Source organism: Equus asinus, chromosome 10, assembly GCF_041296235.1.
Source record: "Equus asinus isolate D_3611 breed Donkey chromosome 10, EquAss-T2T_v2, whole genome shotgun sequence".
Classification (NCBI taxonomy): Eukaryota; Metazoa; Chordata; class Mammalia; order Perissodactyla; family Equidae; genus Equus; species Equus asinus.
The window spans coordinates 39005487-39077575 of NC_091799.1; the positions used below are offsets into that span (position 1 = coordinate 39005487).

The 72089-nt window shown below is 38.0% G+C and overlaps 1 pseudogene; it reads left to right on the forward strand.

Moving 5' to 3' along the window:
• Positions 1–17217: 17217 nt before the first annotated feature.
• Positions 17218–44886, forward strand: LOC106830462 (WD repeat domain phosphoinositide-interacting protein 3 pseudogene; annotated as a pseudogene).
• The last annotated feature ends 27203 nt before the right edge of the window (positions 44887–72089 follow it).

A 72089-nucleotide genomic window follows, 5' to 3' on the forward strand; every position in this document is an offset into this window, starting at 1 on the left:
GACACACAACCATCAGAATTCTGGTAGTTGAATGGATGAATCTTGATTTCAGGAAAGAATTCTGAGCAGAAATATAAAAATTGATATTTATCAATGGGAGAAACAGTCTAGGAAAGTGCTTCTCATTATTGGTTTCATGTTAGAATCTCCTGACAAAATTTAATAATCTATTTGGCCAGACTACCCCAAATCAACTAAATCAGAATCTCTGGGGAATGGACCCGAGTATCAGTATTTGTTAAAGCCCCACAGGTGATTTAAATGTGCACCTAGAATTGAGAACTGCTGAACTCAAAAGAGGGCAAAGGGTAAAAGAAGAAGTAGATCCCAGGCTTATTCAGGAAAGGAAACTGAGAAGGAACAACCAGAGGAAGATAGGGTCATAAAAGGCAAGAGAGGAGAGTGTTTCTCTAAGCAGGAAGAAGTCATCAAATGTGTTAAATGCTCAAGTAAGTTGAGTACTGAAAGGCAATAGTATCTTGCAACACGGGACTTTTTGGTGATTCACTCCACAAAAAGAAGGCAAAAGTTTTCAATGTTAATTGTGATCAAAGTAAAAGCACAGGGTTGGTATATACATCCTATGTCTCAGCCGTGAAAACAAAGGAAATTTTATTTCTGTAACTGCTCTCCACCAGCTCTTGTCATCTATTCTTGCATAGTCATTAAAGGAAAAATTTAACTGCCCGTTGTAGCTCTATCTCTTCCAGTTTGAAACAGTGTCTTTCAAGTTGTCAGCCTCTTCGAGGTACTTAGTCATGGCCATAAGTTGAATCAATTCTACCTTTTCCACTCTGCCTTTTTCTATGTGTATGTGGTAGGGGTGGGGAGACATATGTTCTTGGGCAGCACGCAAACTATCTGGGATGTTAGGGTTAAAGAATGGCAGATATCCTATGAGTCTTCACTAACTTCCTTTTGTGCCCATCACCCCTCAAGTCACTGGGGAAGACACTATGTTTGTCAGGTTGCTTGTACTTGCACCTGCTGTTGAAGTCTGGGGTCACAGCTAAAGTCTCTGGCTTTGAGACCCAGCAAATCTGTATTCCCCTCAACCAAGCTCCAAGCCTCTATTTCTTACCATTTCCTCTTTATTAATTCCCCACGTATATCTGAAACCAAGCTAAAGTTTTTAAATGACTTACTAAAGGTGAAACTTTAGTAACAATAAAAGGGAATATAGCAAGCAACATGTAAGTTGTTAGATTGCAGAAAAAAATATTAAAGCATTTATACCGGAAGTCTAGACTCAAGCGATCAAGACTTAGATATCCAATAGGAGTTATGCCTCTTCCCTAAGTTTTGCCTTAATAATTCATTATCTCCTGTTATCTTCCTGGTCGCTTATCTTAGGAACTGCCTACTCCAAAGATAACTGTCTGTGATAATATCTTAGTCTTTTAGGGAGATCAGCCCTTCATACAATCTATCAGAACATGATAATTCCAATACACATAAAAAAGATGAACACACAATATCAAGTGGCTCATTTTCTTAAGTTTTGGTAGCAAAATACATAAAATAATGTTAGAAAATTAAAAAATGGCTGAAAACAAAGTGATCAACTTGAATATATAAATTTTGAAAGCAAAATAAAAAACAAAAAATAAAAACAAAACAAAACAAAAGAACCATACATTTTTATCAGAAATACAATAGAAGTGAGAGACAGGTAACTTGAATAGTATAATTAGTAAGTTTGGAAACACAATGCACATTTTTTCAAGGATTCAGAGAAGGTTTGTAAAAATTACACGTCTTGCTTCAAAAGAAACACACAGAATCTGAGGCTCAAACTAACTGGCTCCTGTTAGCATTCACTGTCGCTGAATGGCTACTTCCTGTTTGTGTGGACTCTATATGCAGGTGAGTCTATAAGGCCGATAGCTGTGGGAGCTCCAGGTGCTAATTATGGAGCTGAGACAAACAGAATACGATAGTTAACGAGATGGCCCAAGGTCTACACCTGAGAAATAGTCTTAAGTCTTAGTCTAGGGGATAAGTCAATGGCTGTAAAAAGAGGATGAAGAATCAATGAATGCAGAGGAGCAAGTTCGAACAATTACAATGAGTTGAAATTATCTAGAACCTTACTGCTAAAAATGCGGTCCCCAGACCAGCATCAACATTATCTAGAAGCGTGTTAGAAATGCAGAATCTCAGACTCCCTTACAGACCTACTGATTCAGAATCTGCATTTTAATAAGACCTCCAGATGATTTGAAGGCACATTAAAGTTCAACAGCTGACTAGGATATAGCTGAAAACAAAGCAAAGCTCTCTAAGTTATGTAGAGTCTAGGGTTATCATTCAATTCATCATTACTGCAAAGCTAACTTGCATAGTAGATGACATCAAGGAGTGGGGAAAAAAGCAGTAGGGAGAAATTCCACTATTTTAAATATCAAAAGACTAATGCAATAATGTGACTTCAGTGTGGCATGTAGTGGTTAAAGTCAGAGACAGTAGATGGTAAATGTTTATTGGGGGATGCAAATCATATAGGAATGAATTTACATTAATGCTAATTCCAGTTAGGAATATTTGATCTGAAATACCTCTCCTCTGATGAGCGTCAATGCTACTCCTTTGGTTAAGCTGGAAGGAAAGGAAATGCATTTCTAATTGAGTTGCAAAGGCTCAGGAATAGCAGTGATAGCTCAAAATACACGTTCAATGCTAATTCAAATACTTGTACGTAACAGGGATTGAAATTGAAATCACACTTGGTTAATTAGCCAGGGTCTTAAATCCTGAGTTTTATCACATCTAATAAATGAGACTTGAATGAATCAAAAGTCTGATATGACAGCTCTTAAAATCTTACCTTCAAAACAATAGGCAGTGTTAAACATCAGGGAAGTTAAATCAAGGTTTGGAGTTGCAACTCCTCACGTAAATTTGCATAGTCTGACAATTTTCTTTGACTGTATTAGCCTTGGTAACATTTATTTGCTCATAATTATGGTTTCTTGATTTCCATTTCTTCTTTCATCAAACATTTACTAAACACCATTTATGTACCAGATAATGAACTAGGTCCTGGGCATACAGAACTGAATAAGGCCAGTTCCTGATCTTTGGGGAGTGAGGAGGTGGGGAAGCAACCACATCAATAGGGAAAAAAGTCCTTAATAGTAAAATAAACAAGAAGTTATGAAGAGGCGGGACTAGTGGAAGGCTAGAAGGCCAGAGAAGGTAAAATATACTGAAGAAATTTTAATGTATGTAACCTTTATCAATGAAAAAAATGATTAACACTGAATGTCTCTTCTGATCATTCAGGAACCATGTGAAGCGATATGAATCCACTTTTGCAAATGAAGAATCTGAGCCTGAAGGAAGATTAGAGACTTGCTCAAGATTTTACAGGCAAGTGGTGGGACCCAAATGAGAAACCAGGTTTTCTAACACTGGAATTCCAAGTCTTTTGCCTAACTAGCCCACCACCCATGACGATTCTGCGTAATAACGTGTCCAGCAATAACATTTTAGAACACTTTAGGATCTTCCTTTATACAACTATAAATGTGGTCTTGCTGAGGGATAATCAGCTGGTTGTTTGGGTGGTGCATTTGACTGATGTAATCATTTAGACAGGTCCCTGTCATGCTCTTGCTGCTCTTTGTCTATTCCTCTGCAAGCTAGCCCTTGTTAAAAAATAACCACCTTCTAATCTTCAGTTAAAGATGGCTGAGTGTTTGGGTTGCACTCTTAGAATTTTTAATATGCTTATTTTATTTAATGACTATTTATAGGGCATGCACCTACTATGTGCAAAGTATTACGCTGGGACTGCGTGGAAGAACACAATTTTTGATGACCTAGTTAGCCAGGACTACCCCAAATCCTAAAGCAGAATCCCTGATAGTTGAACCCAGACATCAGCAGTTGTTAAACCTCCCCAGGTAATCTCAATATGCACCTAGAAGAGATGACAAACTCCAGCGTAGTGTGAAATGGATACAGCAATAACAAGAGCCAAATGTTCGTAATTACTTATCATGGGCCAGGCAACATGCTAAGCTCTTCAATTGGATAATCTCCTTTCATCTTCAAAACGACCCAGTGAAGACGGTATTATTGTTAACCATTATCTTCATTTTTTAAATGAGAGAAATATGGCTTTCTTAGAGGCTCCATAGTGTGTCCAAGGTCAGTGGAAACCCCAAATTTCTGACTCCAGATTCCTTGTCCTAGCCACTAGATTATACTGTCTCCCCACAATAAAGCTAAACAAAAGGGAGACTCTTTTGAGGACTATTTTCTGAAAGTTAAATTTGGAAGATAATTGGGGTAAATCTAGCTCAGTACTTTGAGTAAATGATGCTTTGTCCAGTGAAGAAAAAAGACAGAGAGAATAGAGAACGATAAAAAGTTAGCTCCAGATGAATTAAGGTCCCTTCTATGATCTCCTTTGAAATTGAGAAAAGTGTTTTGATGAGGACCTATAATATACCTTAGCAGCCCTGAGGACAGCACGGTCCATAGCTATCTGGAAAGAGGCTCCTGTAGTAGATCTCAAGGTAAATAGATAGAGGAGCACCTGGTGTCATCAGAAGGGGCAGCATCCTGGAGAGAATGGAGTGGGAGGTTAGAGTATTCAATGGGATTCTGGAACATCAGAAAAGTATGAGACCTGAGTGGAGGACCCATGCACATGTCCAAGTTTCATATACTGAGGAATTATCAATGCATAAACCTAGTCTGCCTGCTTAATGTTTGTCTTATATGAGGCACTGTAGTATAGTGGATAGTGGTTACCATATGTACGTAGCATAGAGCCTGAGCTAGGTTCAAATTTTGGTTCTAAAATGGAGTAATAATACTGATCCTATATGGTTATTGTGAGAATTACAAGATATACTCTGTGACATTGTGACTTATAATAAAGAAATATATATTTGCTCTTCATCTCTGTTGCTGACATAAAGCTCCCAAAACCCTTGGGATTTCCTCAGCAATGAGAACCAAAAAGGTGTCTTTTGTTATGTTAATGAGGTGACTTTTGGAACTTGCCTAAGGATGTGGGCTGGTTGCCAGGGGAACCAATAGTGTGTTAGAAGATTGGAGTTTTCAGTCCCAACCCCCAGCCTCTGAAGGGGAGAGGGGCTGGAGATTGAGTTCAGTCACCAATGGCCAACCATTTAATCAATCATGCCTATGTAATAAAGCTTCCATAAAAATTCAAAAAGACAGGATTTGGAGAGCTTCCAGGTTGGTGCACATGTGGAGATGTGCAGAGAGTGGTACGCTCCAAGTGGGCATGGACTCTCTACACCCTTTCCCCATATCTTACCCTAAACATCTCTTCCATCTGGTTGTTACTGAGTTATATCCTTTTATAATAAACTGGTAGTCTAATAAGTAGAATATTTCTTGAGTTCTGTGAGCCACTCTAGCAAATTAATCAAACTCAAGGTGGGGATCATGGGAACCTCTGATTTATAGCCAGTTGGTCAGAAGTACAGATGACAACCTGGACTTGTGATTCGTACCTGAAGTAGAGGGGAGGACTGTCTTGTGGGACTGAACCCTTAACCTGTGGGATCTGATACTATCTGACACTATCAGATAGATAGTGTAGGAATTGAATTGTAGGACACCCAGCTGGTGTTTAAGAATTGCTTGTAGGCATAGGGGAACCCTTCTCTCCCCAACATGGTGGAATTGGGTCCAGAAAACTTTTTATATTGTATATTTTATCACATATAAGGATATAGTAATATATTCTTAGATATTAGAATATTAGGCCTAGGATATCATAAGTCTCAATATACTTTGGTTGTTGTTACTTCTATTATTATTCCATTAAGTGAAAAACCTACATAACTAATAATAACAGAATAATTTCCTGTATTTTAATTAAATCCAGAATTTCTGAGAAAGGGGTTAAGATGTATCACTTAATTTTTTTTGGAAAAAAAATCAGGAAATTCAGAGAAAATTGCATGAATGTAGATCTGCAGCTAGACATAATAAATGTGAAGGAGCACAGCTTAGTAGTTTCTAGAACAGGTGCTGGAGTAACATGTCCTGCTTCGTGATCTTGAACAAATTACTTGATGTTTCTGGACTTCAATTCTGTCATCTTCAAATTGGGAGTAAAAATAGCATTAAATAAATTAAAATTAAATGTGTTAATATTTGTAAAGCTCTTAGAACAGTGTCTTGTATATAGTAAGTAGGATGTAAGAGTATACTGAATAAAATAAATATGATATAGAGATCCAAGCTTGGCAGTATGCTTTAAGGGAAGACCTGGTTAATTCTGAATGAGTAATTCAAGACACTTTTCTTGATAGAATTGGTATTTTAGATGGCCTTGCACACTATTACTATAAGATCTTTGCCTCATACTCCAATATTTGCTGAGTTGGGATGGATCTTTTTGGGCAATTCTATCGCCTATACTGCATATAAGCCTAAATGACCTCCAACATAAATGGTAAGGCAAGGAACCTTGTCTCAATGATAAAGAAAGACAAGTTCAGGATTAAATACATGATAGACATAAACATAAGCCAACTAGAAATTATTTGCCATAATGACTGAAGAGAAGAGAATATCTACCTTCCTCTGCCAACCAATGCCCATGTCACAAACCCAGGCCTTCTCAGAATAGGGAACCGTGGCATTCTTACTCCTTCAGCTTTGTGGAAGGAAAGGAGATACTGCAAAGATACAGAACCTTATCGCCCTACAACTATGGCCCAATGTGTACCCTTGATCCTAACTCACTCTTAGGGAACCAGTGACAATGAGACACAGAAGGCAGCCTGAGCAGCCTTCAGAGGTCAACTTTCCCCTACTTTTGATTCTTTCTTTTATTAATCTTATGAGCTAAACTCCACTGGTTAGCTGGAGACATCACTGAGCCACTTAGAAAAGGAGACAAATCAGTGGATTATCAGAAAACATCTCCTTATACCTTCATGTGGCCCCATTACTAGTTTTTAACAAGTCATATGTCATCACATGGTTTGAAAGTCTGGCACCTAATTAATGCTAGTCAGTGGGAATGCCATGATGAGGGCAAAACACACATGGGTTCAGTTCTCAGGAAGCAACTAAATAAATCTGACTTCATATTGTGCCGGGGTCAAATCAGTCAAAGGACGCTTAAAAAAAAAAAATAAACAAGTAAGAATGCTATAGAAGATGAACGTCATCTCCGTCTAAAAAGAGATTTAACCACAGAATAAATAATAATGAAAACAAGATTAGCAAGATCATTTACAAAGTAAGAGAGGAAATTTAAGTTTTAATACAAATATATAACTTAAGTGAGCAAACATAACTTCCTATCACAGACATGCTTGACAAAATTAAGTGTTTAAACTCTTACATTTAGAAGATATTTAGTTAGAAATTCATCCTTCTCAGAAAGTCTTATTTATATTTTATTTTGTTGTACTAATTATTGATAAGTATAGAAAAGCTCTCAATCAACATTGACAAGAAACAGAGCATGTACAATTCTTGTTTCAAAAAGCCATTTTCCATCTGGCTAACATCTTCATTTCTATTCCTGCAGTTACAAGATGCATATCTTCCCATTCCTTCAATTTCTTTTCTTGGTGAGAAGGAAGTTTGCAACAGAGGATTTGCTTTCTTCAAGTACATATATCCATAAATATGATTTAACCCACATTTTTATAAGTGAAGTATGTCAACGTAATTAAAATTTCCTAATTTTCACATCCACTGTGCTTATAGTCTAGCAAGGACCAATTAGAGGACAGATCATCCCCTTAGGCCATCACAAAAATTCCTTTTGATATTGGACCCAAAAGCCTCTAAAATGGGTCATTACAGGAATTAATTGAGTGACCCCAAGGGCATACTATACATTGGGATAAATTATCCAAGTTTTTCTTTCCCCTTCTGTCTATTCACCAGAAAAGCTTGTACAAGATGTGTCAACTAACAGTAGAGTCCAAATAACACAAGATCGCTGATTTAAAATGCTCCAAATTTGCAACCCAGCTGTTCCTTTTAACAATACTAACCCTTCATGTTATTATATAAACCTCTTTTTACCACAAGGAAATTTAATATTCAAAATGTTGTTTCCCTTTTTACAGATAAGTTGAAGTCCTAGATTGTGTCTAAACATACTTTCTTTCCTGGGTTTTCTTATTATTTTACCAAGTCAGTCAAAGGAGAACTCTCTTGGGTAGAACTCACCTTGGTAGAGAAATGGGGGATTCTTCTTCATCTTTAGCGCCCTGATGATAAAGGCCTACGTCCTTCCCTTGGTTGTGGAAGAGCTTTTAAGCACCTCCATATGGGCTTCTTCCAACCAGGAAACTCTCCCACATTCTTGTAAAGTTCCAGAGGGACCGGAAAACACTTAAGAACATCACAGCACCAGCCCCACATTTCATCCACAAATACTCAGGACCCTTGTGACATTGGCAGCCCCTAAAATCTAACCATATTCCCATAAACAAAAGCATTTTCCAAATGAAAATGATGTCCCTAAAGCACAAAAGATGTTCTAAGACAGACCCACATTCGAAGACCTTGTAATAATTCATAGAATCACCAAGAAGGAAAAATAAGAGTTTAATAGAGAAAACTTTCTTGATTTATTTAGCTTTTTCAGAATATCTGTCAATTTCCTGAATCCAGTGCCAGGGAATTTAACCCTTATATGTGAGAAATCTCTCACTCATTGATAATTGTGACACTCCACCTCTTATATTCTGAAGAGACTGACAAAAGAAAAGAAAAGAAAACAATAACAAAAAACACTGCCCTGCATATATAAATTAGGAGAGGTTTATTAAAATATCCTTATCTTAAAATATATATAAGATAATATTCAAAGATTTTTCTTTATTAATGCCACCTTTTCTCCTTTCTGTCACCTATGGTCCATTGATCTTAATTCATATTTCCTCTTTAGACCAGAGTTCTTGGAATCCCAATTTTTAATCAAGCATAGTGTCTGACTATGGCTAGAATTTCCATTCTCTCCTGAGCTGAGAATTTCGAACTTGAAACAAGGACTCGCATAGTTGATGCCTTGCATTTCCTACACTCCCAAATTCTTGCCTCTGAAGTTTTCCATCCCCTGAAGAACCACCATATTCCTTAGCCATTTGCTGACACTTATGTTACTATGAAACAATAGCTACAGCGTCAGGCCCTAACTCCTGAAATCCTTGACCTTGGATTCTCCCTCCCAGGGAAGAGTTCTTTCTGAGTTCACATTTGTCTCTGCTGGAGGATAGACTTGTGAACCGGGGATCAATGAACTGGAGATGGAAGTCCTTTTGCTTTCCAAACCTGTACTTCGGGCTCAGTGTAAGCATTTGCATCTACTCCTCACCCAAACATTGTTTTTCCTTGAATTCCCTTACCTTCAGAAACCTTCTCTACTCTAATTGAAGCAGAAACATTCCTTGCATCTTTAATTTACTATCTGTAAAATGAAATCTGACAGTACTGACTCTGGAAATCCATTTCTTTTGTACTTTGGTGCCTTTCAATACCTCTTTTGAAAAGGCCAGTTGAGATTTTAACACTTCAATGTGCTTCTTAATTTGATCCATTTCTCCTTGATGGTATATAAAACTAATGTATGCTGAGCTTGAATGTCTTTTTTCCTTTCTTCTACTATTTCCCACAGCTCATGTTTTAACTACTACAGCAAAACCTTTTATAAGTAGATTTCCTTACTCCTAAGTTTCTGACAGTTCTCTTATAAAATGCAAACCACAGTTACCAGCCTTCTTACCTGCTGATAGTAGCTAGCCCTTTGCCTATTAGCAATTCTGACAATAGAGCCACTGTGTTGTTTCTGTCTTAGCAGTTGAATTTTGGATAAATGCATTTATTTTTTCTTTACCTCAGTGCAAGGAGATGGTACAACTTTTATATACTAGTGAGTTCCATTTCTCCTTATCAATGAACTCCTGAAAAGAACTGTGTTGGAACTCATACTCTGGGATCTGGGTTCCCCCAAATCCATGCTATTGTAAAGATTTAGTAATCAATGCGTCCCTCAGAACTTGGCTAGAGATAGAGGAAAATACAAAAAGATCTAGCATAGACACATTAATCTGAAAGCCAAAAACTTATGTACAGGGGTCTTGGCAATTTTGAAGTGAATTTTCCATGATCTTGAGAAATGAATATGAAAACCTGAAACACAAGAAGCAGAAAAGTGGCAGAAAGTATGTCTTCATGAAAACCCATTTTTTCTCCTCCTGGGCTCATAAGTAGGCTACATTTTCTAGCCTCCTCTTCAGCTACTGAAGTCTCACCCTTGGGATATGAGTGAAAATGATGTGTGCCACATCCAGGCCTGGCTCATAAAAGCATTCAGTGTGATCTTTTCATGTTCTTGTCTCTCTTCACTTATCTGCCATTCAAAGACAGAGGACTCAGCAGAGGACTCCAAGGCCCTAGAGAACAATGGGACTGAATATACAACAGGAGGAGCCTGGGTTCCTGAGAGACTCTGCGGAGCAGAATACCCACCCTTCCCTCTACCCTATTGGCCTTTGCATGAGTGAGAAATAAAATTCCATTTTATTACTGCTGAGATTTTGAAATGATTTGTTTCAGCAGATAGCCTCCCCTAAATAATACGATAAAATAAAGATTGACATGATAACTTTTTTTCCGTGTGTCAAGGATGGATTTATTCAGCATTGGAGAAGATTTTATGACTCAAAACTCAAGTGACAGTGTCCTGAAATAAAAGCTACTCCAAGATAAAGAAATGTTCCAGAACTCTTTTTATCATCTGTTATTTCCTTCTCTATTAAAAGAGCTACTTAGTGACAGTTCATAATTCTTTTTTTTTTTTTTTTTGGAAGTTTTGCCTTTACCTTTTACCTAGTTTACTGCATATGATTTCTCTCATTTTAATTTTTTTGCTATATTGATGTTACACATGTTGAGTTACCTAAACAAAATTAAGGATATAAAATTGAATATCTTAAAACATTAACACCTCACAAGCTAGAAACACAGAGAAAACTGTCCAAGCAAATATCTCTAGCAAGCTAATGATTAAACTTTAAGTTCAAGTTTGCTTTTCTCTTGTCTCCTGATTATGTTCAAAGCAGACACTGTCAAACTAGTTGGGGTGGGGTGGAGGGATGGTAAGGACACCAAAATGGCACTGAATTGCAAAAGGATTCTCAAATATTACAATAGGAAAACGAGTTTTCCCTATACAGATCTTGTTCAGAAGAGCCGCTTTTGATCCAGGCCAAAGATGACCTAGCTTTCAAGGTTTAGAGTCAAATAAAGACACAATAAAACTTTGTTTTTATTTTGGTACTTTGCATCTCAACATTTTGTCCTTTATTTAATGGATATTCTCACCTGTTCCACCAAAAATACATCAAATGTAAGTCATATCTCTTTTAGGATACCACAAAGAAGTAGTAGACATCCAAGTTTTTACGGGCCACCTATTACGAAAAGCTTGAAGAGAGCAATATATGAATGGATAACAAGTCCACGTGAAGGAATACTTTATTTCCTGGGATTTGTCCTCAAGCTTCAATATGGAGCCTAAGTTGTGATGAGGTGGACTAGAGAGTACAGAATTCTGAGGGCCCCATGGGCTGAAACTAGGCAAGCTTAAGTTTTCTCCTGTTCAATAGAATTTACTATCTTTCCAATATGTATCTCAGTGGGGCTGTAGCGATGGATGCAGAAGGAAATTGTTCTCTTGTTGGCCATCACATGCATGAATAACTGAAATAGAACCTGCCATGACTCCACTGAGAACTAAATACTTTAACTCCTTAACCCCAAACCTCCACCTTCTGACACTGTAATCTAGTTAAAGAGAACTTAATACCCCCTCAACAGAATTATGTCTTCCTTGGAGTGGAATGAAGGATAAAGCAATAGTTTCCAATTTAACGTATTTTTTGAATCAATAGACATAGTGCATAGTGGTAGGAACATTTTATTAAGTAGAGTAGCCAAGCTTTGAGAAGAGAGGCAGTTATAAAGACAGACAAAAATGACTTGAATGTTGGCAGGTAAATATTTTGATTTAATTTCTCCAAAGAAAAAAACATTTAAATCATATTTTAACGCCACTTAACAAAATCAGGATAGAAATTTAAAGAGGAATGTGGATAAAATACAACATTAGGAACCATAAGATCTAGGTTGTTGACTTGACTTTTATTGTTTTTGAATATTTTTAAACTACTAATTTATAACCTTTAGTTTCCTAAGTGATCTCACATAAGTCTACAGCTGTGCATTTATGGATTTGATATCAAAGTAATTGAAGATCCAGGGCCGGCCCCGTGGCATAGTGTTTAATTCATGTGCTCCAGTTCTGCGACCTGGGGTTTGCAAGTCTGGATCCCAGGTGTGGACACAGCACTGCTCATCAATCCATGCTGTGGCAGCATCCCACATAAAACAGAGGAAGATTGGCACAGATGTTAACTCAGTGCCAATCTTCCTTAAGCAAAAAGAAGACTTGCAACAGATGTTAGCTCAGGGCCAATCTTCCTCACACACACAAAAATAATAATAATTGAAGATCTTCTTTCCAATTGATAGATACACTGGACATTATTTTCCACATTCTGAATAACTTCATTGCTCTAGTGGTGACTTCTGGCTGTGTCATATAGAATTCTAACAACAATCACAGGGAAGGATTCCAAAATTTTGAAAATAGAATATTAGCAAAATCTAAGATAAAGACCTACTTGTCACAGGAATCCACAAATTACATCTTTAGGTTTATTTTTAAAATTATAACTAGGTTGACACAAGTTTATTTAGTCTTTTCATTCTTTAAGATATCCCACCATCTTTCCAATATATTCACTAAACCAGACATTTAATTTCTGTTGATTACTATCTAAACAGGTTTTAGCTGTCATTGTTTATTTCAATTTCATGTTACACTTTTATTTTTATCATTATTTCTATTCCTGTAATTTTAAAAATTATTCAATAGAATTGCATTTTATTACTCCATGAGCGTCTAATTCAATATTATGAGTTGTTGGACTGAAGGCTTCTATTCTTACTGGCTATGGCCAGAGGCCACTCTCAGTTCCTTGCCACATGGAACTCTCTAACACGACAGCTTGCTTCATCAAAGTATGCAAGCTAAAAGGCAATAGAGAAGTACCAGCAAGACTGAAGTCATAGTTTCTTTTAACCTAATCACAGAAGTGGAATCTCGTCACTCCATCACTTTTGTCCCCTTCTATTCATTAGAAGCATGTCACTAGGTCCAGCCCACACTCAAGGGGAGGGGATTACACAATAACACGAATACTAGGAGGTGGATCATTGGGAGCAATGTCAGATGCTGCTTACCACACACATCTCTGTTTTAATCCATTCCAAGTTTCAGACTCTTGAGTGAAAAAAAAAATTAAGGAAACTCAGGTCAGCTATTTATCCATGATCAATGGTGGGTAGTAAGGGAGAGAATAATAGAGAAAAAACACTACCAATCAGAGCTAAAACTTATATATTACAGGGCATTTCTAGAAAAGAAGAGATGAGTGCAAGCCAAGCAGAAAATGAGCTCACTATTGTTAGAGTAAGTCTATTGTTAAAGGTCATACATCCAAATATTTTCATACATTTTAATCTCTTCCCTTAAACACAAACCTGATGCTTGCACCTTTGTGTGTTTACTAGAGTGGTCATTCTTAATATTTCCCTCACATTATTCTTTGAGTATCAAAAACTTCACTCTAATTACTCCTGACAGTAAGGAAAGTAGTAGTGCAAGTTACAATTCTTATTTCACTGAGTTCAAAATAGAGATACAGAGAACATGTCAGAGGAGAGACCATCCTATTGTTAAATGAGACGTCACAATTTTCTTGTGGAAATTTAGTAAAATTTCTTTGGTAAAACTTTATACTTATAAAGAGGTTTATTATAAGGCATTTGTTCATGCAATTATGAAAGTGGGAAAGTCCCAAGATCTGCAGGGTGATTTGGGAAGCTGACCACCAAGTAGAGCCAATGGTTTAGCTCCAGGCCAGGGCTGAAGGCCTGAGAACCAAGAGAGAACCAGAAACTGATGACGCAGTTTCTGTCCAAAGGCTGACAGGCTCAAGACTCATGAAGAGCCATTTTTTCAGTTTGAGTGTGAAGGTAGGAAAAAGGTTGGAAGGCAGACCGGCAAGAAGAATTCTCTCCTTCTCAGAGGAGGGTCAGATTTTTGTTCTATTCAGGCCTTCAACTGATTGGATGAGGCTTATCCACATTCAAAAGAGCAATCTGCTTCATTCAGTCTTCCAATATAAATGTTAATCTCATCCAAAAACATCTTCCCTGAAACCGCCAGAATAGTGTTTGACTAAGTATCTGGATGCTCCTGGGCCCAGTCAAGTTCACCCAGAAAATTAACCCTCACAGCCATGGCACCTAATTTAATTTTTTTCTCAGTATTTTAGATATATGTTTGCCTTTGTCTTCAGCAGAGTCAGCGTTTTACAAACGTTAGAGTAAAAGATGAATATAGGTTTTAAATATGGCGTAGAAAACATTCTTTGTATCATATTAGCTGGATCTTAAAACCCAACAAATATTTTGAAATTGATACCAGCAATAAATATTTTCTTACCATAGAATGTGATCAGATTTTTTGGCCTAGTTTTATAACACAAATTGGTTTCAAGACACAGACTCTTTTGAGAGTATGTCTTAAATATAATAGAGATGCTATACTGGAGTGAATAATCAACTATGATTGGTGAGGCTGTATCTCAATATCACTTAGCTCAAGAGACACAGAAAAAAAGAGTCGAATATCTAACTATCAGACACTAAAAGTAAATATAAGCCACTTCATCCTACACCTATGACTTTTACCCCATTAGATCTTGCTTTTTATCTTTGCATTTTATTACTATCCATTAAAAAGTCTTTCAATTAGTGGAGATGGTGTGTGTTGATTTTTCTCTTTTAATTATTCTGAATGTAGACCCACTAGAGGGTAAATTGGACCCACACTAAATTTAAAATCAAGGACTACGGATGTTTTTAATATGTTAAGGCACAGACACCTGGGACTTATTAGAGATATAGGAAAAACAATTTTCCTCTTTCCTCTATCGCCTGTGGAAACTCTCTTTGTAAGGTTCTGTCTTTGTCCCTCAACTAAATCCCAGGTTGGCGCCACAGTTTTCTTCTCTCTCATTTGGAAAAAGAACTTCAGTCACTTTAGTCCTCCCAACGGTCTCAGTTCAACAATGAAATATCCAGTCCAGGGAAATAATCAAGACTTTGAATTTCTACATTATTAACTCACATCATTATACACACATAGACAAATAAATTTTAGATGTGTGAGATCTAACTGTTAAGAAAACAAATGTGGTGAGACAGCCAGCTGAACACCACACATTCATGCTCCTATTTCCTGGTCTAGAATTGTTGCTAAATTGAGGCAGCCAGCCAGAGATTACATTTCCCAGCCTTCCTTGCCTCTAGGTAGTACCATGTGAATGAGTCCTGACCCGTGAAATGTTGCGAAACTTATGTTTCTACTTCTAACACTCGCCCATTAAGACCTACCATGCTATTCTCCCCTCTCTCCTTTCCCTATATGTTGGCTGAATGTCAACACTCAAGGCAATCTTGGCAGCCACATGATGAATCTAAGTGATGGGTATTTGGATGTTCATTGTAATATTTTTAAAACTTTTTTATTTATTTATTTTTTCTCACTTTTCCCAGCTGGGCCTAATTTGGGATAGCTATCTTCAGTGGGAAAGCAGCCATGCCCAACTTGTCCTCTATTTTCCTAACTTAAACCTTTATCCCTTTTCTCTCATATTGCTAACCATGGTTTCTGACATTTCCAAAGTTCCTGTGGAAAGGAAGAGGATGAATGACGGAGATATAAGAGAACAGAATATTTCCTTCTTGACTGGTGTTATTCTAAGCTGTTATCAAATTTTCTATATAGGAGAACAAAGACTACTTTTTCTTTTTTTGAAGTGTTGCATGTGGTCTTTGGTGAGCGCATCAATATGTAGGGGCCTCTTGTGTATAGTTTAATTTGAGATGAAGTCTTATCTACCTTCCAACTGGTTGTTTTGAGCTGTTACTAAGACAAATTTATGGCAGTATTCTCTCTGATAATCCATGTCTGGTCCATTGAAACCTGCAATATGTCCTTTCCAATATGGCATGTGTTCTCTCTAGCTGTAACAAATAGTAAAACCAACTTGTTTAACTACACATGTGTCTGTGGTCTCTGGCTGAAGGGCATTGACAAAACAGAGATATGGTAATTAGATAACTCCAAATGAGATCAAATGTAAATACATTAGTAATTACAATAAATGTGAACATATTAAACATTGTTTTAAAAGGCAGAGAATCTCAGACCATATTGAGCAACATCAGTCTCAGCTATATTCTCTCTCAGATTAAATTAAAAAGTTTGTGAGAGTGTTGAATAGATGGTGGCATACCAGGATCCTGAGGTCTCGTCTTCCCATGGACACAACAAACCTACAAGTCCCTATGGAAAACATTTCCTCTGAGAGAGATCTGGAAATGGGATGAAAAGAACCTCTACAACAAGGGAAGCACAGAGAGGGATGGAAGAGGCAGAAATATAGTCCTGCTGAGGAAAAGAACCACACGCTAGCCATGGTGCTTCACAGTTCGGAGTGATCTCAAAGGTATGAAACTTTTCTGGGAGAAATGAGAGATTGGAGCCCCACATAAGGCACCCCAGCCCTAGATCCAGCATGAGAGAGATGAGTCCCCAAAATACCTGGCTTTGAAAACCAATGTGGAATATCCCCAGGAAAACTATAGAACTTTGGGGTAAGAAAATAACTGCTCTTAAAGGGCCCACACACAGACTAACTTGACTTGGAAACCAGCACAAAAACCCCAGATAGAAAAATGCATAGTCTGTCAGCAAAAGAGACTCACTGCGCTCAGAGTGCATCCCAGAAAGGCAAGAGGTAATTGCACTGCATGTCCCCTGCCCCCACAACCTAGGGACTGAGACACTGGCGGCAGCAATTTTTGTGACCTATTTCAGCCAGTCTGACACAAATGCTGGCAGGGGTCTGCCTAAGCCACTAGAGCACCCAAGGTAATCCAGTATAGCTAGGCAGTGCAGACAGCCCATCCCAGGGACCTGCTTCACCTACCAGCAAGGCCACATTTGCCTCCCACCCTCACAAGCAGCCACACAAGGGACCTGCCCCACCCACCATGGACCCTGAGGCAGTTCCATACTCCTGGAATGAACAGCCAGCCTATAGCGGAGGCCTGTCCCTCCCAAGATCAAGAAAGCAACAGCTGTGCACTGAAAGCCTGCCCACCAGCATGCCTGAGGTGGACTGCCAGGAAACACAGCCAACTCATGCTGGAGGCCTGCTCCACCCACCAGTGAGCTAGCAACAGCCTCTTGCCCTGCAGACAGCTTCAGTGGGGGCTTGCCTTGCCCACCAGCACACCTAAGACAGCCAAGTGCCACCAGGCTGTGCAGTCAGCCACACCAGGGGCCTGCAGCAGTTGCACATCCCCAGATCTAGCAAACAGCCATACCGGAGGACTGCCTCACTTACTAGTGAGCTTGAAGAAGTTGTGTACTGCTGGACCCCACAACCAGCCACAACAGGGACCTGACCTGCTCACTAGCAAACTTATAGTAGTTGTGCATTACCAGGCCTTGCATCCAGCCATGTCAGAGGCTTGCCCTACCCAATAATGTGCCAGTAAAAGCTGCAAATGTTCATGCCTTTGCAACCAGATGCCCCAGGGACCAGCCCAGCATCCCACATGCCTGCAGCAATAGCAGCTCCACGACAACAGAAGGGCACACATAGCCCACACAGGGGATACCCCTAGAGAATTTGGCGTGGGCAACAAGAAGGGAGCAGACTACTGGACCCCATAAGACATCTCCTACATAATCCCACACTTCCAAGACTGGGAGATGTAGCTGATCTACCTAAAATATAGAAATAAGCACACAGAAGAAGGCAAATTGAGGAGACAAAGGAATATGTTGCAAATAAAAGAAAAGGACAAATTCTCAGAAAAAGAAATTAGTGAAACAAAAATAAGCATTCTACCCATTAAAGAGTACAAATTAATGGTTGTAAGGATGCTCACTGAACTCAAGAGAAGAATAGATGAACATGGAACTTCAACAAAAAATTAGAAAGTATGAAAAAGAACCAATCAGAGCTGAAGAATACAGTAATGGAAATGAAAAATTCATGAGAGGGAATTAACAGCAGAGTAGATGACACAGAAGAATGGATCCATGATATGGATGACAGAACAGAGGAAATCACTCAAGCTGAACAGAAAAAGGAAAAAGTAAAAAGAACAACAGTTTAAGTGAGCTCTGGGACAACATTAAGCATACTAACATTTGCATTATAGGTGTCCAGAAGGAGAAGAGAGAGACAAAGGGGCAGAGAACTTATTTGAAGAAATAATAGCTGAAAAGTTCTGTAACCTGGGGAAGGAAACAAACATCCAGGTACAGGAAGCACAGAAAGTACCAAACAAGATGAGCCCCAAGAGGCCCACACCAAGACACATTATGATTAAAATGTCAAGAATTAAAGATAAAGAGAGAATATTAAAACCTGCAAGAGAAAAGCAACAAGTTACAAACAAAGGAAATTCCATAAGGCTATCAGCTGACTTTTGAGCAGAAACTTTACAGGTTAGAAGGGAGTGGCAGGACATATTCAAAGTGCCGAAAGGAAAAACACCTACAACAAAGAACATTCTACATGGCAAGGTTATCATTCAGAATTGAAGGAGAGATAAAGAGTTTCCAGACAAGCAAAAACCAAAGGAGTTTATCACCACTAAACCAGCCTAACAAGAAATGTTATAGGGACTTCTTGAAGTGGAAAAGAAAAGGTCACAAATAGAAATAAGAATTCTTATCTCTTATTAGAATGGCTAAATTCTTAGGCTTATACAACCTCCCAAAACTGGACCAAGAAGAAACAGAGAATCTGAATACATGAATCACAAGTAGAGAGATTGAAATAGTAATAAAAAACCTCTCCAAAAAATAAGAGGCCAGGAGCAGATGGCTTCTCTGGAGAATTCTACCAAACTTTCAAAGATTTAGTGCCTATCTTTCTCTAATTATTGCAAAAAATTGAAGAAGACAGAAGGCTTCCTAACATATATTACAAGGCTAACATCACCCTGACCTCAAAGACAGACAAGGACAACAAAGAGGAGGAAAATTACAAGCCAATATCACTGATGAACAAAGATGCAAAAATCCTCAACAAAATATTTAGAAACCTAATACAGCAATACATCAAAAGAATCATACACCATGATCAAGTGGGGTTTATACCAGGGAGGCATGGATGGTTCAACATCTGCAAGTCAATCAATGTGGTACACCACATTAACAAGATGGAGAATAAAAGCAACATGATCACCTCAATAGATGCTGAGAAAGCATTTGGCGAGATCTAACATCCACTTATAATAAAAGCTCTCAATAAAATGGGTATAGAAGGAAAGTACCTCAACATAATAAAGACCATATATGACAAACCCACAGCCAACATCATACTTGATGGGGAAAAACTGAAAGCCATCCCTTTGAGAACAGGAACAAGACAAGGTGCCCACTCTTGCCACTCTTATTCAACATAGTACTGGAGGTTTTGGCCAGAGCAATTAGGCAAGAAAATGAAATAAAAGGTATCCAAATTGGCAAGGAAGTAGTGAAACTCTTGCTGTTTGCAGATTACATGATTTTATATATAGGAAACCCTAAAGAATCCATTGGAAAACTATTAGAAATAATCAACAACTACAGCAATGTTTCAGGGTACAAAATCAGCTTACAAAAATCAGTTGCATTTCTATACTCTAATAACGAACTAACAGAAAGAGAACTTAAAAATACAATTCCATTTACAATCGCAACAAAAAGAATAAAATATTTAGGAAAAAATTTAACCAAGGAGGTGAAAGACCTATACAATGAAAACTATAAGGCATTATTGAAAGGCATCAATGATGACATAAAGAAATGCAAAGATATTCCATACACATGGATTGGAAGAATAAACTTAGTTAAAATGTCCATACTACCTAAAGCAATCTACAGATTCGATGCAATCTCAATCAGAATCCCAATGACATTCTTCACAGGAAGGGAAGAAAGAATCTTCAACTTCATATGGGGCAACAAAAGACCCCAAATAACTAAAGCAATCCTGAGTAAAAAAAGAACAAAGCTGGAGGCATCGCAATTCCTGATTCAATACATACTACAAAGCTATGGTATTCGAAACAGCGTGGTACTGGCACAAAAACAGATACACTGATCGATGGAATAGAATTCAAAGCCCAGAAATAAAACCACCATCTATGGGCAGCTAAACTTCAATAAATGACCAGGAACATACGATGGAGAAAGGAAAGTCTCTTCAATAAATGGTGCTGGGAAAACTGGACAGCCACATGCAAAAGAATGAAAGTAGACCATTATCTTTCGACATACACAAAAATTAACTCAAAATGGATTGAAGACCTGGATGTAAGACCTGAAACCATAAAACTCCTAGAAGAAAACATAGGCAGTACACTCTTTGACATCAGTCTTAGCAGTATCTTTTGGAATATGTCTCTTCAAGCAAGGGAAACAAAAGAAAAAATAAACAAATGGGACTACATCAAACTAAAAATCTCCTGCACAGTGAAGAAGACCAAGAACAAAATGAAAAGATAACCTATCAATCGGGAGAAAATATTTGCAAATCATATATCTGATAAAGGTTAATATCCAAAATATATAAAGAACTCATACAACTCAACAATTGAAAAACCAACAACCGAGTTAAAAAATGGACAGGGAATTTGAACAAACATTTTTCCAAAGAAGATATACAGATGACCAACAGGCACATGAAATGATGTTAAACATCACTAATTATTAGGGAAGTGCAAGTCAAAACCACAATGAGATATCACCTCACATCCGTCAGAATGGTATTATTAAAAGAAAAGAAGTAACAAGTGCTGGAAAGGACATGGAGAAAAGGGAACCCTCATTTAACTGCTGGTGGGAATGCAAACTGGTGCAGTCACTATGGAAAACAGTATGGAGATTCCTCAAAAAATTAAGAATAGAACTACCATAGGATCCAGCTATTCCACTTCTGGGTATTTATCCAGAGAATACAAAAACACTAATTCGAAAAGATACGTGTCCCCCTATAATCACTGCAGCATTATTCACAATAGCCAAGACTTGAAAACATACTAAGTGCCCATCAACAGAAGATGGGATAAAGAAGATGTTCTGTGTGTATACAATGCCATACTACTCAGCCATAAAAAAAGATGAAGTCTTGCCATTTGTGACAACATAGATGGACCTCGAGCATATTCTCCTAAGTGAAATAAGTCAGATGGAGAAAGACAAATACCATATGATTTCTCTCATATGGGGAAGATTCAAACAACAACAACAGCAATAACAGCAAACAAACACATAGACACAGAGAACAGGTTGGTGGTTACCAGAGGGGAAGAGGAGTCAAGGGGAGGCGAAAAGGGTAAACGGGCCCATTTTTACTGTGATGGATGGCACTAGACCTCTGGTGGTGAACGTGATGTAATCCACACAGGAGTTGAAACGTGTACACCTGAAAATTATAAAATGTTATAAACCAATGTTACCTCAATAAAAAAAATTAAAAAGATGAAAACAAAAGAAATAAAAATAAAAAGTCTGTAAGTAAAAGGAAGAATTTCTTAGATGAAAATGGTCATGTGAGAGAACTATTTCCTTCTGAATATGATATAAAAGCAACAGTGAATAGGGGGAAAGACCTTTAAACTCTGTTTCCAGTTAACTCAGATGGATAAAAGCCATGGATTAAAAAATTACAAGAAGGTTGCCCAAAGAACTAAGACTGGCGCAAAAGCCATGTAGAGTTAAGAGCAATAAAAGTTTCCTCAAGGTTGGGAGGGGAGAGGGGTTGCAGGGAGTGAACAGGGACACAGCTCAGGGGCAGCAAATCTGAAGTTTCATAGGTGAGAAGAAACCTGTGTGTGCTTAAGTCATTTAAATTTTTTTCTACATATGTAGCCAAAAATAATCCTAAATGAAACAAATGAAATTTTAAAATGACAGCATATTCAGTAATTGGTGCTAGGGAAAGTGGCTATCTATCTATTTTTAAAAATCTCTCCATAAAGTAAAAATAATATCCATAATATACAAATAAAATGTACAAAATTAAATTATAAAACTCTCAGAAGAAAACATAAAAAAATCTCTTCATGATACTAGGGAAGGATTTCTTAAATGATTCACAAAGGACAAACATAAACAAATGAATTTAAACATATGATTATTAAAAACTTCTGTAAACAGCAACCCACACCACTGGGAGATGGTATTTACAATACATATAACCAGTAAAGGATGAAATGGACAAACACGTATAAATATACATCTTATAAATCAGGAAAAAATATAGAATAAAACACTATTTAAAAAGAGGAAAGCAATATCAAATTTAAGTAGAATGTAGAGAAAAAGGAGTTCTCATATATTATTGGTGACAATATTAATTGAAATCGACTCTTTGGGAAACAAAGTTGAAGATGTGCATATTTTGTTACTCGTCAGTTCCCCATTTAAGTATGTAGTTTAGGTTTTTTGTAGCCCGGTTTAGTGCAGCTGAAAAAGGCCTTATTTTAATTATTTACTGATGAAGGGATTAATAAATTATTGTGAACTCACATAATGGAGTTCTATACAACAATTAAAGTGAATGAACTGAATATAAATAAATCAACAAAGATAATTTCCAAAAACTAAAAAATGTTTAGTGAAGGAATAAAAGCAAGCTGTTTCCTTCTCTTCAATGTATGACATTCATCCTGGAGCGTCTCTTTTTCTCTATCTATATTCTCTCCTCTCTGTCTCTTCAAGAGCCCTTATTTTAGGATTGAGGTATGTTTCAAAGAGCCTATTCTTTGGATTCAACCGTGCATAAACAGGTCCTGTGAGTACAGAGATCCTGAATCTCTGAAAGTTTGTCTTTTAAAATAATGGCTTTAATGTGTTCACTGAAGGTATCTGTCCAGTGAGTTTTCTAGGCCCATCACAGTTTTTCGTTACTAACTTGCCTCTGCCAAATTAACCCCATGCCTTTCTTTAGAAATGGTATCATTTCTCCTGCCTGAATTATAGAGATGTCCTCTGCTTTTCCACCTTTTTGTCCCAGTGAACGTATTTGCTTCTATCAGCAAGGCTTTTGTAATTTCTTTCTTTCCTTAATGAGTTTGAGCAGTAGCTATCTCCTGAACACTTTCCTGTAATTATCTTAAGCATCTTCATTGGGACTTATTTTGAATCCTGTCCCTGAAGGTTGAAAACAGAATAAACAAGAAACATCAGTTCTGTTGGCTAAATAATTTCAGCTGCTCCTAATAGTTCCCACATTAGATTAGCCTTTATCTCTAAGAGAACTAAGGTTCAATAATCTTTGCCAGACATAGGTCCAACAGGTCATCTCTCACCTGGTAAACTAGTCTGATGAGAAGAAATGGGAGTTATTTGATATCTCACAAGTATTCAGAAGACATGCTTGAAAAAAATGCATAGTAAGATATTTCTGAGGATCTTAAACATGCCTTTATAGTCACTGGGAAAAAAATTGCTTAGAGTTTTGCATTTCTGAAAAGTACAAGTTTCCTGATTTCTAAGAACCTACTTTGCAGTTTGAGAAATTTCCTTTTAGATTGCTGTGATTTGAGCTAAAAATCTCCTTAAGCCTTTAAGATGAGTTAAACAAGGTGAAGGGAGGGATCACAAACTCATCTGGTGAACTTAATGAAACCAGACAATCAATTTGACTGTAAAAGACTTTTCTTTCTACTTTTCTTTTTAGTTAAAGAATGCTTTCCTCTTGGTTTTTGAATAATGTCTTTTTCCAAATAAAATGTCTCCATGTTCTGAAAAACTGAAAACTTCCACTAGATATCCAAATATTTGCTCTGAATAACTGCTAAACATCCAGAATTTGGGGAATATCTAGACAATTGTTCCTGGGTATCTGCCGTTACTCCCAAATCAACATCTATCTATGTACCTACACTTTTATGAGTTTTTTTCTGTTTCTCTACTGTTTATTTTTTTGGTGAATCCCTTTGATAGATAATTGACAGTGTCAATATTCATATATTCTTTTTGATAAAATATTATACCACAATTGTGCTAGTTTTCCATGAGGAATCTGGACAAATGAACAGAGTAGCATGGCGCGTAAGACAATTGCTGTCCTTCTTAGCCATTCGTAGCCATTGGCGGTATAATGTTAATCATAAGAGTAAATATTCTAACCTGAATCCTTAATGACACAAAGCTTCCAGTGACATTAAAATTTGAAAAAAACTTTGAAGAAAGAAAATTATTTTGAATCTATCTTGATTACTTGTTATTAGCTAAAACAATAATTAACAAAGAATAAATTGTCCTTTACTAATAATTGCAATGGAGCAACTGGGAGCATGGTAAAGCATGAGAATATATTATTTACTTACGAATATTCCAATTTGTTCTCTAAGTAATGTATTGTGTTTTTAGATGAGAATGTTTAAAAATATGCCAATATGAGGAACGATACCGTATACTGAACAAGCACACTCGTTTAGGGCTTGCTAATAGTAGAAATTCCCTCTCCCAACCTACAGCTTCATTATCTTTCATTTCATCCCTCATAGTTAACAGAGTCATCTATCCATTTTGCTCCTTAGTTTAAAAACCTCCAGTGAGTCCTCACAAACTTCTGTATTAAATCGTTCTCCTAGGCTGACATATAAGGTACTTTGTATCAGTCAGCTTCAGTAGTGTTATGCGATAGAAACAAATGGCCCCCAAATCTCAATGACTTACAGTAACAGAGATTTATTTCTTGCTCACAATACATGTTGTTGGCAGGGTAACTGCAGCTCTACTCCAAATTATCTTTATCCTGGGATCCCGACTGAAGGAGCAAACTCAGTCTGGGAATGTAGCAAAGAGAAAATATATATATATATGGACCATACACTCATTTTTAAAAGTTTAGTGGAAGTGACAATCATAACTTTTGCTCTCATTTCATTGGTTAAAGGATGTGACATAGGTAAGGAAAATATCAAGGGAAGGTAAAATGTAATCTTCCTGCAGGGAGGGATGCTGAAGGGAGAAGCAAAAATCCAACCTATCACACCCTTTATGAGCTTATTTTTATCAAGCTCTCAGCCAGAAGCACTCCCTATTACCTTTCACAACTTGCTGTTTCATAACGTGTCATGTTTGAACATGGATTTGAAAATTTAAATCTGCCGGAATCCCTTGTTTTGATTTTCCTCCTGGCAATTTCCTACTCATTCTTTAGGAACTATAAGATCTCTTAAGGCCCTTTTAGCTTCAAGAATCTATGAGGTATATTTATTTTTACTGGGGAATTTCTGATAAGTGCATTATGCTCTTCCCTTGTTTTCATTATAGCCACAGCTGGTATGTCGATTATCTAATGCTTGTGCAATCCATCTTACAGCCTCCAAAGTCAAAGTCTCCCAATTAGGAAACAATACCTTGTTTGTTTTTTTATAGAGTGGTGTGGGCCAATTAAACAAAGACTGACAGAGAGAGGCCTGTCTTTGCTTCTTTTTAAAGGCAGGTGTATTTATTTCTTGAGTTCCCTAATGTGAGGAACAAACCCACCACTAAACCTCTTCAAGCAGAAGATTTCCTCACAGGCCACGTGGGTTGAGAATCAAAAGACCACCATATAATTAGTATATTATTCTGTGTATTAAAATAACATATTATTTGGTATATTACTATTTTTCTTACAGTTAGTAACCCCCAAATGGTTATTCTGTCTTCCTTAATGTAATAGTTGCCCCTATGTCCAGTCTTTGGTGCAGCAGTCCTGTTCCTCTGCGGGAGTAGTTTGGTGGTCCCCAGACCATCCTTCATCCCATGGCAGAGAGACCATTGTGATTGCAATAGTTAAATTTCTGCTGTTACAGAAGACCGTAGGGGCAAAGCGTTGGAGATATTAGGTAGAAATGTTAACACCATAAGGTTGGAACACTCTTGCTCTTCTCCCATACTTCTGGCAATTTCTCAGGCTCTGCATCTCTGGGGGCTTTAGTTGGCTCTAGAATTATACACACCTATCTCAGAGCCTGTCTGAGGTTTATGAAGTTCTCACGGTCTTCTATATTTTAAGGAGAGATGAGAACTAGCAGAACTGCCAGATGCAAGTAAAAACCAGTAGATTTGTTGAATACACAACGAATGTGTTAAAGTATAAAATTTGAGACCTAGAAAGAACTCTAGACATGATCCAGTCTGGAGAATCCTAAACATAACTGCTCATCAGAATCACTCTGGCAGATTTTTAAATTACAGATGCTGGAGTCAAAACTGCAGCGATGCTGACTTTGTGGATCTGAAGTGGGGTTCAGAAGACTCAGCCGTTGAACCTAAGTCTCTCCTTACATTCTACCAATCTCTTCTCTTATCTTCCCACAGCATGCAAGTTAGGAAGCTATAGAGAGCAGGCGCATAATAAATGCAACCAAATGACATCTAGTATGAATTCAAAATCCATTTTTTACTGACAGTATATCCCATGCTTGTCTTGTAAGAAGACAGACAACTAGGATATTCTTTCAGCATATAACATTTAAGTCAGCTTCTTTAGTTTTGATAGACATGTCTCATTCCTACCTACTGTTTCCCACTTGGGTTCCAGAGTCAGAGAGTAACCATCCCTTACCACCACCAAAAAATATAAATCTCTGAGAGGAACTTCCATTTAACCTATTCAGCCAAAAAGGAATGCTCATGAATATCTTGGGGTATTTCTTAACTCCTTATCCCAATAAAAAGTTTCAATTTTCTAATCCAATGTAATAAATAATTTTGAGCACTACTATATGCCAGATACTCTGCTAGGTGATGGATTACATGATCTTATTACACTGATGAAGAGCATGTAAGATCACAGCAGAACACTGAGCTAGTTATCATCCTATTAGCCTCCTTGTCCCTCACACTCAGTTTAATTATGTGCTCCTAACATGTTCAGAGATGCTATTTCAATGCCTGAATGTACTTCCGGTGCCTTAATCTCTTTCAAGAGTGCATTGAACAAATATCTCTTTTACTCTGCCCTCTGGTTTATCCTTTTCTTCCCCAGGACCCAGTGTGCTTTTTCTCCCTCAATTCTGCCTTTGAAATTGAAACCACTTCATCTCATTTCTGGATTTTTTGCCTTTTTGTTCTTTTTATCGAGGTTATGATAGTCTAAGACATTATGAAATTTCAATTGTACATTAATATTTTTCAGTCATCTTATAGGTGTGGTGTACCCCTTCACCCTTTGTGTCCACCCCTATCGCCCTTATCCAGCAGAGGTGTGCTGTACTATAGAACTAATGAGAATCCTTTGAATTTCAGTGAAAAAAAGGGAACTTGCTGGATCAAGACAGAATTACCAGAAAGTGCCTGCTCTTAAGTATATTCGAATTTGATAAGTGAAATGGCTTTCAATATGTTGTTTAGGAATCCCATAGTAGATCATTAATGAGCTAGTCCCCATAACTGATTACAAGTCAGTTCTAGCAAGGGATATAATTAAAGTCTCACATGTGTCGATTTTCACAAATAGAAGTTTGTCCTCCCTTGGTGCCTTTTATCCATGCTCAGGGTTCTTTGCAATTATTAGCTCATTAGTCCTAGTGGCTTTTTAAATTTAATTGTAAATTAGTAGACCCTACAGAGTTAAATATAAAACAAACAGAATGTTAATAGCCCATTTCATGAATATATATACCAACGGCTCAACCTTTATTATCTCAACATATACATTAATATAACCAGCAATGACTTCAACTCTCTTCTAAAGCAGAATTCCATATTGCCCACATATTGCTACTGCACAGAATTTGTCTCAACCTGGAAACTGCTTTCCTTTTTTTTTTAACATACCATTCCAAAGATTAGCTTTTTGTAGAATTTCTACGTGTTCATCCTGCTACTTTGGTGTATTAGTATAGCAAAATCTCTCATACACTATGGACAAAATATAGAACATTTTGATCAAACACTCTGATTAATGAGACACCGTCGTAATTATTTACCAGGGATTACATTATCATTGCTTTCATTAACACCTTCAATCTCGGAAGGAAACCATGGACGTTTCGAATGTTTCTAGGGGCCTGTGAAACACTTGGCCTTGTGCAGAAGAGAAAAATATCAGGTGTAGCTGAAAGACTGAAATAGGACAAAGATTTATCTAATGGATAAATGGAGAGGTGAGCTTTGATCCCTCTAAAACTGAGAGAAGATAGGGAACTCTATAGGTTACAGCTGAAGTTTATTCTACACACCTTCCATTCATCCCCCAACTCTAACTTAGCTCTAATAATCACCCCTTGCCTCAATGTTTCAGTGCTGCCATTCCATTCCCGGTATCGTGGGTCTGCACATCACTCAAGCCTGGCCAGAGAATTATTTCACTTAACCATGGTGACTGGTCCATGTATTAGTTTCCTGGTACTCCTACAGCAAAGTCCCACAAACAGGGTGGCTTAAACAACAGAAAGTTATTCTCATACAGTCTTACAATTCCAAGATCAAAGTGTCAGCAGGGTTAGTTCTTTCTGGAAACTGTGAAGGAGAATCTGTTCCATTCATCTCTCCTAGCTTCATTCTGACAATCGCTGCTGGTGGTTTGCTGGCAATTGTTGGTATTTCTTGGATTCTGCTGTATTACCCCAATTTCTGCCTTCATTTTCACATGGCATTCTCCCTGTGTGCCTGTCTGTCTCCAAATTCTCCTTTTTTATAAGGACACCAGTCATATTGGCTTAGAGACCTACCCTACTCCCATATGACCTCATCTTAACGAACTACATCTGCAATGACCCTATTGCCAACTAAGGTCCCATTCACCGGTACTGGGAAGGTTAGGACTTCAACATCTGAATTTGAAGGGGGCACAATTCAATCCATAACAGTACAATGTAAATGCATAAATGAATAAGACTCAATGAGGTTCAATAAAAACTTCACTGTGAATCCTCAGAAATACTCTCACCCTTTCCTCCACTGCACAAAAGCATGTAGGGACGAGAGCTGCTGCAGCTATCTTACAACTGCTGTGTGGGAGTGGGGATTTGGAGAAAATGAACCTAACATTGTAGCAGTGAAGCCAAGAAGTGGAGATAAAAAAGTCTATTTGCTTCTTATTGAACATTGGGTAAAATCATAACTGAAGTCAAATACTCCCTCAAGTGTTCAGTTATATGAGCTAAAATTTTCCTCCCTTTTTTCAAGCCTGTCTTACTATCATTTTATTCTCATTGCCACAGAAGTAGAGTCATAATTAATATGATTAAAGAGTGGGATTAACGATGGGGTATCCATATGAACTGCAGAAAGAAGGGTGATAGAATGAATAATTCATTTCTGCTTCTGTATTATTTTAGATCACACTCAATGTGATGAGTTCCTGCACAGTAATATGTAAGACTTCAAAAGCACAAGTGAATCTAATCATTCTGTTTATATGAAATACTGAAGCCCTTTGCACACCAAGAATACACAAAGGCACAATTTCCTGAAATAGCAATTCTCCTAGCAAAGGATCCAACTATATGTTTCCAGATGCTGGCTCGTGCCTTGTTGGGAATAAAGAGGCAACCAAGCTAAGAGTAAAAGGATTAGACAGAGCTAACAGGATCACAGGTCAAACGCAGACAGAGTCAATGACCACAGAAAAGTGGTCTTCAATCAGAGACAATGCCCAAACAGTGGAATTAGATATGAAGTTTAATTCAAAGGGAAAGTGGTTCTTGCAAGTGGGACAGGAACTTGACTTTCAAAGTGCATAGTGGTGATGACTGTATGTCAGGCAAGGTAGGATCATCTCTCAGAAATGTTTGGGCACAGGGATGAAGAGGAACAAGGTTTATCTTCCAGAAACATTTCATATAATAAGAAGTCAGGTAAATGTGTTGTGGCAGATTGTTCCACAAGTGTCACTGACCATGAGTCTTCAGAATACTGTAAGCACCCCGTCACTTTACTTATATTCTCTAGGATCCCAAGGAGCCTGGTGTAAGGGCACTAGGCAGTTTTCTTACTGTCTCTAGTGGCATTTGATAGTGAGGTGATACTAGTCATAGAGGAGACTTCTACCCAAAATCATCATGGAGGAGACTGGTACCTCCACTATAATTTCTATATCTTGTTCATTTGCTAAATGTAAAGAGGATGGGGATTAATTAGCTTCTCATTGGTCACAGGTGAAAATACAAAGCAATGCTCAGTGGGAACAAGAAAGGAGAAAACTTAGATGGAGATAAGAAATTGACAGCATATGGAGCCAAAGAACTGACATAGCAGTGAAACTTCTAAAGTAACAGTATGTAAGGAGCATAACTTCATTATTTTTGTTAATTCAGAGAACTCTGGAAATATTTCAATACATAAATAACAGTTCTCAGCCTTGGGACCTCACATCTCTATATTGCAGGTTCACTGAAGAACAACAGGCTCCTGATAGAGGCATGACTGTATTGGACAACTTTTGTGCCTTGTCTCTGGGCTTCTTGGCCCACCTTTTAATCCAGCCATCACTGTAACAACAGCTTCACACAAATATGCAATCTGAGAACACCTCACCTGTCTGCATACCTTCTGTCTTGTGCTCCAAGTCTCCTCTGACACTGTAGTGTGGGATGCTTGAAGGAACCACATGGTGCTCACATGCCCAAACTGGAGTGCCAAAGAATAAAAATCTGAGGGGGTAATCCTTGACTAATGGGAGATGGGAGCTGGTGCATGAATGCCTTCCTCTTCTTTCTTTTCAGCGAGAGATCTTGAGGCACATTTTACATTGCTCCTCAAAAGATCTCAGCATAATCCAGCCCCAGTGCCCACAGCAGTGACCAACTCAAGAACAACCCTTGTACTGGCTTTCCTTCCTTTCATATTTCACTTCCTGATCCCTGACTCCTGTTCCCTGAGATTACTTACCCCCTAAATTACCTGCACCCAAGCCCTTACCTCAGACTCTAATTTCTGGAGAGAAGTCAGGCTACCAAAATGACCTTCTGGGTTCTCTTTATATTTTCCAGCTAGGATCCCATTGTGGTTCAAGGGACTGACTTATCACTTGTAAATTCCTAATTTTTTTTACAGTAGAGGACTCTAAAAAGAGTTGCTGATGTGTGAGAAGCAACAAATCACAAATAAAAGCTGGTTATGGAGAGCATGAAAACTTGTGATTTGGGCTCATCTTTACAATCTTTATTGTTTGTTTTCTCAATAATGTATGTTGTGATCAGAAACCACACAGTTTGGCACTGGTACCATGGTTTCAATAGCTGTGGATGATGAATGATCCTGTCTCTGGATTGCCCACAGGGCTCTCCAGAACGGATTTTGTATATTCTATGTGGACTGTATGATGTCAGACCAATTCACCCTCTCTAAATTCAATAATTGACTTAATTTTTATGTAGATTTGCTTCTTGGAATACGTGGAAGAATGAGAGTGGGGATAGCAAATGATGGTAGGAAATACTTAACTGTCGAAAATATTTTATTCCCAAACTTGATTACATATCAGAATCACCTGGAGAAAATATTCGTTTTGAAAATATGGATTCTTGAGCTCCACCCACAAAGGTTCTGACTCCACAGATCTAGACAGACATCTTGAGATCTATATTCTTAAAGGCTTCCCAGGAGATTCTGATACAACACAGCCAAATTAGGGAAACAGTGACCTAAATAATTCATGTAAGGGATTTTAAGAGAATTTGTTACCTAAAACTATAAATTTTTATACCATAGGTTTGGAAGCTCATGCATTTTTTTAAATCACCAAGTAAACTTATTCTTTCTTCCTTATTTTCAAGTGAGAAGAAGTCTTACCTTCTTGATTTGGAAAAAGAAGTTTAGAATTTAATTTTCAAAATAAAAGGTCTAAATTCACGCATTTTTATCTTTCTGAAAATTAACACTAGGGATAATTTTTTATAGACTTTCATTTATAGGCATCTATAGGCAGACCTATGTTAAGAGAAATTATTTCCACGTGTAGTAGCATATAGTGGAAAGTGTACACAGTTAACTATAAATACTTCATCAACTAATTAGCATTAATTAACTGTACAATTAAGACTTTGATTGACAACTGGAATTAAGTTGATTCTCCTTCTCAAATATGCATATTCCTAAAGTATTCATTAACTAACTTCAACCATAAAACAACTCCTCATAGACTTCCAGAAACAGATATGGTATTTCTTCATCTTTTCAGGAACTACCTTAATAAATGAGTGCCCCTTTGTGTCCAGGGGAATTCACAGCTGCTCTAGACTGCTGAAAAAGTGGAGGGAATGAGTTCAGGTGCTTAGTTAGCAAAAGGGTATGGGCTGTTCCTTTTGAAACTGAAAATCAGTTTTTTGCTGTTGTTCATTTGTTTGTTTGTTTTGATTGGTTGTGCTTTCGTGAACAGAAAAAAAATGATGGAAATAAATAACATAACTAAAAATTTTAATGTGCAAGATTGTAAACATAAATTGGCCTTTTCTTGTAGTTTTTGTTGGATTTTTTCCTTAGCTAAGGGATTTTCCAACATGGCGAACTTAATATAGTTGAGAAGTTCTTATGAAAGTGCAGTTAATTTGTAGAATTGTAAACCAAGAATTGTGACTATAGCGTTCCTTTACTTCTCTGGGGCAGAAATGTACAGTTACCATGGAAAATAAAAAGGAAAATACAACTATGGTGAGTTCAGTCAAACTGCAATGAAACCTACAGAAAAATAGTAAAGTTACTAATCTGAAATTTCTATTTGTTCGTTTAATCATCCAGTCAACAAATATTTATTTAGTCCTTACTTTCCCAAATACTGTCCTAAACAGCAGGGATATTTTAGTGAATAAAATAGAACCAAATCCCTGCCCAACTGGGGACTTATTTTTTATGTTTTCTGCTTCTGCTTTTTTTAAGAAAAATTTCTGTGATGTGACAGAAACTGAGAATTACTTACTGTTGCTTGTCTGAATATAATGTCAGCTGAAATGCACCTGAAATGTGGTGCAAGCTACAAATTATATGTTTCACGTTCACCTTTTTGTTGTGATTCATGGGGACACCAACAATACTTAAAAATATACGTGCACTTACAGAAATTGTCCTGTATCTTGAGACTGCAGAGTATGTGCGACAGCATTCATGTAATTTATGAAACCATCCAATCTGAACTGCCCGAATGAGAAATTTTGTTATCTCATTCGGCTATGTATCTGATATTCAGAAGGTCTGAATAGAGTATATTTAAAATGATGTGAGTATTTGACTAGTGCCAAACTGAGATAAACTATACTAAAGGTCTTTGAGAAATTAGAGTCAAATTAGCAATTTAATAAGAAATTTAGTTTTCTGAAAGGCAACTTCATAATGAGTCTGATCTAGACCCTTAGGTCTCTCCAAAAGCAAAGATTCAAGTTCAGACTCTTCTCTAATCTTGTTTTGCCTGTGACTGGTTCTTTTACATCTGAGAATCTCCTATTTATATCATTGATTCTTGGAAATAGAACATTTTATTACGACTCGTTAATGAAATTTAGGGTCCTCAAAAGAGTGGATGGTCTTGGATTTTGAGGTGTAGAAGTAAAGCATAGTTCAGAATATTCCTGAACTAACAATAGAGTATGTTGTAGGGTACTCTAATACCGGTATATAAAAAAGGAAAGGGAAATAAAATCCACAGTAAAAGTGCCTCTGAAACAAAGGATGAATAATGACCATGCACTTCGGCCATTGTGGAAAAAGCAGTATTTTTGACAAGCCCTTTTTTCATCCTTCTTATTTTTATTTTCTTTTCCTTCTTTTCTCTTTCACCTCTTCCTTCTCTTCATTCTTCATCTTTGTCTTTTTCTTTGTCCTTTGAATTAAGGGAGGAGGAGGGTTTTCTTTGATTTATGCTTTGGGTCACCTTGGAATGCTCCTATGTGGGCAATTTGGCTTTCATTTTTCTTTGCAAGCTGTTTATGCTGTTGTATCTAGACTCTATATCATAGTGCCAGTGAGAGCTAATTAAGGATATCTATGTTAAGATCAAGGCCACCAAGTGCATGATTATCAGACAGTGCCCACACTTGAGCCATACACGGAGCTCTGCAAACAGTGGTGGTCTGGTCAGAGAAGCCAGCTGGGGCTGGATGTGATAGTTCTGATTTAAAGGATTTGTTGATTCCCGTGGTTTAAAGTACTCTCGCTGTGGCTGATTTCAAGATATCAACATGATGTAACTGAATTTAGAGTTAGGAAGAGAGCCACTTTGTACTTTTCTTGTTTTGTGAATCAGCTATATCTTTTCTGAAGCACAGAATGAACCACTTGGTGATTGATGTGGGACAATTTAAGTTTAAATGTAAAGAGCTTGTGTCACTATAGGAAAAGAAAAGGGAAATTCTAATATAAAAACTACTCAGGGAGTTTTTGCAGGGTTTTAACTGAAATTAGGGAACTATAATAATCTCCCTAGAGAAAGAGCAGAGAAACTGGATCCAAATTTCCTCGGACTATTATATCTGGTCTCCTAGATTAGGCAATATAAGAGCCTTCTATTATCCAGAGTTTTCTTATGTATTATCAGTAGTTACCTGCTACATCAGTTACCTCAGAATATTTTGCCTTCCTCTTCCTCCAAATGTAGGATTTATCCAGCTTTGGATACCATCTGATTTACTGAGGAATAATAAGGAAGTCTCCAGGATATATCAGTACCCAGATGTTCAGAAAGTCCAGATCTATCTGGAATTATTTCAATGCTCAGGTCAATAAAAGTTTCCTAAGATTCTTCAAGCTCGATGGCTGTCTATTTTCTCTACATTATACAGGACCTGAAGGGGCTACAGCTTCTAAGGTGGACGAGGGGAGCGGGAAGAGTCCTTGAATTAGTACTTTCACAAAAATTTGGTCAAACTCATCTGTTATAGCTTAAGTTTTCTTTTTAAGAAGTTGATATTGTTGATTGTTTAGTTATAAACTCTCTTATATGTATCTCCATCCATTAGATGGATATCTTTATGAGGATTGAAAGTAAGGAAAGAAAGGTGAAAAAACACTTAAACTTACGCTGCCCCTTATCAATGCTTTCCCTAGATGTGACTAAGTGTATAACAGGAGAATAGAAATAGAATGCAGATGCTCTTAAATATTTAAATGTGTTATGAGATGAAAAGCACATTTTAGGTGATTGAAGCAGATTCATAATCTAAATAAAACAAATTAGTGCCGTGATGCTTTTAGCATCAGGAATCTTTTGGTTCAATGATGTTTCTAACCCTATTTAGTAACGAAATATTTGTATGCTGGAATATTATAAAATATTGTAAGAATCCAAATTATATGTAATTAATCACAATCTTATGCACAGACTAGAAAATACACTATAATATTAATATATAGTGGGACTATGGATAATTAATATTTTTTCCTAAATTGCATATAATAGAAGTAGATGACATAAAATTTTTTAAAAAATAACAGATAATCACTTGGTTAGTAACCAAAACAATCACCAAAAGAAAATCAAAATCTTTTAAAATTTTAGCTTTATCTCTACATGGGAAGAATATCTGAATTTCTTTTTTATCCTCATCAACTTTTAAATCCTGGATCAAGAATTTAAAGCCTGCCTTTAAAATTTCTCACAAAGAAGAGTGAACAGATGTACTCCCTGTGATTTTTATTCATCTCTCAAATTGATATCTTCCAAACTGTGTGTCCCTGAGCCAGAGTTTCTGATGACTCAATTTTTTGGGAAAAGTAGAGCAAAAGTTGATGATCAAAGGACATTTTCATAAATCAAAGGAGGTGAGAGATCACTGAGCACATCCACACCATCTGGGAGGCCAGAGCCAACAAAGACTGTTGCATCTACATGAAAACACAATTTACCAATGGCTTCAAAAGCTCTCTGAGGGTCACTTACAGCTTTAGGCATTTCAACTTCAATTTTATTCCAGGTTAAATGAAGTTATTGTGTTATTTTTAATTATAAAATATGTGCTTATTTTAAAGGATGCAAACTATGAGAAAAGAGAAAGATAAATAAAATCAGCAATCTTACCCTATGAAAACAAAAATGGCTAACATTTGGTTGTGGTTCTTTCAGTATTTTTCCTTGAATATTTTTTCTCACAGATAAAATCAAGGTATTAAAGTATGCATAACTTCAGTTCCTACTTGGCTTCTTACCAACTTAAGAATTTCTCCACACTATTTCTGGAAACACTAAATAAGTTTAAATTGCTGGATCAGAAATGGAAATTACACAATGGAGTGGAAAACCCACACAATGGGGAATTGAGAGCCTTAGTTTTCAGTCCCCACAATGTCCCTGTTTGGAGGTGTAAGTGTGGCACCAATTTCTTCGGATGGCAGGGAAGATGGAATGGGTGGACCAGAATGAGCTGATGTAAACAACTTACCTAATAAGGGTGTTAAAATACAGATCTCCTGACTTCAGCCCCAGATATTCTGATTCAGTATCCATGGGCCTGCATTTTCAGTAAGGCCCCTGAGTGGTTGTGTTGCAGGAGATTCTGGGACCACCCATTGAAAATCAGTGGATTAGATCACATTTGTTTTCAGAAATTGTTGGAGACGAGTTGAAAAAGTCCACTGACAATAAAGGATGTGCAGGAAAGATACTGAAGTTGCTAGCACTGCCTCACTTGAGTCCAAGAAACCTAGAATAAGCGGCAACCCAGACAGAGCTAGTCAAGGGCGGCAGCTACACGCCTCAAGGTCCTCAGTCTTTTCCACTCAGCTTGTGTCAAGCATTCCCTGCTTTCATGGCATCCTTGCTTTTCCTATCTCCTCCCTTTATGCATGATTCCCATCACCTTTCAAGTCACAAGTTTTAGTTAATGGCAGAGTGTATACCAGAAGATAGATCCCCTGACCCCTTTCCAAGCATCTTCCTACTGTACCATCCTTCAAATCCCAATTTTCAGGATTTCCCAGCAATATCTCTTTCAAGAAGCTTTTCAATTCTCCAGTCTTTTCCATGTTTCTACAGTAATTCGCCCCACCCCAGTGTGCTTACTTCTTTCATCATGTTTATAATATAGTTCACTAGCCATCCTTCCCTACTGAACTGAGTTAACCTGTGCCTACCACAGTCCCTGGAACAGAATATTTATACAATAATATTTTATGAATTGACAAATAAACGTATAATCTTCTTAAGGCATTGACGGTTAAAAGGACATAGTCCATCTATATAATTTGAGTATTTCCTCCCTTGGTTAAGCTCTGTGTTTTTTCAGACACCAATACTTTGAAGGTTCCTCTCTTATTTAGGCAGCATTCATAGTAATTCATCTTTCCTGAAACAGCAGGAGTATATCATTTCACTTTGTTACACATACATCCTGAGGTAGGGTTTCTTTTTAAATTTATTTCAATTGGTTGGTCTGATTTCCATCAGAGAATTTATTTTAAGTTGTTATTTTATCCTCTGATCAGAATAACTACTCTGTAAAGGAAAGGAATAAAATGTTCAAAGAAGATAGTTGTATCCATTGACATTGTATTAAAATGCAAATGCAGTGCAAACTGGAACAAGTCAAGCTGCCAAATAATCTGGATCATTTCTGAGTCCAGGAGAAAAATTCAAATTACTCATTTTCTCTATAGCAAGCCATTGCAAGCCTCTATATACATATTCTTTGAAAGAAGAGCAAGGAAACTAACTAAAGAAGTGAACTGGAGGATATTCATTTTTTCATGCTTGGTTACCCAGTGAGAACATCCATTGACATTTTCTAACACATTTTCAAAACTAAACTTTCATTTAAAAATAGATGTATCATGCAAATTATTTCTCAACCATTTTGGGTTTCAAGGAAACCCCAGCCCCATCTTCTTAGCTCCAAGCTGCCTCCATATACCTTTCATACCCCAAACATTCACCTTGTTTTGTTCAACTGTTGCTAGTCATTGCCCTTGGGGGTTCCCTTCCCCTTAGACCAGCTGAAAAGTCGTATAGAATTCGTCCAGCTCCTTGCTTTCTTGTAGAACTTGGACATAAGTTTTCATAATTTAAGAATTTCCTTGTTAACCTTAATCTCATTATGTTATATGGCCCCAAATTACCTCTTTTATTTTATCTCTTACGTTCTTCTTTTACCTTACTCCATTCCAGGTTCTTGGATCTCCTTGCTGGTCCCAAGCCACCAAACACCCTCCCTCGCTTCCTCTGGGTCTTTATTCAAATGCCAACTAATCAAAGAGTCTGTGTTCTCTATTTCTTCACTCTGCTTTGTTTTTTTTTTCATAGCACTTATTACCCCCTCACACATTATATATCAATTGTTTTATATCTATTACTGTGAATTTGAATGTGCTAATATGAGAGCAATGACTTTTTCTGTTTTCCTTACTGCTCCTGCCCTAGTACCTAAAATAGTGTCTGGGACATAAGAGGTGCTCAAAAACTATTTGTTAAATAAAGGAATGATTACCACAGGAAATAGCAAGGCAGTTTTTGAAAAGGGTAAATCACAGACGGTCTGAGGTTTTAAAGTAGCTTTTAAAATATAGTTCCTGACCTTTTTTCCTTCACTCCTTTGGAGACAGTTATTAGAACCAGTGGCCTTTATAGACTCAGCTTTCTTTTCTGAGATGAATCCCACCATCGTTCTCTCCTCTTCCACACCCTTGACTTTAAACAGAACTCCATTCTCTGTAGGAATGCAGACTTGTAAGTGTCAGAAAATTATGTATAAAAATGGCATCATAAGTATATTCTATTTTATAACTTCATGTTACATAAGACTAATACAAGCATACCCTTCTCTGTCAAAAAATAGCCCTCAAAGTATAGCTTTGAAGGGTGGATAATTCCCTAGACAAATCTCCAGTGATTAGATATTTAAGTTCTGTCCAGTTTTTTAGTTTTCTAAACTATACTGAAAAGTCCATGTGTGTGGAGAAATCTGTAAATTCACTCATGGATACTTCTAATAGAGAACTTACTAGACGTAGAATTGTTATCTCAAAAAGCACGGTTATTTTGAAAGCTTTCGAAGCACACTTCCAAATTCCCTTCCAGAAAGACTGTAGCAATTTACTAGCAGTGCAAGAGAATAACTATTTATGGTGTCTGTATTAGTTTGGCTTCTCCAGAGAAACAGAACCAATAGAATATGAAAGGAGACTTATTGTAAGGAATTGGCTCATACAATTATGGAGACTGAGAAGTTCCACAATCTGCCATCTGTAAACTAGAGGCCCAGGAAAGCTAGTGGTGTAATTTAATCTGAATCGAAGTCCTGAGAACCAGGGGAGGTGAGGTAAATCCCAGGCTCTGGGAAGGAGAAGGGAGGAAAAATCCCAGCACAAACAATGAGGCAGAAAAAGGGGAAAATTGCTCCTTCTTCTGTCTTTTTGTTCTATTCAGGCTCTCACTGGATTAGATGATGCCCCCCCCCCTTATTGGGGGAGGGCAATGTACTTTACGGAATCCACAAATCAAATGCTAATCTCATCCAGAAACACCCTCACAGGCACATGCAGAAATAATGTTCACTCAGGGCATCCCCTGATCCAGTCAAGTTGACATGAAACTTAACTATCACACCCACTCTCACCACTTTTATTCAACATAGTATTGGAAAGTCTAGCCAGAAAAATTAGGCAAAAAAAAAAAAAAAGAAACAAAACGTATCCAAATTGGAAAGGAAGAAATAAAATTGTCTCTATTTGCAGATGACATGATATTAAATATAAAAAACCCTAAAGACTCCACCAAAAAAATATTAGAATAAGTGAATTCAGTAAAGTTGCAGGATACAAAATCAATATATAGAAATCTGTTGCATTTCTATACACTAATAATGAACTAGCAAAAAGAGAAATTAAGAAAACAATCCCATTAACAATTGCATCAAAAAAGAATAAAATACCTGGGAATAAATTTAACCAAGGAGATGAAAGACCTGTACACCAAAAACTATAAGACATTGGTGAAAGAAATTTAAGAAGACACAAATAAATAAAAAGATCTTCCATACTCATAGACTGGAAGAATTAATATTGTTAAAATGTCTATACTACCCAAAGCAATCTACAAGTTCAATGCAATCTCTATCAAAATTCCAAACGCATTTTTCACAGAAATAGAACAGTCCTACAATTGGCGTGGAACTACAAAAGATCCGAATAACCAAAGCAATCTTGAGAAAGAAGAACAAAACTGGAGGAATCATGCTCTCTGATTTCAAATTATGTTACAAAGCTACAGGAATCAAAACAGTATGGAAAAGTATAGAGAGCCCAGAAATAAACCATGAATATATGGTCAATTAATTTACAACAAAGGAACCAAGAGTATGCAATGAGGAAAGGACAGCCTCTTCAATAAATGGTGTTGGGAAAACTGGACAACCCCATGCAAAAGAATGAAATTGGACCACTGTCTTATATGATACACAAAAGTTAACTCAAAATTTTTTAAAGACTTCAATGTAAAACCTAAAACCATAAAACCAGAAGAAAACATAAGCTGTAAGCTTCTTGACATCTGCCGTGGCAATGATTTTTTGGATTTGACAACAAAAGCAGAGGCAACAAAAGCAAAAATAAACAAGTGGAATTACACCAAACTAGAAAGCTTCTGCACTGCAAAGGAAACCATCAATAAATGAAAAGGCAACCTACTTGATTGGGAGAAAATATTTACAAATCATGTATCTGATAAGGGGTTGATATCCAAACAGATAAAGAACTCATACAACTCAATAGCAAAAAATCAATCTGATTAAAAAAATGGCCACAGGTGGGGCCCACCCCGTGGCATAGTGGTTAAGTTCAGAGTGCTTTTCTTTGGCAAGCTGGGTTCGCAGGTTCTGCCCACAGACCTACACCACTCTTCAGCCATGCTGAGGTGGCAACCCACATACAAAATAGAGGAAGATTGGCACAGATGTTAGCTCAGGGCTAATCTTCTTCACCAAAAAAACAAAAAGAAAAAGGCACAGGATTTGAATAGACAATTTTCCAAAGAAGACATACAGAAGGCCAACAGGTATGTGAAAAGAGGGTCAACATCCCTAATCATCAGGAAAATGCAAATCAAAACCACAATGAGATAGCACCTGACACCTGTTAAAATGGCTATTATCAAAAAGACAAGAAATAACAAGTGGAGGATGTAGAGAAGAGGGAATCTTTGTGTACTGTAGGTGGGAACGTAAATTGATATAGTCCTTGTGGAAAACAGTATGGAGATTGTTCAAAAAATTAAAAGTAGAACACCATAAGATCGAGCAATTTCACTTCTGGTTATTTATCCGAAGAAAACCAAATCATAAACTCGAAAAGATATCTGCACCCCCATGTTCATTGCAGCATTATTTATAATAGTCAAGATATGGCTAAGTTTGCTTCACTGAATGAATGGATAAAGATGCTATCCAGCCATAAAAAAAGATGAAATCTTGCCATTTGTGGCAATGTGGATGGACTTGAGGGTATTATACTAAGTGAAATAAGTCAGAGAAAGACAAATAGCATATGCTCTCACTTATATGTGGAATCTGAAAAAACAAAAACCAAGCTCATCGATAAAGAGAACAGACTGTTGGTTGCCAAGGTGGAGGGTGCACAAAATAGGTGAAGGAAGGCAAAAGGTACAAACTTTAAGTTATAATATAAATAAGTCATGGGGATATAATGACGACTATAGTTAATAATATTGTATCGCATATTCAAAGTTGCTAAGAGAGTAATCTTAAAAGTTCTTATCACAAAAAAAAATTTGTTACTAAACATGATGATGGATGGATGTTAACTAGACTTACTGAGGTGACCATTTTGCAATATATACAAATATCAAATCATTATGTTGTACACCTGTAACTAATATAATGTTGTACATCAATGATACCTCAATAAAAACAAAAAACAAAACAAAAAATACTTAACTATAACAAACTTACCCCTTCTCAACTTGGCACTCATATCCATTTCTTTAAACCATGCTTAATCTCTAAATAAAACCAATAACAAGGTTATAATTCCACCAAACACGATAAAACTATCCTGCATACAATCGAAAACCCACTAACCCTTTGCCCGGAACAGGACATAAAGAACTTGGGTAACGTTTACTCTTCTCCCTGATACCATTTAACCCAAATATTATGATGAAAAATTAACAATACCTGAACACTATGATAAAAAGTCAATATGTTTATCTTATATTGCGTGATGGAGGAATGATAGGAAAACAAAGATATTTGATGCACACATACAAACATATTCATAACAGAATAGGGAAGCATCCTTAAGACAGTTACAGCCCTCAGTTCTGTAACTGGTCACGTGGTTGTAGCTGATATAAATAACTACCTTCTTTCACTACCCATTTTGTATTCCCTTTGCCTTAAGCTCAGCTGGTTGTGGTTCTTTACCTGGTGTGATAAGACTGGATGTTTGTGTCCCCCTCAAATTCATATGTTGAACCCTAATTGCTGATGTGTTGGTAATTGGAAGTGGGGTCTTTGGGAGATGACTAGTCATGAGGGTGAAGCCCTCATGAATGAGATTAGTGAGTGCCCTTTTAAAAGAGACCCCAGATAGCTCCCCCACCCTGTCTGAAATGAAAGAACACAGCAAGAAGATGACTGTCTATAAACCCGGTCCTCAGATTAGCAGGTTCTCACCAGAAATTGTCTGCCAGCAACTTGATCTTGAACTTCCCAGCCTCTAGAACTATGAAAAATAAACGTTTCTAGTTGAAGCCACCCACTTTGAGATATTTTTGTTCTAGCAGCCAGAACAGACTAAGAAAATGCCCGTAAGAACACTAGTTATTACTATTCCTTAAAATCTTTGTTCAGTTTGGTAGGTGAAAACTTGTTCATTTGCAATTGTTTTTCTGCTAGAGTTGAAATTTTTATGTATTTCTTGACCATTTATATATCTTCTTTGTGATATAGTACTTCTTTCTTCTTCCTTTTCTTATTGAATTATAGAAAATTTTTATATACTTTATGACTATTCAATATTTGTCATATATATGCAAAGATTTTTTTCCTTTATGACCACTTATATGTCTTCTTTGTGATAGTCTCATTCCTCTATTTGTTCATCTCTCTCTTATTGGATTTCAGCAACCTTTTATGTATATTATGACTATAACAAAAAAAAGATTTTTCTCCCTTTTTCATTAAATTTTGATTCTGAGTACTCTTTTTCCCAGTCAAATCTGTCACCTCTCTTTATTGTTTCTGAATTTAGTGACATATTTGCTTAAGAAGTTCTTTCCAGTAAGGTTTTTGTGGGTTTTTAAAGAAATATTAAAACCTCTCAGCAATCTAGAAGTTATTTTGGTGCAATGATTAGCTTTTTGTTCTATTACTGACCTTTACTAGTTATTCAAAATCTTTCTCGACAGATCTCAAGCAACACCATTTTTGTCCTCTAAATTATTTATATTTACATAGGTCTGTTGCTTGACTTTCTATTCTTTCCATTGTCTGTCTCTTCCTAAGCTCACATCACATCACACCAATTATTGCTGCTTTATATAAAGCATTGTTTTTTTTTTTACTGTGTAGGGCAAATACTCCTTTGTTATGTCTTTTCAATATTTTCTTCGTTAGTCTCAAATAATTGTTCTTTCAGGTGAACATTATGATCATTCTGACACAATCTCAAAAATTCCATTGGAATTGTCTTGAACCAAATCATCTTACTTTCAGTAGAATTTACATATCAATAACATTACATTTTCTAATATGTAAGTAAAAGAACAGTAATAAAAACCATGTAGCCCTGCCCTGCCCGTGCTGCCAGGCGGATGCACTGGCGCTCAGAGGGCTCCCTGGTGTGCATGCACTTTGGACGCCCAGGCGGCCTGGTCCTACCTCCAGGTCTCCCCGAGCAGCATGTCACTGCAACTATTTAGCTTTAGTTGGTGGTAGAGAAAAGCCAAAATACTCTCTCAATAAAACGATGATCTTGAATGATCTGAGAAAGAAGACTTACTGAACAGATTTTTCTACAGAAGTCAAGGAAGTCAAATTGAGGTGTGATAGAATTGAGGTCATTTTGGACCCTATGACTGAGGTGTTTACATGCACACACAATCCCCCTCAGTTGCATGTCTTTGAAACAGGCTAGAACCCTAAAGGCCTTTGTGTCTTTTGTCATGATAGTAGCAATTCCTTCCTAGTACATACAGGATTCACATGTGGCTTATGGGCTTGGCCAGCACTAACAAGCTCCCTGTGAACATTCCCACAGAGGAGGGTGTCCTGAGCTGCATTGCTTTCAACCTGTAAGGAACAAGAATTACAATCTGAAAAAGGGACACTTATAAGAATATTTGCTACTTCATCAGGGCATTTAATCCAAGAACTATGAAGACGATCTCAAGCAGTAAATATTTATTGCATTAACTTCAGTCAAGATGTTTCCCTCATCTGTGTATCTAGTGACCATGGCACAGTGCACAATTTTGCTGCCAAAGAGGAGTAAGGAGTCTAGTTTGGTGTCAGCCAATTTTCTTCCAAAATACTTTAGTTCCAAATGGATTTTTCCCAATTTCAGGCTCCCTTAGGCTCTCCATGCACTTGTGCTTTTGGAACAGAGTCAACTGCTGTCATTTCAATTTGTGCAGAAGGCAGCTATTGTACATATTTCTATTCAACTTCAAGCAGGAGTGCACCCGGGATGTCTATGTGCAGTTTCTAGAAATGACCGATGACAAGCTGCGGTTCTTCACAAGTGTGTGCCATCAACACCCACCCTGACCACCCCATTGAAGCACTGACTGCCTCAGACTCCTCTGGGGCTGGTGCTGGCACACTGAGGACCTTGTGGGTAACAGGATCGGAGGGACTGCCCCAATGACCCTTGGACTCGAAGCCATATGTGGTCATTTGCTTTCCTAAGGAAGGTTTCCCATTTCCAGGATTAAAAGAAAAGAATAATTACCAAGGCATAAGTAGATACTTCAGTGGCTTTGAACAAATCATGCCTTACTATTGGGTTGTTATCTTTTAATTCAACTGTGAAGTTTAGCTTTAGCGGTTCCACTGTATCCTTTGCATCTAAAATTTGGAGGGGCTCCATACAATCCTAGGAACTGGGTTGAGAAAAGGATGAACAAATTGAGATTTGGTTTTGGCAACAGATTTCATCATTTTTACCGAGTCTACAGTGAAGAAATGAACAAATGTGCAAATGTTAGTTCTTACAGTACATTTAAATAGAATAATGATACCAGCAGCCTGACTTAGAAAATGAGAAAAATCCCTTCCCAATGTAAACATGAAGAAAAAAGAAACAACTATGCTAGAAAACACAATGTGGACATTTCCCCTTCTATAAATTCAATGTTGTTATCTTTTCCATGCCTGTAACATTGTTTGATTATGTGTGCGCATGTGCCTGCTGCTATGCCCTGTTTCTGTGCTGGAGTTGTTAGAACTGATGCAAAACACCAGACCCACCCAGTGAACCCAGAGCTTTGCAGTATCACTGACAGAAGGAGCCAGTCTTCCCAGGGGATGTGGCTGGATCTCCTAAAAGATGAGAGTCAGCTTTTTCAGGGTTAAAACTAAATGTCTCTGTCATGTATAGGGAGCAAAGTAATGCATAGACTTTAAAAATTAAGCATTCAATTTAGAGCATATGAAGGAAAATATTCAGCATCTCTTTCAACAAAGGGATACCTGAGACAGAGTGCTTTCTGTTGGTGTTGAACATAATGCTTTAGTCAGTCTGTATTGCTACTTACCTTTCTTGCCATCTTTTTCTCTCCTCAATATGTATAAGAAGAGCTGCACACTGACATTTTGGGAATGAAAGGCACATTATATTTTTTTTTAACATTGGGTAACAACAAGTTATGGGCTTGAGACTGAAGCATAAGCATAATATGGTAATTACAGACTTTGTGGTCTTGATCCTAACCAAAGTGTCCTTAATGGGCTCCCATTGGCAGCATGATCAAGAGTATAATCTAATTTCTAATAAGACATAGAAAAACAACTCACAGAGTATAGTTTTCCAATACGTGTTATGAAAATATCCCCACTTCACGTTCAATAAGGAATTATTAATTATATACCATGCTTTGCCTATCAAGCTATGCACTCCTGGTGCAGCCACAAATTAGTAAAACCTGCCCCAAAAGCAATTTGGCAATAGTGGCAAAAGCTTTAAAAATGCAACTTACACTTTGACCCAACAATTCCAATTCTAGGATTCTACCCTTAGGAAGTCACCAGAGACATGGAGATGGGAAGAATGATTCACGCACAAGAATGAACATGAACGTTGCAGAGTTCTTAAAATATAAAAAAATTAGAAGCAACCTAAATGCCCAATTGTAAGTTAATAGTTGCATAATTTATGAAATAGCCTTATGATGCAATATTATACAGCTATTAAAATATTCTTTTCTGAGAACATTCAATGTTATAGGAAAATGCTCACGGCATAATTTAAATGAATAGAAATAAGTGATAAATACATAATATTATATATGGTGTGTGCATGGAAAAGAGTGTGTGAAATATTTAGGATAGTTATTTCCAGGTCCTGCCTTTATGAATAATTTTTATTTTCTCCTTTATACTTTTCTTTAATTGTCAGTGTTTTACATGCAACCAACTTTTAACAGGAAAGCACTCAATTTTATTTTAATACCTTATAACTTCAGGGAAAAAAATCTGTGAAACACTACTAATGCATTTCACTTTCAAAATATATTGCATTTTGATTAGGTTTTGGTTTTGTTTTTAACCCAAACTTGTGCTTTAAATTTCCTTTTGTGAAATAAAAGTCTCAGTTTTAGGAAGTGACATTTTAGCACTTGTTATTCTATTGGGAAATTTTCTCAGACTAACCCTCAGCTCAAACTAGTAGAGACTGATGAGCACATATGTTGAGTAACGCACACTGATTTTTCACAGGAACGGAAGCATTTGTAGAGATTGCTAGAGCAATACTTTTCAAACAATATAAACTTTGTTTTCTAGACATTCACATCAAGAAAAAAAGGACAAATAGTTTTCTTATCTTTTCACTTCTCTATTCATTTTGGGCTAAAAGTCAAGCATGTCTTCTGAACTTCCACGTCCATACAATAGTATTCTGGATAAAACAAACATAAATAAAATATAAGTAAACAGAAAAATCCCTGAATAAAAAGTTCTTTGATTATATGCACTATCCCAAGGAAACCATTTAATTACATTAAACCTTGGATTTTGCATTTTAAAAATTAAGATATTTGCATTATCACTGGTTTTAAATTTTGTGTCTTAAAGAGGCTTCACTTTTATGTCCAGGAGGCTTTGCAGTAGTCCTGCCCGCTTTCATCCATAGCAGCATCACAAAGATTTTCGAAACCACCAATCTGATTATGTTTCTCTTCTTCGTAGGGGTCTTCAAAGTCTTCCTTTGCTTTCAGGGTAGTTGTAAAGATCTTAGCACTGCTGTGAAGGATTTACAACTTATTTCCCCTGATCCAATTTCTGTCCCTTCTTCTCACTCCTCCACCCCTACCACTCCTCAAGCTAAGTTCCAACTGTCAAGATTTTCCAAACAAGTTGAGATCTTTTCAGACTCTGTGCCTTTGTTGGCTGTTCCTTCTGTGTCAAATGCATGTCCCCAGCTTCTCTGCCTGCTAAGAAAAGCTCCATCCTGTTAGATTCATCACAGGTGTAATTGTCTTGGTGAAACCTTGCCTACTTGCCCCAAGGTAAATTAGTCCTTCCTGCCTCTTCACTCCCATAGCACCCTCAAGTTGCTTCCATTTATTATGCTGTTATATGTGTATATAATTATTAGTTTATTGCTGTGCCCTCCACTAAACTGTGGGCTTTGTGAGGATGGGGATGGTGTGAGTCTCCCATTGCTGGAGGTGTTCAAGTCCAATGCTGGAACCAAAGGATGAGGCAGGCTGTCATAGGAGCCTAGCCTTGGATGAGTGGTTTACGAAGATAACTGCGGGTGCCCCTTTTAGTTCTGAGCATTTGGGAGTTCCTTGCCAGCTTGTTATTCTCAGTGAGGAAGGAGTAGGACTAAGTTGAGGCTGGGGGCTGGACACGGGTGAAGTCCCTGGTAGCAGTGTATCTTTTCCAACTTTAATCAGCAACTTTCATAAATACATTCCTTTCTCCTCACTGACATCCTAGGGCTCTGATAAATGAAAACCAGCTCTTCTCACTATAAAACGTTTGACGAAACTGCTGGACTGATACTAACTAACATTATTAAGCATTTGCTATGTGCCAGGCCTTCTTCTAAGGGCTTTCTTTATATCAATGCACTTAATCCTCATAACTCCATAAGATAGGTATCATTAGTGTAGATGAGAAAAATGCAGACATAGTTCGTAAAACTTGCTTAAATATGTATCGTGAGTAAGTGGCAGAGCTGGGATTCAAACCCAGCAATAAGATCCAGGTCCCTACAGCTTTCTGCCAGCCATGATCAAGGGTATGTTGTCCTCAGAACTATTGCCGTCTTCTCACATTGTTAACCTCACAACACTTAGTTATGGGGCTCAAGGTCAGCACTAACTCAACACAGCTGTTAGGAAACAATATACCAAGTTCATGTGACCTTGTTTCCCTTTGCTCCTGTCATCTTGGTACCCTTGTTACCCTGTTACTCTGCTCTTCTTTCCTTCACTCCTGTTTGTGCACTGCAGCCAACTGATCTCAAAATACACAAATCTGATGATGTTACTCCCCAGCAAACAGTCCTTCACTGTCCTCCCACTGCTTTGGGGATAATGTCCGAACACCTGAGCATAAAATGTAAAGCCTTGCATGAGGTGGGCTCACTGTTCTAGTGTCAGATCTGGGTTTGGTAGAAGCCAGAAACAAAGTAGGCAATCAGGCTATAAGGAGCCCCTGAGAGCAGCTTCATCGTGAGGTTCACCATAACATATATGCCCTAAATGCCCAGAACTTGTCCAAACACATTCTTTCATGCACTTTACACATGTTGTTCTCTGCCTGACCTCTGTTCCTCTTCCTGACAATTATTTAGCCTATAGCGTTGAGCAAGGCCAGATCAAAAAAGGCTGGTCTAAACTGGAGGATCTAGGAGAATGACTACTTAGACTAGACCTAATTTGTTTCACAGGGTTGAGCCAAGGGAGAAGCTGAACTGAGATGCATGTACAGCTAAGGCCTCAGGTGATCCCATGCTATATTAATTTCCCATGTCTGCTTAACAAATTGCCATAAACTGGGTGGCTTAAGACAATGTATTTTCTCTCACAGTTTTAGAGGCCAGAAGCCTTAAATCAGTATCACTGAGCCCAAATCAAGGTATTTATACGTCTACACTCCTTCCTGAGGCTCTAGGGGAAAAATCCATTCCTGGCCTTTTCCTATGATTGCTGGCATTCTTTCGCTTGCAACTGCATTACTCCAATTTCTGCCTCTGTCTTCACATCACCTTCTCCTCATGTGATTGCATTTAGGGCCCACCCTGATAATCCAGGGTAATCTCTCAATCACTAAACTCTTAATTAATTTAATCACATCTGTGAAGACCTTGTTTCCATATAAAATAAGATTTACGTTTCCAGGGGTATTTGGACTTGATGTCTTTGGGGGTTCATTTTTTGGCCTACCGCGTATGGAGAACTCTGGAACTCAGATGACCCACCAGAATTACCCTCCATCCGAGGCAAGGCAGTAAGGTTTTTGCATCCCTAAATTGATAAATCAGGAAGCCTCTGCCAATGAAGGTGTAACCTTGGGTGAAGGGACCCCTTTGGAAGAAGGCAATTTCCAGGGAAAAGACTCAGCTTTGAGCCTTCAGTAGGTAACACTACTGGCAGTGGGGTTGAGGGCTTTGATCCTAAAGGGGTGACCTGGGTGGAGTATCATTACATCCATTCAATCTACTACTCTTCATGGCCTTATAACTGTGCCCCAGTTTTTGATTTCTGGGTTTCATTTCTTAGTGTTTCATGAAGGCTTCTACCAGCCTGGCCATTGCCTACCACAAGGGTATAATTTCAATATCACTGTATGTAAACCTTCCTGCATCTTGCCTTCCTCCACCTTTCTCCTTTGCAGATTAGTCAATCTTTTCTGTGTTCTCATGTTATTTCATTCATACCTCTTCTAACACTTACCTCCACTGTATAATGATTAGTAGTCATATGCCTGTCTTCCCTTACTGGACTGTTAGCACCTTAAGGGTAAGGTCCTGATTTGTTCCTATTTGTAACCATCTCAGTATCTGGCAGATAGTGGGTGCTCATAAATGTTTAATGAATGAAATAATAAATGTAGCTTAGAGCAGCCACTCTCTGCCTCTTCATCAATTGGTGGAACAGACAGAACAGCCAACTGTATGAACGAAAGCCATCAAGCATGTCCAGCAAAAGTGACTGAGTGTGTATCGGGAGGCAGTAAAGTAAACAATATCTCAAGGGTCACAGCTGTTTTACTCTGCCTTTCAGCCAAGAAATGCCTTGATTTACTCTCTGCTCCTGCCAAGGATGAAGAAATAAAGTCATAAACAAAAAGTGAAGGAGTGAGGAATTACTCAGTTTGGATGGACAGGTCAATCTGCTTGCCCACCTGTGGCCAAGCAAGCATGATCAAAGAATAATTTATTTTCCCTTTCTGTCTCCATTTCACAGTCTTTATTTTTTAACAAAAATGAAGGGATCTTTGAGGAGAAATGTAGTTCCAATCCTGACATCACTAACAAAGTTGGTTTTATACACAGATGACATTGGGTATCCCAGACATTGTAGGGACTGTACCAACATTTCTGCCCCAAATATAACCCTTCTTGCTTCAGATTGGTAAATTCTAAGAGTGCTCCTGTGTAATACCTATTGCACAGGGACACAAGAGGATTTAACAGATTAGGAATTCATCAATATAGAAACTCCTAGGATAGTATACATGGTAGGTGCCTAATAAATGCTTTTGTTTGCTTTATTTTCCCCCAAGAGTATAAGTTCAATAACAAAGCATTTATTCCTCTGGAAGGTTTGGAGGAGCAAGGTCCTTCAAATGTGGTAGTTAGCATTTGTTTTATTTTGGAAATTTTACATTTATTAAAGTAACATAGGTACATACTAAGAGTTCAAACAGTATGAAGCAACATTAAACGAAAAAAAAAGATATTTTTCTATCCTCCTTTCCCCAAACCTTCTGTTAGCACAATTTTTAAAATAATATGCTGTATCTGTTTTTCCCAATATATCAATTTTAAATGGTAACCAACTTTGCCTATGAAAGATTAGGAATTTAATTTGTTTAAACTACTTCTTCCCCACTAATTTTGTTATTTATATTATTAGTTCTTCTATTGGTTTCATTTATAGCTCTAAGTAATCTATATAAATCTCTATTTCTGTTTTTGTCATCATTATCCCTTGATTCCTACAATTTAAATAATGAAATCATAAATTTGCAGAACCTCATATCCAGTGGTTTGCTAATAAACTGACTCATTGGTGGGGAAGGGGAGGCTGATGGTAGCATTTTATTTCTGTGGCTGATTTCAAGCTACCGACCTGACTTCACAGTCCCTTTTATAGTTATAATCATATTCAATGTTTTTCTATGGCTCAACTTTTAAAATCATCAATAATCTGCCTTTACAAAATTATGATCACGCAACTGTTGTTCAATATAGAACCAAATATTGTGATTTCCCATAGAGAAAGAAATGTGATGTTGATGAGAAATAAAGTTGATAATCAAATAAGCTAGAATTTTCAAGTTCCAATTGCATTTTAGAAATAATTAAATCTATCAATCTGAAGGCTCCTCCAAAATTCAAAAAAGAAAGTACAAGGTAGCAGAAATAAGAGATAACAAAATGAGGCTTTTACCATAGTTTTGATCACAGAAGCTTGCTTGCTGTTTTGCAAAATACTTGGAAGGACATCCAGCAGATTTTGCATTATCAAACGTCACCACCAAAAAGAGAACAGAGACAGAAAGTTATTTCCTAGCCATATTAAAATGACTCCACAAAGGAAGCAAGCAGGAAAATGGGCCTAGATTCCTAGCAGGAATTTGAGGGGTGTGAAACAAACGGGAGACAGGTTTGTGGTTTTGTGTAAACATGTATTCAAGTCTTCCTGCCTGGGAAATTATTGGCAACTGTGTTACCAGGCAAGGACTCCCTAGCCAACATGCGTAGAAACCAATGCCATGGCACCAGCTTTTGAGAAAAGAAAAGGCTTTATGCAAGGTCTGTTGGCAAGGAGACAGGAGTCAGGGCTCTCAAATCTGTCTCCCCACTACAGGGTTTGAGGTAAAATCTAAGGGATCAGGAGGGGCAGGCTGGTGTACAGAAGCACTGGCAGCACAGGTTTCAATTGGAAGAACTTGAAACATGTACAGCGCGAGGTGTGGAAAGGGGCTTTCACACAGGATCTTCCCCGACAACAGACCCCTCTCTTCTGAAGAGAGTCGGCTTTTGAGTTCCAGTCAGGTCTCAGTCCTTTGGTTCTGTGGGAGGGAGAATCTTTGGTTCCGGGTCAAATCTTTGATTTCGGGTCAAAATTGTCTCCTCTGCGCTCCTGTGCTCCAGCCATGTGACTTGGAGTTTGGCTCCATGCCCCCGCGAGAGAACTTTAACATTCTGTCACTGATAAGATGGGGTCAGTTTAAACTGGTCCTGTGGTTACAACTGCAGACCTGTGGCTTCCCCAACTCCATGTAAACATTAAGACGCAAAATTGCCTATCTTCTCTGACTCTTTTTTTTTCTACTGGTCTCCATCACTTGTTGGAACAATAGGAGTTTCTGTGATGATGAAAATGTTTCATTTCTTTGCTGTTCATTTATTTATTTATTCATTTATTCATTCATTCATTCATTCAACAGCAGTCACTAGCCACATGTGCTATCGAGCACTTGAAATGTGGCTAATACAACTAGAAAAGAAATATTTAACTTTATGTAATTTTAATTCCCCTTAAATTTAAAAGCCGCCTGTGGCTGGTGACTACGTACTGGCAGTATGGTTCTCAAAGAAACCATGGACTAAGGAAAGACAAAGATGCCTCCACTGGAGGCTCTGTAGTTTGGCCTGAGAATGACACAGTCTGCTCAGCTACTGCTTAGAAAGTCCTCCTTGCCCTGGAAGTCTGGGTCACACAGTCAGGGAGTAGTAAGAGAGTCAACAATTTGATGACATTAAACTGTACTATTGAGGCTGAATATCCTAAGCATGAAAATCAAATAGAGTCTCTTTCATTTCATTCTCTTTTTTGTTCAAAATCACGATACATTTTATTTTGGTTGATATTTGGGCTATGATGCTCTCGCATGTGTCTCTTTGTTATTTCTGGATATTCTAAATGCTTTTGCTTTACCTGATGGGCAGAAGAACTACATATGCCTTCAAAATACTAAGAGCTTCCAGTTGCTTTTGAATGCTATACGTTTAATGGATTCCAGTTTTCATGAAGACACTATTCTCAGGATTCTGTGAATTCCTACACTAATTTAGACCTCTTGCTTTCTTTAACTCCTGGACAGTGGGCATCTTGAGTTTTCTTGTCATATTCCTGAGTTAATTCATTCATACATTCAATAAATATTTGTTGAATGCTTACTAAACACCAGATACTGTCATAATCACTGGGAAATCCACAGTGAACCAAGCCAAGTCTCTGAACTTATGAAGTTGATATTTCAGTAGAGAAAGACATCTGGTAAACAAATAAATAAAAACAACAGGCATGGGGCCGGCCTGGTGGTCCAGCAGTTAAGTTCACAAGTTCCACTTCTTGGTGGCCCGGACTTCACCAGTTCGGATCCCGGGTGCAGACACGGCACTCCTTGGCACGCCATGCTGTGGCAGGCGTCCCACATATAAAGTAGAGGAAGATGGGCACAGATGGTAGCTCAGGGCCAGTCTTCCTCAGCAAAAAGAGGAGGACTGGCAGTAGTTAGCTCAGGGCTAATCTTCCTCAAAAAAAGAAAAACACAGGCAGTGAAAAAGTAGAATAAGGGGGATAGAGAATGCTGTAAATGGACAAAGATATGTGACTATTTTACATGTTGGTCATGGAAGCCTTTACAAGAAGATGGCAGTTAGCACAGAGGCCTAAAAGAAGAAACAAGAAAGCCATGTGAATATTAGGTGAAGCACATACCAAGCAGAGGAAACAGCAAACGCAGACATTCCCCGCTGAGACTGCGTGGAGTGATGACAGGGTTTGTCAGCCTGTCCTGATTTGTGTGAATGGAATAACACAGGCAGGACACCTTAAAGAAGGTTTTAACTCTGGGGCAGAAACACCTTTATTAAAGATTCTAGTTTTCCTTGGCAGAATGCCTTTGTTTGAGAAGGAAGATCATGACTGTAGCCTGATTCACTGTGTGTGTGTGTGTGTGTGTGTGCGTGCGTGCACGCTTGTTAGAGCTGGAAAGGTAAGACAGTTGACCTGGCTCTTCTGACAATAGTTCCCTAATTACTTGGACTTTGGCATCATGACCCAGTTGAGTTCTGTGTCCACAGCTTCCTCATCAACTGCAGATTTTCTTTATTTGTGTTCTGGACTATTTGCTTTCCCTGCTCTGATTTATCAAACAAAACAATCCATGCTGCTTTCTATCTTATAAAAATTCCTCAGTACCTCTGATCACTGAGGGCTCCATTCTCAGATTGGAGCTTTAAATAGATTATTCTCTGCTTACTAACATTTTAACAGGATTTTGAAAGGAAAGTAAATCCATTTGCTACCTTGAACTTGAAGTCAGAATTCTTATGGACCGATGTGGCTAGATCATGAGGCAGAGCAGACTGATTGGGATGGTTTGGGGGCAGTATGGGACAGAGTGGGCCATCTGTGAGACACAGGGAAGAAAATAGAGAATCAGCCCTCTACTGCAATGTTCTGAGAGCCCTGCTGTGTGAAGATTACAGTGACTACACTATTATGATTTTGTGATATGTGGTATGCCAAAAAGTGATATTATAAGATGACAAATCAGGGGCCTCACAGACTGAGAGATTTACGCAGGGTCCACAGGAAGCTGAGATAATAATTAAGGTTGAGGATGTAGACATCAGTAACAGTGACTCAATGATATCAATAACAGCATGACGTGAATGTTTCCCTCAAAATATAAAGACATCTCAAATGAGAAAAGATGTTCTAAAGAATCTTGGGTATGTAGTTCAAAAAGATTATGTTTTAAAGTCTTTTACTCATTTTCCCTAAAATGGGGGAATCTTGGGGAGAGCTAGTCTAGTGGTTCAAAGTGAAGACTCCAAAACCAGATTTTGGGGGTTTGAAATCCATCTGTTAAATACAACAGCTTGTTAAATCAGCAGTAGCCTGCAGGCCTGGAAGACTGGGAGTCAGAGTGGTACTCAGGGATTTCAGCTCAGTTAAATGAATGTGTCCTGCTTATCATTACACGGCAGTCCCAGGACTGGTCCCTGAGGCCAGAGAGACAGGAAATGTGTTTTCCTGTGTATAGGGAGCTTAAAATTGGATAGGGGGATGGCAGCATAAAGAAATGATTACTCTTGTCTAACTTTTCTAGGTTAAATTCAAGAATAAAGATATGATATCAAAAAATACATCTTATAAATATAAGCTTACCATTGGAATATGAACTATCTTATATATGTGTTGAAGTGTGTTTTCAAATCACGCGTCAAAAGCTATGTAGCTCAGCAAAGTGCTAGCACATTGTAGGAATCTAAATGGAACTGGATTGAAATGCAGGAAACTTTTAACGAAACTACTAACAAATTTATGATAATGTGTAGTGAAAATGTCCTAAACACTAAAAGAGAGGAAGGGATTTAGAGAATTCCTAGTCTATCCTCCCACTTTACAAACAAAAAAACTGTGACCTGGAGACTTATCTGGGAAAGACTTAGAATTTAAGGCCAGATGCAAACTTTCAGTCAGAAGTTCTTTTCCACTGTAGTTGCAGGATAAAAATCTCAGATAAGGCTCCCACAGTAGGCACAAAGGCACAGAAATCGATTTTATGATGTCACAGCACCCACCATAATAGGCAGTTATGTTTCTCTTGCCTTCTTTGATTTTAACCAGTTATCTATTCATTCAAAAACGTGAAGAGGAGCTGGCCCAGTGGCATGGTGGTTAAGTTTGCGTGCTCCACTTTGGTGGCCAGGGGTTCACAGATTTGCATCCCTGGCGCAGACCTATCATCGTTCATCAAGGCACACTGTGGCAGCATCCCACATGAAATAGGGGAAGATTGGTACAGTTGTCAGCTCAGTGACAATCTCCCTAAGCAAAAAGGGGAAGATTGAAACAGATGTTAGCTCAGGGCCAATCTTCCTCACAAAATACATATATATATATATATATATGATGAGAGGAATCTATTCCAGACCCTGTGCTAAATCCTGGAGATACAGCCCTGCCCTCGTGGAGTTCATGATCTAGTAAGGAACACAGGTAAAAACAATATAATATTATTGTTAAATATAACAATTATATTATTACAATGATATGTAACATGTAAATACATATACAATATAGATAAAAACTATATAATCAATATAATCACCAGGTAACTAGAAAAAAAATGATCACTCTAATATAAAAACAGTAGCAGAAGCATGGAAATGACACAGTGGAAGTACAAAAGGGTAATTGACTGCGTAGCCAGGGAAGGTTGTCAAGAGGAGGTTCCCCTCATCATGGTGCTGAAGAATAAGTAGGATCCTTCAGGTGGGACCTGGAAGGCAACTAATCCAAGTGACCGTGCCTACCTCCAGATGCTTGGGCACGCTTTTCTTAACATGAGGGGATCCAAGGGCCAGATTCTGCTGCATCCTGGGCTACAGTTTCTGTTCTACTCCACTGAGCCCCTTGCGCTTGACTTGTGCACATGAAACACTTTCACAGCTATACCTTCTGCTTTTTGATTGGCTGCAAAGTCATCCTCTCACCCATAGCACATCCTGCGGTGGAGATGGCCCGGGGTGGATTTACTTATCTGCGCCGTTGCTACTTTTATTTATTTAGGCTTTTCTGTTCACCAGGAATGGATGGTGGTGGAGATAAAGCTAATTAAACCCTGCTAAGAATGTGCTGAGGAGAAGCGACCATATTGTTTTGCTATTAAAGGGTGGGGGGGGGGGGGTGCGGCCTGGTGGCATAGTGGTTAAGTTTGCATGTTCTACTTTGGTGGCCTGGGTTTGCAGGTTTGGATCCCAGGTGTGGACCTAGCACTGCTCGTCAGGCCATGCTGTGGTGGCATCCCACATAAGACAGAGGAAGATTGGCATAGATGTTAGCTCAGTGATAATCTTCCTTGAGCAAAAAGAGGAAGATTGGCAACAGATGTTAGCTGAGGGCCAATCTTACACACACACACACAATATATATATATATATATATATATATATATATATAAAGGGAGGGGAGGGGAACTACAAGGTGCCCAACCTTTGGGAATATCTTCTAAATAGATTTTCCAATTCAAAGATCTCCCTACTCCCTTTTTCAGTAGAGAAATTGGAATGGAAGTCATGATCTCAGTTACAAGCTCACTGTAAACTATAAAAATTTCCTGTTGCAATAATCTTAGACCTACTCAAAACTGGAGAGTGATCATTTCTGAAGACAGATAAGGGAGCATTTCATTTTAAAATGAGTATTGATTTTTTTTCTTATTAGAACAAAACATGCACATTGTGGACAATACAGAAATTATAAAGAAGAAAGCAAAAATACCTAGTAGTCCCATCTCCCCAGGTTAGTTACATAGATAACATTGTGGAATATTTCCTTAAAATCTTCCTCCTAATTATATGACATTATGTTTGGAAGATAAAATAATTTAAATCACTTGACATATTGCAGTATTTTAATAGAATCCAGTTTTAATGTTCAAAAACTTTCTCATGCTTTCTATTTCACATGAATAGATTATCTGCCCATCCTTGGATTTGGTGAGCAATAACCAGAAATGACTTTCTCTTTCTTTCCAGTGGACTTCTACCGCTATATTTCAAGCTCCTTTTTCCCTCTTTCTCTCCCTCCTGAACCTGTGATCATCATATTATTCTGCATTTTTCAGGCTTCTGTCTTTAGCGCCCATGTTACCTCAGTTGAGTTGAAACTCTCTCCTAGTAAAAGGTTTTTTCATAAAACAATATTAAGAATAACATAAATAATTGATATTTGAACTCGACCCAGCTGGTCTCTCCTCAGAATATTAGAACAACGAATGAGAGCAAGGACATAAAGAGCTTTTAGATTTCTGTATTCTACAGAGGTATATATAGTATCAATTATTTAAATCTGGGATGACCTTATACTTTTAGCTGAAAGGATAGGTGAAAAGTCAGATCCACCTCAGTGGGATAATGTATTATGAAGAAATCAAAGTAGAAATGGAGAAAATAACAAAGACTTGCAAATACGGATGTACACAGAATAGGAGAATCCCAGGAAAGTTGCAAATACTTTAAATAAAAAGTCCTCATTAAATTACTGAGTAAAATATCATTCATGCTATTGTGATTAGGGTAATCTTAAGTGTAACACTCCTCAGAGAACTTCTCTCTAATAAAATCATAATGACAGGGTTATTGTTAGCTAGAAATTACCATATTCTTTATTTTTTAGTTTGGCAAATGAGAGTCTGTTCTATGCTTAAGAACAGTGGTTAACAAGTAAATGGTGAATAAATGAATGAATGCTGCAATGGTCTTGGAAGTGTTTGATCCATTGTAGGATTTCGTCTGTAAGGGGCAGAATTGTATTGCGCAGTGAAGTTTACTACAGGTGTCAATAGTAAGATGACCCTGATTCTCTTTTGAAAGCATGGGGACGAAAGTCTGGGGCAGTATAAATGATAAAATAAAATTGGTTATCAGAATGCTGGGGGCAGGAGTAGAGCCAACTTCTGGGGAAAAATAAGACCATAGGCTCCACGATGTTGAGGATCACATCATGTGGTCACATTGGTACTTTTAGCCAAACACTGTGCTGGACACAGAGCAGCTGCTCAGTAAATAAGCTTTGTTAAATGGGTGAACAATGAACTCTAACTCTGAAGGGCAGGCAGGTATACACATAAGAGTGTATGAGTATGTGGGTGTTCGGTCAGAAATATGAACCACAAGGCAGCGAAGAACAATTTTATATACCTAATGAATAATTGTTGTTCCATCCGCTTCATAGGCTTAGTCACACATATAACAGATTTCACTGGGAGCTGGCTCAAATGGCCCACATATCATTTCACAGAAGCTGACGGAATTGATTCTTATCACTTGGGGAATATTGATAGATTTCACCAAAAAGCAGAAATAGTGCATGGTCTATTTCTTAAGACAGTTTAACCTTGTAAAAGGTCAAGATTTAAGACGGAAATGGTGCAAGAAGTGTTTGGGCTTTTTTACATTTTCCTTTTCTCTTCCCTCTATAGTATTGAGCAATAGGCTCAAGGATAATACAAACTGATATTACTTTCACTTTATTAATTGGTCTTTACAAAAACCTATGTGGTCAGTGTTACATCCCATTTTATAGTTGGGAAAATTGGAATTTATTGAGTTAAGCCAATGCTTTTCAAACTTTTTGTGCATGAGAATCAGAAAAATCTTGTGAAAATACAGATTCTGATTCAGCAGGCCCCTGGTGGATCCTGGGAGAGGGCATTTCTAACAAGCTCCCTGGTGGTGCTTTGCAGCTGGTCCAGCCACCTCCCTTTAAGTAGCAAATAATTAAGAAACATGCTCAAGGTCACAAAGCTAAAAATGGTAGGACCAAGATTTGAACTAAACTCTTCTTACTGTAAATTTGAGACCAAGAAGCATGGAGTTAGTACTCTATTTTCCCCAAAGATAAGAGAACAAAGATTAGTGAGAATCTATCACCTTCTTGACAGTGGTAGCAGAGAGAATCCTAATTACTCTGATAGGAATCAGGATACTGGAATAGGAAACCTACTCTTCTCTCCTTGGAATGGTTACCAATAAAACTCCTGGATTTCCGTTCCTCTTATTAGTGAACCTGCTCTTGCCAAAGCTGGCAATAATCTTCTTCATTTTAAAAACACTGGGCGGTTTTTAAACTTGACAGCTCAGGAATATCTGACACTGACATCCCTTTCTCTCCTCCTTGATGTCCGTCTTAGTGCTGCATTTGTGTGTTACTCTCTGGCTACTGCTTCCTAGTCTCCTGTGTGGCTCCTTCTCTTCTACTCCTTCTCCACACGTTTCCTGAATATCGGTTCTTGGACCCAGCCCAATGTCACTTTGCCCTCTTTCCCAATGGGATCAATGTTTAATCCTCCTGGGGAAGTCAACTTTCAGGTGTAAGTTATAACCTCCAGATTATATCTTTAGCTTAGATCTCTATACTCCAGATATCATGTACAGGTATTTATTCAACATCTCTGCTTTTGTAAATCAGATACCTCAAATTCAAAAATTAAACTGAATTAACTCATCATTTTTCCCTTAAATTAATTTTTTCCATTGGGTCACAACTTTGGCAAACCCATCCACCTGGTTTCCTAAATCAAAAACCCAAGTAATCCACTTCACTTTTCTCTTTTTCTTCCACATTTCATCTAATCTTATACACTGACCCTCCTAAATGTCTCTCAAAATAACTCTCACCTCTCCACACTCGCTGCCTCTGCCTCATTTCAAATTCCTAATATCTCTCTCCCTGATGACTGACAAACTCTGCTAACCTCCTGCCTTATTTCCTCCTAATCAGTTTTCCACACTACTACAAGAATAACCATTCTAAAATGCTGATATGGTTGTATCACTGTCTTGCTTGAATGCCTCCCCTTTGTTTTCAGTATAGTAAATTCTTTAAGTAACATAAGAGATCCAATATGTCCCTTTCTACCTTTCCTGCATCATTGTCCATCTTTGCTCTCGTTCTTCTTATGAACAAGGCTATTAGCATCCTGGCCTAATTTTAGTTTCTCCATATGGCAGGCTCCATCATAGATCTATGCCTTTCCCCTGTCAATCTCTTCAGAACTCCCAAAACACCCAACAGCCATTTGCTAAGCTCACTTCAACATTTCCTCTACGATCTCACCTCTTTAAGGAAATTTTCCATAATTCTTTCATGCTGAGTATCTACCTCTTCTATGTACTAGCATAGCACCTGCATTTATATCTTAGCATTAGCAACACTGTATTTATTTTTCTGAGTTCTTCTAGAATATGAGGAGTTTGAGGACAACGTTGTGTCTTGACTTCTGAATAACCAGCACCATGGACAATGCATGGTTAAGCCTGGAAGCTCTATTAACTTTCTGATGAGTGATGTTAAGGACGGGCCACTTTTTTGATAAATTAGTCAAGGATTTCCTTTCAATGGCCCTACTATTTTACAGGAACCATACATCATAAATCCAAAGATTATGGCTTTAATTTCTATAAGCAGTACATAACCAGACACATCCTGTTAAGAACATTCAATACTTAAGAACACTCCTAGAAAATATTACTTTATCATTTACCAACAGGTCACACTGATGAGGAGATTAGACTGGGTCATCTGCCCTCCTTGCTTACCCAGTAGCATACGCTCAGTAAAGGGAGCAAATGGGTCTCAGACCAGCTGGTTTAATTCCTTTCTCCCTAACTTTTTATCAAGATGGGGTGATTCTCTACTCACGATAGAAAGACAAAATTAAATACCTTAAATGGAGACAAAGATGGAGGTGATATTCCTGTGAATTGGAGCTTATTCTTATTTTTGAGAATCTTTTTGGCTAACGCATTTTTGTAACAGAAGCAACGTAGTTCAAATTATAAAATTAACACCTGTTCATTTAAAAAGATTTAAGTGGTATAAAACATTCAGAGGGGAGATAACACAAATCACATATAATCCCACATTCCTGTGATAAAGTGTGAAAATTTTTATGTATATCTTTCCAAAATAAATGGGATTACATTATATATGTTGTTATGTAATTTTCTTTTTTGAAATTAATTATATCATTTATTTTATTACATGTATCCAAACATATTGTCAGATCAAAACTATTGTAATTTTTTATTTCTATTTCTAATTTTTATTTCTGTTCCAGAGATTTCAAGATGTAGAGTAGAATACTAATTACTGTAACATTATTTTAAGGGGTGATCAAAATTGGAAACCACCAACCTTGTTTTTTATATTTTTAGAACAAAATATTTTAATTATGTGAAGAATTTGTAGAAAATGAAGCTGTGTTGTTCAATATGCTAGCTATTTGCCACATTTGGCTACTTAATTTAAATTAATTAAAATTAAATAAAATTAATAATTCAGTTCTATAGTTGCACTTGCCACATTTCAAGTGCTCAATAGCCACATGTTGCTAGTGGATACAGCATCAAACAGCACAGACACAACATTTCCATTATCACTGAAGGTTCTGTTGGGAAGTGTTGGTATAGAGTTCTAACAAATAAGTCACAATTTAAATTTAACAAACAGTTTCTTGAGCTCTAAGTATGTGTCAGATGTTACGTTAGGCACTTTTCACTTTTCCCATATGTTATTTTATTTAATACTCACAAAAAGGCTGTGGGATATTGTTATACCAACTTTTTAAATTAAAAAAAAAAAATAGTGACTCATGGAAGTGAATTGATCTGATTGAAAGGGTCAGAAATCAGTTGTAATCTGTCCAACATCCTAATGTGAGTAGCTGGTCAGTTGGGGCATTTGGCCTCGTGTTACATATGCTGCTGATTTCTTATGTCAGAAGAGCAAGGAAACCCAGCCCTTTGTGTTCCATATTGTGAATCAGGACTTGGAGATGAGCGTATCCATCTATGCAGTTCTTTTTTATGTCAGTATTCCCCTTCATTGACCTGGACTATTGGACTGTGGTCCTTAGCCACTCCCCCGAGGTCTTAAAGTCCAAGCTTCTCACATTACTCACAAAACCCATCACAATCTTGTCTGAACCTGATTCTCCTGCATCACCTTTTTGCACTCACTCTCTACTTCCCAGTATGTCAGTGATGTCAAATAATAGTTCCCGAAGGAGGTATCGTGTTGCACATGTTTTCCTATATGTTGTTCACTTCCCCTGAAAGCCTCTTCTAGTCTTTTCAGCCTGTTTAACTATTGATGGTTTTTATTACTCAGCTCAAGTCCTGCCTGCCCCAGGATGCCTTAACAACAGACTATGACTTAGTAGTCCCCCAGCATGTTTTTATAGTGCCTTGTTCTTAGTTCTTCCATAAATCACGCTTATTATAGTGTAATCATTGGTTAACTTGTGTGTTTCTCCATTAACTATAGTCTCCTTGAGAGCAAGGCCCGTATCCTAATCAGCCACAATACCAGATATAGGTATAAATATTCAACTTCAATCAATAGGACAAGTTTTTTTTCCAGATTTGAGATGTTATATTATCCAAAGATAGGGAAGTAGAAGGAGAGAGAATCCTCTCTCAGGCAAAATAGACCTCAAAGGATCACAGAATCTCCATCTTCTTTTCACATCCTGTGCATTCATCTTCTCCAAAAGCAGATAAAGAAAATTATGTGTCTTTGATGGTCCTGATACTAAAATGACCTCTAGGAATACTTTGGCTGCTTGCTGCAGAATATGGGGAGAAAGAGGGCAAGCCCCATATGAAAGAGCTTCTTCAAGAAGGCAGGGGTAGCACATTTCTTTGCCCCCTTCCAAGACTGGAAGTGGACCACTGTTCATGTGCTTGAGAGGGACGCTTCTTCCTCCCAGCCACGCTGCCTGAATCACTTGGGGAATCCCTCCCACTCCTTCATTAACTCTCCTCTGTGCCAAAGAGAGCTGGCTTGCTGTGACACCTGCCATAATGCGTCACAAGTTGACAGGCAGTCACTTCATGGAGGGTACGGCTCTGCTGCAGAACACACCTCAGACTGACACACTGCCTCTCCTGAGGGGGAAGAGCAATTCTTCCATATCCTTAGGTAGAAAAAACTGGTGAAAATGCCAGCCTCCTGTAGCAATATGATGTGAATGGGGACATTATAAATACAGGAGATTTTATAACTGTCATTCACGCTCCTGGCCTTGGGATGTGTGACACATGGTTATGATAATCACTTGCCCTCATCTCAACCATATTTATTCATTTACCCATTCATTTATTCATTCATGTACTCAACAAATTAGGGGGTACTTTCTAAGATCCATGTACTTACAGGAAGTGCAAAGGGGACCCAGGAGTAAACAAAACATGGTTCTTGTCATTGAGAACATATTTAAGCAGGAGACATGGGCACATAAACATGATTATAATGCAACGAGACAAGGGCAGCTTGCAAGAGAGTCAGACAAGAAGTACTGTCAAGCAGAGCACAATGGAAGCCATTCACAAAGCCTGAGGGAATCAGGGAAGGTTTCACAGGTGAAATGAAATAGGATGTGATTTTTGAAGGACAAGGGAATTCACGTGGACTGGGTAGGGAAGTCCTTCCTGGCATGGGCAATAGCAGGTGCAGAAGAGGGAAGTATAAAGGGGCATGGGCTGCAAAGCTCTGTGGCAGGAGTGTGAGACAAGCAAGTGAGAGTCACAGGAGATGGCATCAGACAGGCCAGTGTGGAACATAGTGTGCAGGGCCCTTGACCTTCTCATGTGGTCAATGTGTAGTCATCACCAGGCAGGGTTGAGCACAATCGGAGATTTTAAGGTGAACTCTCCCCACTTTTATGAAATCAGGAGCAATAATAGTCTTTTTAAACTTCTCTATCTTCCTCTTATTTATTTTTTATCTTTCTCTGTCTGTGCTTTTGTAATGGTTAAAAACTTGAAAACTCACACCCGAAAGGCTTGATGGTTTTGGTTTGTGGGTAGCATGAGAAGAGAGGATGTTGGGAGACTGATTCTCACCCTGTACAGTAAAGCAGGTCATGACAGCATGATAGAAACAAAAGGAAGGAAAGCTGAGAATCTTGGGGTTAGTAGAGTAGGGAAAAGTGGGGGCCCAGAGAAACAAATATAGGACAGAGAAGCAGTCAGGAGACGTTGGAGCTTAATTACCCGATCCCTTTGCAGGGAGGGCTGATCTGGTGTCAAGGGATTATTGCAGGGCAAGGGTCTGGAGGAAAGGCACATATATGAGGAACAAGCCATGGAGTGAGGCTAAAGAGACATGGCGAACACCACAAATGGCAGATGCATCTGTGCAGGGAGAGGTTGATGCTTGGCTGATTGTGCATTTGCTTAGACAAGGTATGTCTAGTAAATTTGTGTTTTGGGACAGAGAGACAGATGAGAAAGATATTAGCAATAAAATAGCCATGTGGGTCTTCCTTTTATCCCCTAAGGGATATGACCAACTCTAAAAGGCAGGGATACTGTCTAAGAGTATGCTAGGTACTTAGCAGCAAAGACGTTGGGATCAGACAGAACTAACTTTAAATGCCAGCTCTACTGCCAGGTCTCTGTCTCCTGATTTATAAAATAGGCATGAAAATACTTTTCAGCATGATTGAGAGGACTAGCTGAAATAATGCATGTAAAATGGTCAGCTCACTGCAAGGCATTCAAAGAATAGAGCTATTATTTTACACACTTCATATATTTTTTACGTAGCACAGGACTGGGCACTCAAGAAACTTAGAAATATTCTTTGACAGGACTTTTCTTGATTTTTGAGTGCACTGGAAGTTTAAATTAATCTTCTGTAAGTATGGAGCACATTAAGAGTTATCACCAGTTGGTATTGAAGGAGATAGTCATTTTTCAATAATATTGACCCAAGGAAAACCAGTCAGGTGTAAAGAGGCATCACTTTGAAATGATGTGATGAATGAGGCTCCATCATTTGAATGAAGAGACAGAAATAGGGTCAATGGATCTCGTGGGCCGGGTCTGACACATGGTTAAATAGTCAGTGTAATCCCAATAAGCAGGATTCCTTAGTCATTTGTGCAAGCTAAGGTTGGGGGTATGAATCCATGGTAAGAGTAGAGATAAAATTTGTGTACCTCAAGCATCAAAACCTAAGATAGAATGAATACCTAAGAAATAAACATAAGGATTTGAAAAGTGTGGTAAATAGGTGTCAATGTAAAAATATTAGTACATCTTAAAATATCTCTTCAAATATGTATATCACTCATTTGTTAGGATTATTCACTGGTAAGCCTTAAGTGTCCATCTCTGAAGGCCAACAAATTTTATTTAAATTTAACCAAGAGCAGGAGAAATTTTGACATGCTTCTATTGCTCTTTCGGCATTCTAGGTTATGTTTAATTCAATATTTCATAATTTGAAATGAATACACTTCTTCATGCTGTGAAACAAAGGGAGTGTATGTCAGGTACACAATGATATTGTTAGCTGCTTAAAAATTTTTTATGTGCCCTGAACTTACACTTGTATGTTGGAAAGGGAGCTATAACAAAATTAGATGCTGAAAAAAACAGAAAGGTTTGTATTCAATTTCTAGATCACCATATACAAATTGGAGTTTCACTGCTTGCCCAGGATTGTTCTAGAGAATATATGGACAGGAGAATCTTTTGGTTTCCCAGCCTCCGATCTCTCTCACCTCTAATTCCTTCACAGTAACATAAGAATTGCCTTTATGAAATTAATACCTTAGTTCCTTAAGTTCCTCCCCCTTTCCCCCATTTCCCCTTTCTCTCTCATGCAGCAGCAGGAAGCTATGAACTCCAGTAGGCTTTGTAGTTTCTGCCAGGAGTAGCAGAGTGTAATGGGCAATGCCTGCTAGGATTCGAAAGCCCCAGAGTGGTCAGTGTTTCTAGAAGCAGTTGCAACAGCTGTAATGGGTTCTACCACCACCATTAGTAGTCAGTACTCTCCCGGGTTTGTTAATACCATCTCCTCTTTTTTGTTCTTACAGTCCTATAGCAACTTCCTATAATTTCTAGTCTCTGCATTAACTCATCTTTCCTTTTTCTTCCTCAACTCTTCAAATGCTTTTTGAAGTCATGCACTGCATGGTGAGATTTCAGTTAACAATGAAATGTAATGGGACCACGTGCATGAAGGTGGTCCCATAAGATTATAATGGAGCTGAAAAATTCCTATTGCCTACTGATGTCATAGCCATTATAACGTCATAGCACAATGCATCACTCACATGTTTGTGATGATGCTGGTGTAAACAAACCTTCTGCCCTGTCAGACATATGAAAGCATATAACAGACAATTATTTACAGTGCATAATACTTCATAATGATCATAAATGACTGTTACTGGTTTATGTATTTACTATACAGTCGTGTGACACATAACTATGGATGGAACACATATATGACAGTTGTCTCATAAGATTAGTACCATAAGGCCTAGGTGTATAGTAGGCTACACCTACATAAAGTGTGTAAGTACACTCTATGATGTTTGCACAATGACAAAATCACCTGATGACACATTTCTCAGAACATATCCCTGTCACTAAGTAATACATGACCATAGTATACTTTTTATTGTACTCTTTCTACTTGCAAAAAAAAAAGTTTAATGTAAAACAGCATGCTGTGTTACACTGACAGCAGCCTTATACATCTTGTGTTCACTGTGTCTCTTGATTGCATCATTTTCTCTTGTGCTTGATTTATTCTCATGTTGTTTTGGTTGTTTTGTTCCTCTTGGCCCCTAAACATACCAAATCCATTGCTAATGTTGCCAGTAAGAGGCCTCGTCTAGTAATTGACCTGGAAACAAAATTAAAACTGATTAAGGACTGTGAAGGTGGAAAATCAGTGACGGTTATTGCTTGACAGTCAGGCATGTCCCATTCCACCATAGCTACTATCTTGAAGAACAAGAACAAAGTGACAGAAGCTGTTAAAGGATCTGCTTTATTGAAGGTGACAACACTAACAAAAATTTGAGAAGAGCCTATATCAGACATGGAGAAACTTCTACTGACCTGGATTGAAGACCAGACACAGAAGCATATCCCTCTCAGCACCATGATGATCACAGCGAAAGCAAAAATTTTGTTTGCATTGTTGAAAAAAAGGGCAGAACTGGACTATGATGTTGAAATCACTGCTAGCTGTGGGTGGTTTAAATGATTCAGGAATTGTTATTCATTACATAATGTGAAAGTGAGTGATGAGTCTGCAAGTGCTGATGTGAAGGCAGCTGAAGAATTTTGAAAAACTCTAGATAAGCTGATTGTGGAGGAAAATTACTTGCCAGAGAAAATATTCATTATGGATGAAAGCTCCCTATCCTGGAAACAGATGCCTGAAAGGACTTTCATCTCTAAGGAGGCCAAGTCAATGCCAGCTTTCAAGGCTTTTAAGGACAAGATAACAGTCTTGCTTTGGGGCAATATTGCAGGCTACAAATCGAAACCCTCTGTGATCTGGCACAGTGTGAACCCCAGGGCCTTCAAGTATATCAATTAGCACACACTGCCAGTGTACAGGTGCAATAAGAAGTCATGGATGACTCAGCTCCTCTTCCAAGATGACTTTCTGAGTTGCTATGCCAGCAAAATGGAGCGGTACTATTTGAGGAAAAAACATATCTTTCAAGATGTTGCTTATTGTTGATAATGTTCCTAGACAATCTTCATTCCAATATCAAAGCAGTATTTTTCCCTCCAAACACCACCTCTGTGACCCAACCAATAGATCAAAGAGTTATAGCAGCTTTTAAGGCCTACTACACCTGAGAGGACCTGTGCTCAGGTTATTGCTACAACTGAGGAAGACACTAAGAAGACACTGATGCAATTTGGGAAAGATTACAACATCTATGATTGCATCAAGAACCTGCTTGGACCTGAGGTGATGTCATCAAAGAGTGTATGAATGGCATCCGGAAGAAGACACTCAAGAGTTTTCTCCATGACTTCAAAGGATTTGCCAAGGATGAGGAGGTTGCAAAAACCACCAGGGCTGTGCGTGTGTTGGCGAGCAACTTTAACCTGAGTGTGGATGAGGACGACATTAAGGAGTTCCTAGAGGTGGTTTCTGAGGAACTGACTAATGAGGAGTTGTTGGGACTTGAACAAGAATGCATAGCTGAAGAAGAGGCAGGAGAAAAGGGAACTGTATTTAGTACAATAATATGCTGTACAGGTTTGCAGCCTTGGAGCGATAGGCTATATAATATAACCTAGATGTGTAGTAGGCTAAACCATCTAGGTTTGTGTAAGTTGATGAGGATTATTTTAGACTGGTTACTTTTAAAGACTGCAGACAGGAAGGAGGCTCTGAGGAGTAGAATTTACTTACCCTTTGTTAAGAGACATTTACATCGTAAAGGAAATCTCCATCTGCAAATGTATCTCCTTCTCTGTATCAGGAAGAAGGGGGGATGACCTTATCTCTAGAAACTCTTAATAAACGCAAGAGGCAAGGACTTAAATCTGCATCTTGTTTACTGTACTTGTGTGGTAATCTCCCATGATTGACTTCCCCTCCACCCCCAACATCCTCCTTTGTCTTTAGCTAAAAATAATATTTAAGGTGGTGGCTTCAGTTTACTTAATCCGGTTTGATTCTTATCTAAAAATTATAGGACCACTCAATAACCAGACGCCACCTGCACTGATACCACTTTAACAATTTTTTTAACATATTCCTTCCTTTGTCTTGTAAAGAGAAAACTCAGATATGTATGCTGTAAATTTAGCCCTATGCCCAACCCATGTTTCAGCAGCTCTTCCTGCCCATGGGTCCTGTCCCCATGCCTGCAGCTCTTTACTGCCCATGGGTCCTGTCCCCATGCTATTTCACACTATTCTCTGAATAAAAGAACACTATTGCCAGACCTGGAGAGTCCAAGAAATCTTTCTTTCAACTCTTCGGCTCACCGACCCTGCATCATAAGTAACCTCTATGATATTTGCACAACAACAAAATAACCCAATGATGCATCTCTCAGAACATATCCCTACTGTTAGGAGGCAGGAGAAAAGGAAACTGCAGGAGAAGAAAGAGAAGAACCCCCAGGAAAATTTACAGTAAAGTGTTTAGCAAAAGCTTTTGCTGATCTCAACAGGCTCCTTAAAAAGTTTGAAAACACAGCCCTAACACTGTGTAGGGGAGGAAGACATTTCCTCTCCCCAAATGGGGGTTCATCTGGCTGGAGAACGAATTAAATTCACATGAGACAGAATAGCAAGAGAAAATTAAACAAAGCTTTATGAGGAACCATGGCCTGGGGCCTTTCTTCCTGAAGGAAGAAAGGGCACTGAAGAAGTGGGGTGCACACAGTTGTTATATACCCCCAAACAGGGTGTTTCACATGTGATTGAAATGTCCCTTTTACAACAGTCACGAGACCGCTCTGTCAGCACAGCGCTTGATGGAGGCAGATAGGTCTGCTGTCTCCGTGAGCGCCGCAGGGTGGCAGGTGTGTTGCCTCAGGCTGGGGGGTCACAGATGAGCGCCGCAATCGGTTCCCAGCCCAAAGAAAGATGCTTAATCTTTAAGGAGATGCCAACGTTGGGAGGGGGAGGGAAGTCAGTTACAGGAGGTTACCAGAGAAGCACAATAAAATGCAGATTTAAGTCCTTGCCTTTGGTATTGATTAAGAGTTTCTAGAGAGAAGGTCATCTCCTTTCTTCTTCCTGGTACAGAGAGGGAGGCACCTTTTACAGGTAGAGATTTACCTTACAAATGTAAACGTGTCCTAACAAAGGGCAAGTTCCATTCCTCAGAGCCTCCTTCCCTGTCCCAGTTTATCAAAAGCAATCAGCCTCAAATAATCCTGATGCCAAAGAAACGTATCTTGGGGTGGCCAATTCCAGATCCCCACAGCTGAAAAGTTTTCATTAATAGAGAGGAATGTTCAAGGTGAATTATCTGCTTATAAGCAAATCTATGATGAAGAAAAGAAACAAACAAAGCAAATCACCATGGACATATTTCTGAAAAGAGTGACACCTCCTCAAGAAGGGCCTCAGGCAGATCCTTCAGAAGGTGTTCCAGAAGAAGTCACTGTAATCATAGGAGATGACAGCTCCATGCATGTTATTTCCCCTGAAGACCTTCCAGTGGGATAAGATGTGGAGGTGGAAGACAGTGACATTGATGATCCTGACTCTGTGTAGGCCTAGGCTAATGGGCATGTTTCTGTCTTAGCTTATAAAAAAGTTTAAAAAGTGAAAAAATAAAAAGTTTTAAAAATAGAAAAATGCTTATAGATATGCATATAAAGAAAGAAAATATTTTTATTCAATTGTACAATGTGTTTGTGTTTTAAGCTAAGCATTATTACAAAAGAGTTAAAAAGTTAAAAAATTAAAAGCATTACAAAGTAAAAAAGTTACAGTAAGCTAAAGTTAATTGAAGAAAGAAAAGTGTTTTTTATAAATTTAGCGTAGCCTAAGTGTGCAGTGTTTATAAAGTCTACAGGAGTGTCCAGTAATGTCCTAGGCCTTCCATTCACTCACCACTCACTCAGTTGACTCACCCAGAGAAACTTTCAGTCCTGAAAGCTCCATTCAGGGTAAGTGCCCTATGCAAGTGTACGACTTTTTATCTTTTTTGCCATATATTTACTGTACCTTTTCTATGTTTAGATACATAAATACTTACCATTGTGTTACAATTGCCTCCAGTATTCAGTACAGTAATATGTTGTACAGGTTTGTAGCCTTGGAACAATAGGCTAGACCATATATCCTAGATGTGTAGTAGGCTAAACCATCTAGGTTTGTTTAAGTAACCTCTATGATATTTGCACAAGAACAAAATCGCCCAGTAATGCATCTCTAAGGACATATTCCTTCTGTTAAGAAACACATGACTGTACCCTCTATTTGAAACGCTCAATGTGATTTCTATTTCCTTTATTGGACCTGATTGACTCAAAGTCCTATCAGACTGTGAGTATAGGTGAAGTCAGAGTAACTATAATAATGCAAAATTTGTTTTTTCCATCATCTTCTCATGCAGATCTTAGCCACCTGCAACATTCTTCTCACTCAAGTGTAATGAGGAGTCCATAGGAAGATCTCCTGTGTGCCTATTCAGTTGAGCAGAGCCACTGCATTGCTGAGTGTCCTGGGCATCTGCCATCTC